We start from the raw sequence: 72089 nt of genomic DNA, 5'->3' as shown, positions 1-72089 counted from the left end.
AGAGCCCTAGAGCTCAACAGGGAACTCAGACTTTTTCCAAAGTTTCACAGGGTTTAGATTCAGAGGTCTGGTTTAGGACCAAACTCTAGTCACTCATCCCCTCCTTCACCAACAGAGACTTAGGCACCACCTTTACGATGGGCGAGCAGTACAACTGTAATCTAAACTAATACGAAGGGGGTTCAACAAAAAAACTATAAGCAAAAAAGCTTTTTCTGGACAAGTGTAATGTAGATACAATCTTTTTAAACATGCTACATGCAACTCCAGCAAGATGACATCTGCCAGCCCCTTGCACCCACCCAGGTTGCTCAGAGACAAAAGTCCTGCTCATATTGCAGCCAAGTGCCTCACAGCAATTACTGACCATTCCGCCAGCACAAAAGAGTGAGCACGCACCCAGCCACGGCTGCTGGTGGCAGGTTGTGTACGAGGCAGCTCATCATTCATGAAGGCTTTCTCTGCTCCCTTGTCTTTGCATGCGTATATACTTGTTGAACTTACAGAAAACACGGAAACTTATGAAATACAGCAAAAGGTGGCTTTCTGCAAGTGGAAAGCTCTCTCCAGAAACCTGACTTCTCGTGACGACAGAGGTGCTTGTTTGCTTGCGCTGTTGTGCTCCCATTGCACGCCCAAATGATCCCCCCGTCCCTGCTGTGTGCTCAAGTCCTGACTGATAAAGTAAGGCCTGTCAAGCCATTTCAGATGCAGACCATCCTTATTATTCACCCCGGCGGATACTGTGTCAGTTAGATAGACCAGTGGTTTCACAGGAACCGCACGGGTTATCTTACTATAGTGTGACCACAGTGCCAACCACAAAGAAAATATTTCCGCCCATATAAATGTTTAATGCAAGCATTATCTTCATGTAGAAGAAAGGGTATTGGGGACCCCTTTGAGACTGTCCTGAAGCATTCTAACTACAACAATACCAACTCACTTCAGTAGAGAAGTCCATACCTACTATCTCTTAGAGCCAAGCCCTGTCGATACAAGCTTTACAACCTTATTCAGGATGAGTTTACCGAAATCAGGAAAGAGATATAAGGACTCCTATTAGCGTGACTTATCCACATCTTGGGTCAGATCCCAGGAGAAAAAAAAAAAAAAACTGTACTTCCTTTTCAGCCATAAATTATGTGCTTAATTATCCAAATGTCAAACTGTGCTTGCAAATAAGTAGGAAGGTCAGATCAGAGCAAGTTAGACCTTTAAAAGCCAGTTTCAGGAGCCAGTCCTTTCCACAGCAGACTTGTAGGTACATTACAGTTAGAACTCGCTGTCACTTTTTGCAAGCTGCTTCTACAAGGGCCATGAACAAGGAGTGAACTCTTCTTCCCACCTGGAGCGGTTAAGGAGCCCGTGATACCAGGGTCTGTGGTATTTGCACTTGCAGGATGACAGGATTTCAATTCCAGGACTCCCCTATGTGAACATTTAACCATATGGAGCAGGAGGTAACAACCTCTCACTCATTACGGAGAATTGTTCAGACTCCTCATGACCAACTACCATTTACACTCAGAACAATCTCAACCTGGAGTAAACCCAACAGAGTGTGGTACAGAGGACAGATTAAGGCCCGGGGTGTTTTCTTTGAACTATTAGTCACAGTAGGAAATTACTAAATCAATATTGGATTGCAAAGGGCTTCAGGCAGGGGCCATGGGCTAAATTATGATGCCTGTAGGCAGAGACACACTGAATGAAATTCGTAATGCGAATAAGCATTAGAGTGCAAGGGAGATGCACCCTGAATTTGAAAGTTTTTCATCATATGTGGCTACAAACAGGCTGGGTCCAGCTCCTCAGACTCAAAGGAATCCTATTGACTTCAGTGTGATTTGGATGGAGCCTAAGGTGTTTAATCAAGACATTAACAAACAACAGGCAAGCACACGTTTCCTGACTTCCTCTCCTGTTGGCATGATGGGCCTGGAAACCACTCAGAGGGGGACCACTGGCGAGATGCATTGGCTTTGGCAGCAGGCAGCCAGCCTTGGTCACCACCCGACTGTAAGCCTGGGGAATCTGGACTGCTCCATGCATGCTGCCCAGGCACCCAGCCCGGCCGAACCAAGGAGCAACTGGGCAACCACTGGGGCAGAGATCAGATGTACAGTATGGCAGGGCCGCCAAAAAGCCCCAGGTCTTCCACACACAGGTTTCATGTTTGTTTTGTCAGATATGCCAGACCTCAGCAAATACCATGGAGCCCATCACGTAGTAACAGGAAGGCTACAACATGAAGCTTCCCAACCCTGATGCCACCAGAACAAGCTTCCTTGCCTGGCTAAAATGAAGCCAACCAGTCCTGCAGCAAACTGCTTCGCATCTCCAGAAAACACAGGCGCCATTGCCTGTCTGCCCAATGCTGTTCTTACTCTTTTTTCTCCTCACAGGGAAGCGGCACTCCTGGTTCTTCCATCGACATGGGTTTCTCCTGCTCTCTCCCAGAGCAGGTCGCTGCATGACGTTCTTCACATCTCTAATACTCCGCTAATTTTCTGTATAACTCACTCATTGTCTCCAGGCTGTTTCCTTGCTCCCACCGAATTCAAACACCACCCTTTTTGACAGCAAGGGTAGCAGGAAGCCCCCAACCTGAGCACTAGCTGTGCCAGCCCCTCTGCATGCATAAAGAAGTGACCATCAAGCTCTGTATGCCATCACACAGAGGTGCATAGGTTGCCTCTACAGAGCAGAATTGGTTTTAGCACCCTGAACAGGAACTGTATCCGGGCCATTTCTCCTCCAGCATCAGTTCTCCTTGCCCCGACCCAGAAAGAGCAAATCAGGTCTCAGTGAACCCAAATCAAACCTCCCCTTTCCCATGTGCTTTAAGGAGCCATGTGACTGACTGAAGGGATTTCATTGTGACTGAAAGCAAGAATAACATCCCTTCACCAAGGAAAAGGCACTACCTTCTACCATTTCATGTGTAAATAGTTGCCGCCTCTGCTTCCATCAAACCTCGAAGCTGATTACAGCTTAAATGCTAACCCACGAGAAAAGCCCAGAACACAGAAATGTGGCACGGAGACATTACAGCTTTAAGCCTTCATAAGATTAGCATGTTTAAATTTGATGAGATGGAAGGGAAAATAAAGGATACACATGAAAAGACACCTGCTTACATCACCTCAGCAGTTCCATGAGTGTATTTTCTTGTACTTTTTTTCTCCCCTTTCTTTTTTTAACATTTCTAGGGATCTCAAGTGAGTCAAAGTGTCCTTTACTCTCACATGCACAAGAGGAGCTGCAAATCATGTCACAGAAGTTACATCTTTGAAGAGCCAGACACAAAAAAAGAGATTCTGTTGCAGCGCCAAACATAAATTACACAGCACAAACCCTGAATTTTCCGCTAGAGCTGGCACCTCGCTTTTCTTGTCTCCAAACATGCAAGCAACGCTTGGATGTGTTTTGTGCACCCCTGTCATCCATTCTCTAGGAAAAAAAAATATTAACTCAGGGGAGAAAGTGTTCATTTAACAAATGAACAACAGAGAGAAGGAACCTGGTGAGAAATGCTAGCGTCAGATATGGGAAAATGAGAAGCCAAAAGGGAAGTATTGTGCAAAGCGCTTTGGGTGTCCAGGAGCAGTGAAGGAAAGTTGCGCAAGACCAAAAAGCAGGAAGAAACATGTAGTCTCTACGCGTGTATGTACTGGGAGAGGAAACAGATGAACGCAAAAGACACACACGTAAACTTTTGTCAAGAATAGAGAGACTTGAATGCCTTAATTATTTTTTTTTGTTACTTTTTATTTCCCCTCCCCACCATGAGCTACAGTACGTGTTTGGACCACGCAGTCCAAAACCACAGACCTGAGTGCTACCACCTCACATCTGTGTATGTGACCCTTTTCTTATAGATGCTGGACATACAACTTTCCCTAATGACAGGCAGAGGATGAAGATGTTAACTTTCTGTAAAACCATCGTTTTTCCAATTAAACTAAGTGTAGGTGCTCACCTCTGAAAATTTAACCTAGGGGCTTTCATTCCACTCCCTACAATAAAATGGATACAGTGAAGAGGTTCTCCAGGGCAGAGTGCAACAGTGAGGAAAAAATAGCTGGCTTTATCACATCCTTCTTCACTTTTTAATTAGGGGAAAGATGGAGGAAAGACACTGGAAGCAAAATCAATTGGCTGCTCTTTTTGTTTAGTGACAATTTGACTCCTAAGACCAAATTATCTCTAGGGAAATAATTTCACTTACTTCAAGGCAATTTCTCCAATAGGTAAAAGTTGCTTACCTTTCTTTCTTGGGTCTGTGTGCTTCCCCCTCTTTGTTCTCTGAACCTGAAAATATCTTTAATTTCAGGGCATTTCCCATCAGCCCTTCAAATAAGATCTTCAAAGTGAGAAGCATTTTCTCTATACGACTAAGCTTCCTTCCATACCTGTAACAAGTTTTAAAGCAAATTAGAAATTACTTTAGCTGCAAAACACCAGGGAAAAGAGATTTTGGAATATGCAGCATCCTGATTAGAAGAAAGAGCAAGTGAGACACAATGACTGATTTGAAGTCTATGTGATAGGAAAAAAAATGACCTTTCATCAGACCCATAATTCATAAATACAGTTCCCCAACTCCCATCTGGAAACCAGTCATATCTCCGGATATATTGTGCATCAGCACAACTATTTAAACACTCTTAACTCAAATCATGATAGAAAAATTGTCATTTATTTCTGCTATTTTTTCTTTACTTTTCCAGGCCTTTAACTTAATTTGGAACATATGTCAAAATAAATTTTGAGGATCTTAACTGTGGGTTTAGCTGAATCTAAGCTGTTTGGAATTTATAATTCTACTTCTCTTTTTCAGCCCTGGTATTTCTTTTTAAGATATTAAGATATCCCACTGGGAAGTAAGCAAGTAACCAGAAAACCATTTCCTTTTTTTTTTTTTTTTTTTTTTTTGAGAGTCTTAAAAGTCACGTAAGAAAGATGAAATGACCATCAATAGCTCCCAGGGGAAGACTGGAAATAGAGGAGATTCATGAGCAGTTCTTAATGCATCAGCTTCTCCCACACATTCAAAACCCACATGAAAATCGGAACCCACACAGTAAAAGCCCTTATGAGCTTGTGCACCACTTAAAAATTTAAACAGTCTTCTAATGGAAAAAGATAACCTATTAAATGCAACAGTGCCCATCTACCAACAAAACGTTCATGCTGCTCAGACTGCTAGGGCTCTCCATTTTGCGATCAAAACCCTTCCTGTTTTTTCTTTTATGTAGCACCTACTAATATAGAAGCCTACCAAAGGTGTCGTTTCCCAGGAGGGATTCTCCTCTTCCACACTTGCCTGTACTGAGGGAACTGGGAGACACCTGGATGTAACTGCTACGCAGTAGGGATGAAACGCTGATAACATAGCAAGATTAATGGGAGCTGATCCACTAGTGTTGTCTTTCATATCTCTCTCTGCAGTCCTTTGCAATTTATATTTGCTAATCCAATTTTCCACTTCCGACACGGGCAGCTCCCTTCTTCAGGTGACTAGCATCACCTCAAGGCTAACCATGGAACAATCGGTATCAAAATAACCTCTGGAAGGATGAAATCCACGTCTCCTCTACCCTGAGAAATGCCCTGAAGGAATACCCCCATCCACACCCAGGGGATACCCTGCTAATAGAGAACAGTTGCTGTAAGAGCAGTCCTCATCCTGGTGAAATGTGGCCAGAATACTCTTCTCACCTGAATGATCAGGACAGTATTTCTATGTGAACACATCCACCTTTCATTCCTAAGGCAGGCTGAGTCTCCACACGTGGTGAGTTACTATGGCTCAAGTGGTGAGTGACTCCATCTCAGCGGAGAAGCAGCACAAGACGGCTGAGTCCATCCAACATTTCTCTGCCACTGTTGAAAGGGAGATGTTCTACACCCCCTGCGTTCACTCTTAGACATGCTCTCTTCCTTACCTTCCACCAGCTCTGGTGTTTGCTGGGAGCCTCTGGGAACTGATACAACCCAGTAATCTAGCAGCAAATTATCTCAGAAAAAGCAACTGGGTTTTCTGCCAGGATAGGGGTGAAATTGGTTCAGTAAAACGTTTTATAAGCTGCAGAGTCAGCACAAGACTGCACAGTTGAGAGCAAGAGCAGGGACAGGGAGGACAAGGGGGAAAGAGGATCTTTCCCCCTTAGCAGATGTAACTTGTTTTTTAAAACTCAGCCATAACAGGCAACTCCATCTTTGGGATCACATGGATGTTGCCTTCCATCACTGCAAAGGCACGCAAGCCAAGCAGAGTGGTGAGGAAGGAAGGGTAAACATTCTTTGGAGTACAGTCTGACAGAAAAAAGAAAAATGTGTGTGAGTAAAGTTGTCCAAACATACATTTTTGTGGAAGAAAATTGCAGGATGAGTATTTTAGTAGAGAGGATATTTTAATCCTTTTTTTTTTTTCTTTAAATTTGCTTAACATTATCACAAACAAACATTTGGCACAAAAGATAGCCTTGTTAATGATTCAGAGCCTTGGTTCTTCTAGTGAGAGGAAGCACTGAAATCCAGCATTACAGGCTGGATAACGAGCTGTTAAAAAATAACTGGGAAAACTCCTAACCTTTCTAGGGAGGAATAGAAAAGGGAAAGGGAAGGGGAGAGGGAAAGGGAAGAGAAAACAATAGATCATTATACCACAAAAATGGATCCAAAATTTCATTTTTTTTAGTTCTTTGCAGGTTCTTTTTCAAGCAAAGGATGTGACTTCTAAAAAGCCTGTAACAGCACTGCTTTGCACTTTTAATAACGACTTCTTAAAGACATTACATTTCCACAAGGCCCACAGCCGTTTCCTGTGGGGGAAGAGACGAAATGGCTGTTCTGGCAGCGACTGCTGCTCTGGCAGACGAACATGTCCCCCTGTCACCAGGCATAGCTGGGTGCTTACCCAGGAGCAGTGCCCGTGGGGCTCCTCTCGTCACTGCGACTGGTGAGGCATCGATGACCAAGAGCTTCACACCAACGGAGTCCTCAAAAGTCATCCCCATCCTGGGAAGCAGGCATGTGAGGGTAGAAATTGCATCCTCCCAACAGCATACACCTACCTGCACTCAGGAAAAAATCAGCACACTAAGGGTTCAGCAACAGAGGCAGGCAGCCAAAAGTTTCTCTCTGCACGCCTGCTTCACAGGTTTGTATCGTTACGCGATCTCCTCCTCTCATGGACCAAAGACGAGCTCTGCAGCACCGCACAAAGTGCCCGCGGTGGCCTGCAGGTATTTATTATTTACTGCGATCTCAGGAGGTCCATGCCAAAAGCAGCCTGGGAAAGAGGGCTATATTTCATCCGCCACATGACCCAGTTTCCAGCAGCTCTGTCAAGCACTTTTGTCACCAGTGACAGGGCTGAATAATGTTCAGTGAAGTAGGTGATGAGTTACGTGAAACTAGCTTCCAGAGGAAATTAATTTCCACAGAGAGGCTCTGGCTACTTGAACTTTATTTTTAAAAGCTGTGTTTTATTGCAACCTAAGTTAATGAAGAAAGGTAGCTGACAGGCGGCTGCACTGCCTGTGTTATCTCTCAGCCACCTTTCTTCCAGCAGCAGATGCAGCAGTGGAATAGGAACATCCACTGAAATGAGCTTCCATTTGCACTCATTTTACTATTTCTCTTCCTACTGCCACACCTACTGCTCTACTATCATCATGAGAAGTAATCAAACCTACATTTAATACAATGCTGTGCATATGGCATCTCTGCCAAGGCCATTCTCGAGGAGAACAGATTGCAAAAAGTACTGCATGCTCAGCCTTCTGGGCTGGGAACCTAGGTAGGGAGTAACATCTATATAACACCCAGCACTCCTTACGAGCACTTTATCTCCAAAACCCTTCTTTTTCTGCTTTTATTCTGCCAGATTTACTGCAGTGGATCTCCCTCCAGGGTTTTCATCCCTCTGCCCTCTGCTTGACTCAGTCTTTGTAGGCTGAAAGATTTTGAAGGCCCTCAACTGAGGCCTTAATACTACCTTTATCCTACTATCTGGACTAATTCCATCAGCCAAAGAACGTATTCTCCATATTACATCTATATTACAAAATTTACCCTAAAATTTAAGGTAATCTACTTTGTGGAACCTGCGTACGGTAAGTACTGCATTGAAGCTCAGGTAGGTTACTGCTTCTAATAGCGCTTACCTCAAACATCTCAGTTACATCTGTTGGCTCTCAACATGTTCAAAAGTAAGACTTTCTACATTTCAAAGACATGTGGGAAAATGTGAGAAAAATGCAAAAGAGTCTTTTGCTGTGGAGCGGCTGCTATTCCACACTGTTAATCTTAGCACAGAAAATCAGGCGCACTTATCTCTGCTTGGGATCCTTTGCATGAATGTTGATGGAAAATGCACTTTGATGTGATCAGATGTTTCGTGGTAGTTCCTCACCGAGCGTATCAGGAAACAGCAAATGGGTTGAAGCAAAGACTTCACAAGATAGGATTTCCTTGTGGTATTTTCTGTTGTTATTTTGAAGAAAAAATGACGAAAAACATGAAAAACTTGAAGAAGCTTTAGTTTACATGCCTTTGAGGCCCCATGTGCTTGCAAAGAATCAGGTAAAAGCATGTGCAAACTGTAAAAAGAATTTTAAAAAGCATTGCTCAAAAATTCCAGAAACTGAGAGCTGTTTAGGCATATGCCTTAGTCTAGGCACAGTCACAGGCAAGAACAAACAGGGATCTCTCACTTACCTTTTAGTTGCCCCAGGAAATGTAGATACAAGACTAACAACTTCTCAGTCTTTACCTTTTTTTACCCTACTCTCTCATACAGTATTTTACATGTTTGGCTAGATGCCATGAAAACATCCCACACACTTCATTAGCTGAAAAGCTTCTCAATAGCATAATGGCAGGGTTTCCTACAATAAAACCCAAATGTGCAGCAGTTTTCCTTAACATTTCTAGATCTTCTGAACAGCATTAAACTCAGCCATGTCTGATTCATTCAAGTGCACACCCATCCTTCTCACCAGTACTTGCCAGCCATTAGCATTCAAAATTAATGACTCAGTTCCTCATCAGACTGCTTTAGAAATAGAAGAGTTTTTGAAACAAATATGAATTCTGAGGAGATTTATTTGTCTTCAGATTTTTGACACTGATGAGTTTTGGTTCTCAAACTCTTCTTGGTAGCCACCAACATCAGAATCTTACTTTTTAAAAACAGACACATTAAAGTCTCATGAAATAACACGGCTCTAGAAGTTTATAGACTATATAGTCAAAATAAATGCATGAAGCTTGACAGCTTTGTTTATTTATTAACTTCACAAGCTTTGTAGACCTTAGAATCATAGAATAGTTAGAGTTAGAAAGGACCTTAAGATCACCTAGTTCCAACCCCCCTGCCACTGGCAGGGACACCCTTCACTAGACCAAGTTGCTCAAAGCCCCATCCAGCCTGGCCTTGAACACTTCCAGGGATGGGGCATCCACAACTTCTCTGGGCAACCTGTTCCAGTGTCTCGCCACCCTCACGGTAAAGAATTTTTTCCTAATATCTAATCTAAATCTACCCTATTTCAGTTTAAAATCATCACCCCTCATCTTATCAATATGCTCCCTGTCAAGGAGTCCCTCTCCACCTTTCCTGTAGGCCTCCTTTCATTACTGGAAGGCCGCTACAAGGTCTCTCTGGAACCTTCTCTTCTCCAGGCTGAACAATGCCAACTCTCTCAGCCTGTCCTCATAGCAGAGGTGTTCCAGCCCTCTGATATCTTCGTGGCCCTCCTCTGGTCTCACTCCAAGAGGTCCATGCCCTTCTTGTTAGACAATCTAGTGCAAAGTGTCAGGATCAGACGTAGGCTTTTAGAGGGACAAGAAGCATCAGTGGGGTAAGAGGTGCCTGCCCTCGGGAGCAGGGAAAGCAGCAGGTAAGAGTGGAACCACAACTCTTCGCACGAGCACTCCACTGAGGAGCAGGGGCCGAGCTGCACCTTTTGCAGATATAGGATGAGGTCAATAAATGATGCATTTGGTTCCTAAATTTCCTAAACCAGAAGTAACAGCCAGAAGCCTATAAGTGAGGGACAAAATTTTGATTGCCTTCTTAAAGTCTAGGAAATGGAAATGCACACAAAGTCCTAAGTCTTGGTGTCCCACAGAATGCACCAGATGCACAGGTAGTAAAATTCTACCACATAAAAACTAACTTCAGATCTTGGGAAACCTCAGGGTGCTATTCTTCCAATAATATATTTGCACCAAATAATTTATTCCTGCTCTAAGCCATTTAAGCTATTAAAAAGTCAGAGGGTAGGGGACACCAAAATTTGTTTTATATAACAAAAAAGAGTTTTCCTTTTCTGTTCCCCTTCTAACTAGAAACATCCGACCAGTGTTGATCAAACTAGACTATATTTACTTCCAAGAAAAAGATCAAGTTAGATTTTCACTGGCAGCATAAATGGTCTCAGAAAAATGTGCAAGTGACAAAAACAAAGTAAAAACCTGAAAAGACACAGAGGAATAGAATCAAAACATGTATGTCGCTTTAGCCTTCAAAGAAGAGGTGCTATTCTCCAGGTCTAATGGGGACCAGGCTGTAGTCCTGTTGCCTGCCTTGCTCATCTACAAAACAGTGGTGGCAAGACAGCTCACAAGAGAATGCAATTCCAGCTGGGCACTGTAACCAGGTGGGGTGCTAAGACAAAAATACTAAAATAGCAGCCCAAAGTAGAGGAGTGAGTGAAAACCCTGCCACTGCCCTGGAGAGATCAGGTGTCTTGTCTATCACAAAGAGGTGAAAGGCTACTGTGTGCGGGCATGTGCATAGCCACCAGAAATAAACATATATCCAAAAAATAAGTCCCCCTCTTGCAATTAATCCCAGTAAAACTTCTTACGTGTGTGTGTGTGCTTATTTGCATCTTACCCAAATCTCCGTGCTGCGCATCGACTCTTGGTCTGCACAGCAGGGGCAGGTCACACAGATAAAAATCCCTGACGTTTTGCAGCTCCTTTTAAAAGTCTGCATCCACGCAGGGACCGTGACAGCTGCTGGACTAACACCTCCGAAGCGGCACGTTGCTGCAGCTCAGAGCAGCTGCGGCACAGTGGGCAGTGCCACACGTCCCCCGCACGCCAGCCCCATGCAAAGGGACCACAGCAGGGGGGGGAGTTAGACTCCGAGCCGGTGCCTTTTTAGCTTCTCTGCTGAAAGATGCCAAGTTTGCAGCCATCGATTAATTTTATGCAGGGTCTCCCCCCCGGGCAGGGGCAGGAGCCACCACCTCGTGTCACCATCTGGTGAGCAGGCACCATGGATTTGTACCAACAGTCAAGAAGTGCAAAGGCAGATTCTGCTCTGGGCTGCGTGGGTAGAGGAGAGCTCTGATCTGACCTGGATGCTCTCCAGCAGGCAGCCTCAGCCTGGCCCCTCCGATTCCAGCAGTTCAGAGCCTTTTCCGAGGAGATAAATGTTTTATTTGCCTTTCCCTTTCCCATCTCAGGTAACTGGAACGTATTCACTGACAGCAATCATGCAAGGCTGTACATCACACAGCACTTCTGAGATCTCTTTTTGTGTGTTTCACAAAAAAAATACTATGAAAATCCACAGTGGCACAGGTCACCCTCCTCCAAGTCACGGCGTTTGCTAAGGGAAGAGAAACATGCAAGGTCTAACGTCGTATCATCCAGCGCAGCCCTGATTGCATGCTGGAAGCTTCCTTGGCACAGTAATTGGTAACACTTGAGGGTTGTTTTTTTTACAAATTGTTGAAACTGCAGTTTAAGCAAAACACATCCGCTAGCAAAGTTATAAACCATTTTTGAAAATACAGTATATATATTACAGAGCCAGAATATACCTCCATTGTACCACCGCTCTTCTTTGAAAGGTGTGTAAAGGAAAGGTCAGACTTCCTGATCTAGCAAGCCAGCCACATAGTAAAATCTTCATTTACCATGTGGCAGCCTCCTACTGCTCACCCTGTCTCCCGCAGCCAGGCCCTCATCCTCAAACACCTCCATTTCTGAGACTCTGGATCCATCCTCAAACGTCTCTGCATCTGGGGGCCTGAAGGACCCCAGCCCTGCCACAGCTTTTACCGAGGTACTGCTTGTCCCTCCAAAAGCAGGCACAGAAGACATGCTTTGCTCACTCACACAGAAGAAAACTCCCGTGCTGCGCAGAAGAGCTGCACTTCAATGATTTGCAATCCCCAGGAAGCCCAGAAGCAGCTTCTGGCCCACCTCGGGGTTGGATGTCATTAAAAATAGGCATGGACCACGCCCCATCTTTCCTTTGCAAATGCACAGGTTTGATTCTTGTGATCTTTTCATTTGCCTCCAACTCAGAAATCGTCCCATTGCTTTGAAAGCTAACGGAGAAGTTGTGAGAAACTACAAACGTCATACATCCCCTAATATCACCTGTGAGCAGCTAGTTGGAAAGAAATCGGCAAAGGAGATCTCCTGGGCCTGGGAACCTGCGTCGGGAGAGCAAACCAAGCAAGCTGCTTCCCAAAGGACCTTTTGCATGCACGTTTGAATGGATGGGGCTGAAAATCAGCACAGGCAAAGGAATCTTTTTCTCAGAATAATCCTTCGGTTGTGAAGCACTAAAGATACGCTTTCAGAAGTACTGTTGTAGGCTTAATCTTCCTAAATACCATTTCGCAGGAGGCCAGGCACCCTGCATTTTTAAGGAGATTTCGTGGACTGTTTATCTTAATATCATCTCCCACAAACGTTTACGGGGAGAGTTTTGTTTAATGCAGTCTGGGATCTGTATAAACATCACCATGGTATTAGGCTAACCAAGCTCTGAGCCGAACTGGAAGTCGTGTGGGAGCTTTATTTGGGATATTAAAGTAGCACAGTTCAATATATGATTTCATTTGCAGTAGACTGCTGGGAATTAGAGATTAGTCATATGGGGATTTTAACAGTTGTGTAGTTATAACAGGCTGACTCAATGGTTTTCGTCTTGTAAAATGTCACCCAACTGTCTTGTTACTTCAAATTACAAGATTAAGACGTTAAATACTTAAGTCTCCAAAGAACGGCTTGAATTTAGGGGTGGGAGGACAGGAGAAAAGCACAGTAGGAGAGAAGTAGAAAGGTATCTGCAAACACAGCTCCACACTCTTCTCACAAGTGACTAGAAAAATGGCACTAGTGCTTCCAAATTTAATTTTCTCTCCATGACCCTGTGTCAGATTCATTCAGTTTACAAGTCGATTTCGTATTATTAATTGTCAGCCTTGAAAACTCCACTTGGGATCCACAAATCAAGTTGTGTCTCTTTATGCCTCCTAAATCACCAGTAATGAAGATTCTGCCCTTTGTGATTTACCTGTCGGTGCTTTGGAGATCCAGACCCAAATCCATCTTACTCGTCCCTGCAGTGCCTGCGCGTGCTGGCTCTGGATCTTTTCTGAAGAAGGGCTGTTGTTTCAACGTGGAGGAGATGAAGACAGACATTTCCCAGGCTGCGTCGCTTTTTTTCTCTGCTCTCTACAAACAGTCTCTGTACGTTGTATGCATATTGCTGGGATGCACAGAGGTACTGTGAAAGATGGGTCTGATAATACTGGAAAAGATGCACCAAGTGAAGAATCAGCTAGGATTACCCGCTGCTCTGCCCTGATCTATGCTTTGACTATCTCAGTACCAGAACAGGCAGAGGATAGAAACAGAAAAGGATGAGGACAACCTGACCACCAGAGCAGGATTTCAATACACCATTCATTTGCTAGGTTTTATTTCACATGCACACAGGAATCCAGGTTTCTGTGACATCCAAATTCTTGGCCTTTTGCTGGCAGTATCAATAACTACCATTTGTTATTAGAAGAGAGCACTTATCCTGCTAGAAGTCCATCCTTTTTCACATTCTGGGCTTAGTATTGATTTCATTTACACAATCATCCAGACTATTTCAGCTTGTACTTTTAGGAAAGTGATAGTGCTTTACATTAGGAAGTGTCACTTGCTAGATTCACATATGGCAATTGCATGGTGAGTTGAAAAAGAAGCAATCAAGGGCTGTGCGTGGGAGTTCCTGATTTGTGCCTTGGAGTTACTGCCTCTCTGCCAGGTATAGAGGCAGAGACAGAACAAACTCTTCTAGCAAAAATAACACTTTTGGACTGCTCGCACATAACCAAGATCAGGGATCAGATTTCTTATGTCAGTCGTGCTATCTTTTTAGCTAACTCCAGAGTCTGTGTATTGAAACCTGTATTTTACTGCCTGTAGTCCAGTTTCTGGTAATTGTTTTGCCCCAGAATGAGTATTCAGATAGGCAGAAATTATCTGATGCCAGAACCTTTGCATTTATTCACCCAAACATGAAACCAACTCCAAAATCCATATTATCAATCATAAACTTAAAATTTTGTCTCGTACCACTTTGGAGGTCAGAAAAATGCCAATGGTCTGTGATTGTCACTCCATTCATTCATCAAATTCTTGGGGCGGTGGAGCCAGGAAGAAGAAACTCACCATATAGACATTAAACAAATGCCACAGAAAACTACAAGCTGTTAAGAAAAGTTATCTATGTAAGACTTCAACCAATCCTGAATGTAGTCCATTCTCTACTGAACCAAGACTCTCCTTGCAAAAACACCTGCTTGAAAGAGAACTTATATAGGATGTTTAAATTGTTGCAGAACTGAAGCCTCATATAGGTTCTTATGATCTTGGCTGTATCTCATTTTTCCCCTGCCCTTATTTCCAATTTATGGGGGTCTAAAATAGCCACTGTAATTGATTAAACAGAGCAATCCTGATGTAACTTTAATCTTGGGAATTCCCTAAGCACCTGACTGTGGGACACAGGGGAGGTATGTCGGAGGAGGCATCAATCTCTGACACACTGTGGCAGTTTTCATTTTCTTACAGCCTTTTCAAACAGGTACGGTTATGATGCTATTCTTCCTCTGGGAGACTGAGTGAGCAAATACACCTCAGCCAGTAGTGTTTTGTGTCTTTCTCCCTTGTTCTTCAATGCTTTAGCTTAAGAACCTACGCTGTGTAAACTGGTAGTTTTGCTGTCACAGTCAGAGCCAGCTTAGTGCCTAGAATAACCTAGCGGGTTACACAGTGATGCCAGCAACCACTCCTAGAAGGACAAAGCATAACAACTTTTTATTATACCTTTAAGATGAATAACACGTTTTTACTTTCCTTACTTCCACCTACTAAATCCCTCAATCATTGCTGATCTACCATCAAGGTCATTACCTTCATCCGTGTCATCATTTTAACTCCTTTTAAACAATTGGTCTTGCCCACACACTGTGGCAATGAGTTTCACTGCTTATCAATCGCTGAAAGGAGATTCTCCCTTGAAGACCTTTAAATCTGTAACCCCAGTGAACTTCACCAGGTATTCTTGCATCGTAATAGCCCAATAGCAGTTCCTTACTCACTTTCTCCTTGCCAGTCATCATGGCAGACCTCCATGGCACCCCTCAACTGTCTCCCCACAGTCACTTTTTTCCCCTCCATAGACTGAAGAATGTGACTTACTCTCACACTATAAAAGCTACAGCATCTATCATCGTTCTTGCCCTTCTCTGAGTATTTTCCAGGTCTACTGTAGCCTATTTGAGATGGTATAATCAGAACCACATAGATTTATATAGGGACATAATGATGTTAGATCTCCGTTCCTCTTCTGATCCTGTCTTGCCTTCCATCACAAGGTCATGAGGGAATTGAAACAATAGATTTTATAATGCAGAGGCAGTATCTTCTGTGCCCCAGCTGAAACAGATTTGGTTACACGGGATCCAGGCTCAGATGAATGAGAGGATGCCACCAATAAAAGCAAAAAAAAAAAAAAAAAGAAATAAAATGAGGCAGTCCAGTTAGAATTTATTTTAAAAGAGGAGATAGTGAGATAATAAAAAAAGAAAAATGTATGCAAGCTTTCCTAGCATACTGTTTTGGAGGGGCGAAAAAACCCTCATAACTTATTTTCAAGCTGTGGTTTGAAAAAGCGTCACTGAGGAAACTATACCAGAAATTTAGGGTATGTCTATGCTGCACAATGCTAATTTACCCAGCTGAGCTCCGTGCTAATGCAGCTATATTGCTTACAGTACTTACAGCTAACTAGTTTAGAGTTCTCTCTGAAATCTCTTCACCAAATTGCACTGCGCAATAGAGAAATACTTTTTTTTTTTTTTTTTTAGTTTTCATCTCTGCAGGGCACCTTGACCTTGAAAAGGCAAGTAACACACTACTAACTCCGTCATACCAGTGGAATAGTGGCTGTGGTACCCTTGCAGACATAGAGTACGTTGCAGAAATATACCTTGCAGAAAGACCCCAGCCAGGACCACCTATGCAGCTTAACTGTGCATAGATGAATATGTCTACAAATTTCAACAGAAGTGCACAAAGTTAAATCCAGGCATATGGGTCTTCTGCAGCAGTAGGGCCTAAAATTGGTAACCCCCCCACGCAATGAAAACTAGCTCTTCAGAGCCTGTGCAAGATATTATGGTATTGGGGCGACAGTGCCAAACACAAGTGGGTGTTGTACCTTGGATACGGCACTTACCGCACACTCGAAGGCGCCTTACTCTACACAGGCTCAAAACACAAGAGCTGGACCGAGTCTTGCATAGTCAGAAATGCAGCTGCAAAAGGGGGACTGACTGCGTTAGCTCTGATCTAGAGAGAAGGGTTGTTTTGCCTGTAACAACAGAGCAACACCAACTCGTGCACAGAGAACTGGTGCTTGCTGAGGGCCCAGGTCCTCCTCTGGAGAGTAGTCCCAGGCTGTTACAGCCTGCTTGCTGCTCCTACCTAAAGCCCTTTGCAATAGGAAAGCCCATAGGGGCAGCTCTGCCTGCCTTGTGGGGAGCCATCTGGTGTGCCCCTGAATCCACCAGGGATGGAAAACCTCCGAGCCCCAGCCAAGAACACTGAGCTGTGCTTGGAGGGGACAGACCTGAAACATTTCCGAGGAGCTCTCCACTGAAACAGGCACAGAGCAAACACATCTCCTGGACACCAGAGCAGTTATCCACACAGGCTGGTCTAGGAGAAACGCAGTATTAAATTAACAGCTACCCATGACACATGCAACTGACATGATGGATGACGTATTTTTGGCCCGATTCCAGTCTGTCAGCTCCCTTTAGTGAATTTTCTCCTTAGCTAATTTTAACCAAATTTGAAAGAAGGGCTGGAGTCTCACAGATAATTATATTTTTATAAGTTTCAGGGATCTGGCAGCTGGAGAGAGAAGAAAGACCAAAATTAGTGCTTTCCATTAAGGGAAAGCAGGCAAAACTCAGCCGCTATATATTCTAGCAAGCCTGAGACAGCCAACAAACCCGTACACATTCGGCACCAGACTAGCATCACTGGTGTTTTCTCTTGCCCAACAGAGTTAAGAAAGACACAGAGATGAGCTGGTAGTTTTACATGGGTGTGTGGTTTAGGGCACAAACTTATAGGCATCCAGGTTTAATTAGTTCTACTATTCTCATAACGGTTTCTATTATTTTGTTGAGGTACTGGTAATAGCAGAGCATCCACTGAAATTAGGATGATTTGTGAAGGAGCCGTCAAAAATATCTACCTTATTTAAAAAAAAAATGCAGTATGACATCTCAGCAATGACTTCTATTCTTGAGCAGTCTGTTTTTTTCAACTTTTAATCCTACAGTTATTAGAAAGTAAGATTGGACTGTGAATTCTGTAATTATTAAAAAAGGAATTCAGAGCATCTCAGGCCAATCTGCTGTTATGTGTCAAATTAAGGGAAATTGTGTTTTGTCTTTAAATTAAAATGAAAAAGAAAAACAATTTTTGAGAAATAAAAGTGTCATTGTTCAAGGAAAAGTAATAAAGTATGAATGCTTCTCCTTCAGCTGACTGTCTTTGTAAATGATCAAGAATACTGAAGTCAATAAATTACCATTACCCAAGCTTCATAAATCCTCAGTGGTTGGAGTTTAACGCATAGTTTATGTTACAAGACCTCAGAAGAGGCTAAGAAAGATTCATTTGGTGCATTTATAGGCAGAGACGAGGTCTCCAAACTTTTTCAATTGTTATTTGCAGTGTCAACATGGAAAAAGTTGCTTATCATGGAAACCGGTGGCTCTAAAACACAGCTCTCTGCATATGAAACCATAAATAAAGGCCTATGGTTACTCTATAGAATGAGAGGTTTTATCTGCTCACTGTCAGTCACAACTTTGCTAGTAGATATCTGGAAGAAGTAATGAAAAAAAGCAATACAAAATTAAGTTAAAAGTAGGGCCAGCATAGATACAAATAGCAACTACCCTTGAAACGTAGAGCATGATCCTGAAAGTAAAAAGTGGGAGAATTGATCAAAACAGGAGCTAAAACATAGCCACGTATGCACTAAGCTGCGTGAATCTTACAGGGAGCTACCTGAGGATCGGTGACTGCAGATGGGTTCCTCCCGTAAGGATTCAGCCCCTAGACGGAACAACATCCAGAACCATAAAGGAAAAGAGAATGGGGGAAACATCTACATTTGGGCACAGCAACCTGAAAAAAAAATTAGTCTAGTTCTCATTAACTATCAGTGAAATCTGGGCTTCTAGGTACCCTAAACTCCTTAAATTTGGAGCCTGTGTCATTTACATGCTTCTGATGATTTTTACCTTTGAGAAGTAAACCAGTGGAGAGAAACCTCTATGGCAATGGACAAACGAGAGAAAGCCACCATGACTGAGCCCAGAGCCAGACCGGAGGGGGACAGAGGCTGTAGGAAACCTGTTAATTAAACATTGCTTCTACTATTAATAGGCTGATGGAGGGCATCATTATCAAAAGGAAACATGTGCGTCAATTCAAACAAGCTGTTTCTCGTACTTGCTTGGTTAACAAGGAAGCCACTCGAGTATGTCAGATTACGATTACTGTTACACGCTGTCGTGGGGAGTCCCCTCAAAGCAACATATGAGGCTCAGCGACACACAGCACACGATAGCATTCAGAGCACAACTTTTACTGTTCCCATGCTTTTGAACAGCACTTGGTGACCTTGAATATTCTGAGCAGGCACACAGGAAGCCTGTATTAAGAAGAAATTATTAAATATTGATTTATTATTTTTTTTCTTCTTCTGGCATTGGGCCTCAAGATAAATGCCAGAAATTCATCTATCCTGTTGAAGCTGACCTGGAAAAGGTGCTTCATCAACTTCAAATGCATAGTAAAGGAGACAGGGACAAAGAGGTAAGAAACATCCAGCTTATCAAAAACCTAGCTAGTCTTTGTCAGTGTTTGGAGCAGATGCTTCAAAAAAGCTTCTGCGACTGGTCTTAGCTCAGACACCATTAACCACACTGTTCTACACTCCCATCACAGATCCATTCACTCATGAAAGTGGTGCTAATATTGAGACCACAAAAAGTTTGGCAAAGAGGACTTTGGGGACTCACAAAAGGGACTTTGCAAATGCTTACGCACTGCTCAGAAACTTTGCTGGTCCAAAACCTGTCAGTTGTCTGGCTTCCCACAGACTGCAAGCAATAATCTTCCGACCAGGAATTCCTGGGTCAAATTCAGTAGCTTGTGGCATCTTTCTTCTAAGCTGGCATATGCTGCAAGGTTCCCAGCTCACGGCAGCTTCTGCAAAGAAAGTTCACAATTAACATATCTTTGCATGAGATCTCAAACAGAAATTCTGAACCTTCTTACTTTGCTAACAAGAGAGTGCCCTTCAATTGTTTCTCTCATTCACTCCAAATTAGAAAAAACAAACAAACAAACAAACAAAAAAACCAACAAGTCAATCCCATGTTGTCTCCAGGGTTCAGCTCTGGATTTTAATGCCAGTGTGACTTTGTCTACGATTGGATGAGTTCCAGGGCTGAAGGCAAGGAGAGTGCCAGCACCTGCGATCGCACTGAAGCTCAGCTGCAACTTGAACTAGGATACAGTCTTTCTGGCACCTCCAGTGCTACTGGATCCACTTTACAAAGGGAACGCTGGAGGACATTTCAATGACTTATTCAAGCTGTAGTCAGGTTGCTCACAGTTCTCTGCTGACAGTGCGACATATTCCTTTGAACCAGAGCTTCAGCTTACCAACGTTTTTCCAGAAAATTTGGAACAACTGACCTCTTTGGAAGAGTCATATCCCAGAGGTTGTGCAGTTTTTGTCCTTGAAGGTTTTAAGGACCCAACTGAATGAAGTCCTGAGTAACCTGATCTAACCTCACTGCCTATCCTACTTTAAGCAAGATAGGCTCAGACTTTACAAGATCAATCCCAACCTGAATTATCCTATGGTCCTGTGAAAACATGGGAGATTTGTGGTTAAACAGTATTCTGTAATTTTTTTCTCTCATGGAATAAGAGATGAGATTTTTTTCAAAAATTAAATTAAAGAAAAATTGCTATTTGCCCTGTGTCCTATTCAGATATGGTGGTATGGACTAAATGGTATTTGGCTGATCCAAAGCATGGGTCCTCATTTCAACCTTTTGAGACTCAAGACAAGTTCTCTGGTTTATTTTAAACGTCAACATAATGGTTATTTCCAGTCTGTTTAAGCCTGGTGGCCTGAAACTTTAGGGGAAAAAAAGAGGAGAGAGTTCATCAATAACATATGTTGGTGAAAAGAAAAAAGAACCCTCCCTCACAAGTTCCTTAGTAAGACTTGCCAGAGAAAGGAGGTTTCCATGAGAATCTGTTGAGGAGCACAGGAAAACACGTGGAAAGAACTGGGCTGAAGTAGGCCTAATTTTCATGTGTATTTACTATCATTTCAGGTTCTTCATTAAAGCAGAAGATATTTTCAGCTGGAGATGGGTCTAACAGCCATTTCCACATACAGGAAAATACATGCAAAGACAAAGTTGATTGTGCATGGGGTGAGGAGTGGCAGCCTGCAAAGTTGTGTCAAAGCTACTCACGGTATGGAGAGTCCTAAGGGACTTCTGTTTCTGAAAGGGAGCACAAAGGTGCTTGCTTGGAAGTCTTTCTGGTACATTACAGAGGCAATACAGATTGTGTAAGTCACTTGCTCAAACTCTTGCACAAAATCATGGAACCACAGAATAAGTAGTACAAAAGGACCTCTAGAGGTCATCTAGTCCAACTTCTGACGTTGAATACCTCCAAAGATGAGATCCCACAGTGTTTCTGGGCAACCTCTTCCAAAGTTTGATTACCTTGCCTGCAAAGATTTTCTTCCCTATATCTAGCTGTAATTCCTCATGCTGTGACTTCTGTCTGCTGCCTCTCATCCTTCCTCTGCTTTTCCTTGTATGTCATATGCTCCAGCCCCCAAGAAGTCTTAGTAGACTCACTCCAACTTGCCAATATACCTCCTGTGCTAGGGACTCAGAACTGGTCACAGTACACCAGACATGGCCTAACAAGTGCCGTACAAAGGAAGATAACCACCTCCCTTGACCTGATGGATAAGATCCTGCTAACACAGCTCAGTCTGCAGTTAGTTTTTTAGTATCACCAAACACAGGGCTGCCAGAGATGGAAGTAGCCAAGCGGTCCTGCACAGGCTGCTAACAGGAAGGGAAACGGGGGGATTTATTTTTTTTTTTTCCCCTCCATGTTTCTTTGGGGCTCTTACCGCCACCTCTGCCTGCCCAACCACCACCCTGGAAAGAGCTGAGAACAGTGGGAGGGCTCAGATGGGTTTACACTGAGGTCTGAAACACATTTGATGGCTCTTACAGTCCAGGCTTCCTTAGGAGATGGATAAGCAAAGACATCAGCTGGCAGATGGACTGATAAAGCATACAGCATCCATGTCTGGTAAGAAAAGTGACTAAGGGAGGACATGGAGAGGTGCAGCATCTACTTTTTAAGTAAGAAAGTAAAATCTGCTATATTTACTCTTTTGTGCATTATCTGAACTTACTTAACTCGTGGCTGAAGTAAAATCATACTGTGAAAGAGTGGGAAACATCAACTATGCTGCTGAGAAAACCTACCCTGAATCAAAATTTAGACACTCTGCCACAAATAGCAATTTCCATTGTAATTGCTCCCTTCACCAAGTTTCTCTAAAATGGTAATACTTCTTCTTTCTTCTCTTAGAGCATAATATAAGTTCATTCGTTTGCTCTCTGCTTTGGAAACTAACCAAGTATTATTAAAAATGACCATTTTTGTTCCTTCTTCAGGTACAGTTTCTGTCACTTGTATTTGTAGTAAGTCATGTTTTGCCCTATGACTAGTCCTGTTTATTTCTGGGATGACAGAAGTGGCAAATTTGGGCCCATAATATCTGTGTGCATCAGAAAGAGAGAGTGGAAGAGAGACAGTGAGAAGTGATTAGAGTACCATGTATTCTCAGTAACCACCCACATACGCCTATGCCCCCACAGAAAAGAAGTGTCACTCTAGAAAAAGTTATTAATTATATTTTAAAGATCTACAGGTTAATCGAGCTGTTTTGTAAAAACTGGATACAGAATCAGTTTCATTCTGTCACTACAATTCGTCAAATTAAAAAAACAATTATATTTTAAAAAAATAAAATCTACTAAGAAGACCAATAAAGACTATCATGGAATCTAGGATGCCCTCACATTTTTTTCCCCACACTGCCTGCTTTTATTACATTTCATGAATACTGGCATTAAGTTACCATACACATAACTTCCATCCAATATTCTTCTTTTACAAGCTAGCACGTCCTTCAGCGTTTTTCAGTGAGCACTTTTTATCATACGATACCAGCCTGAAAAACCACGAGGACATTAGCCAAGTTTAAAGAGGGGAAAAAAAAAAAAAAAAACAACCAAAAACCTTCTAAAACCTACTCAAAAAAGTGGAGGTGAAGCACAGAGGGTTTTAAAGGAGTCAAAAAGGTAGGTTTTCCCAGACACATAAGTGAAGCTTCTGGCAGGATGAAGATTAAAAGTTTCCAGTCACAAAAAGTCCACCCCAACCTAACCCTACTTCTACAGCAAGTGTTCCCACTGTCCTCACTGGGTTTGGGCCCTTTCTGGGGGAACCCACCCCAGGAACCAGAGGGCAGCAATGACATTGTGCCTAGGATAACCAGACCTCTCCTGGGGTGGTCCTTCCACAAAATATGTCAAAACATGCCGTAAGAGAAAATATACCACAAATACACACACACACAGAGGCAGACTTGAGTAGCACAGTAGTGGACTGCCCATGCTATAGAGACTTTAAAGAATCTTAAAAAAAACAAACATAAAAATACCCCAAATTAATGAACTCACACAGAGCATTCAGATTAAAGCTCCTTCTGGGCAGTTTGGTGTTGAGGGTCAGTTCACATACTGTGAGTTCACATCAGACCCCTTTGAACAGCAACGACCATCACAGCATCGTGATGGTGATGAACAGCATCACCAGCACAAAACTCCTGCTCGGTCCCAATAAAGCCAGCAGATTGGAGAACATCTGGCCAGTTTCCAGATGCAGCCTCTGTTCTGCACAGTGCACGGCAAGAGCTTCCCACAAAGCAGGGCACCCAACTGGGTTTGCAGGACCTTACCTACGGCGCAGCACAGGGTAGCCTATTGCGTAAGGGCATGTCGTACCAGACAAGCCGCACCACTGTTGCGCCGCAGAGCTGCGTCAACCACGTAACCTGACCAAGCTGAGAGGGAAAAGTGAAAAGAAGAGAAGCCTGTCTCATCTTCCGCCTTCAGAAGAGTTGTGAAGCCTAGTAACTACTTTCCAAACTACCAACCTTTCTCCTCTGCAACTGACAGGATTACCCCCTACTTCCCACACAGCTATCAAATTTGATATATTCGCAGCTTCTCTCGATTGCTCTAGCTCTGAAGCACCGGATGACCAGCCAGCAGTAAATGAAAAGCAGGCACATTTTGCAGCCCGTCCCTGCGGTCTGGGCAGCAGAGAGAAGCTTCTGAGCATGCAGGGAAGCAGATGACTTCCAGGTACACTTGGTCTCCTTTCCCTCTCCTGTGTTTGACGTGGTTACAATTACCTTTGTTACTGGCAGACCCCCATAGCTTGACTCCAGCATCACCAAGGGAGAGGGCAGAAGTTTGCATGGTTACAGGATCTCTTTGGTTGGATCATTTTCCCGCTAGTGAAGCACAGTGTGCCCTAACGCTCTCCATAGCACTCGTTGTCAGAGTGAGACATCATTCACCATGAAAGCCGCGCAGTCCAGAAAATCCAGCAGTGCAACACAAACTGTTTTACAGCAGCATAAACAACATCATAACAGGAGAAGCTACCTTCCCACTGGCTTTTCGCCGGTCAGCAGGTGAGGCGGGAGGGAGGCACTGCCACCAGCACATCTGCACCATCCGGCTGGGACTTTCTGCTGCCGCTCCACTGCCGTGGTACAGCAACCTCCTCCCTCTCAGCTGGCAGCTGCTGGGTAAACTACCCTTATAGACCCCTGCCTTGGTACTCTATCCCAGCCTCCGTTTTCTTTAATTGGTTCAGCAACAAGATACCTAATGAAGCTGGTGCCTGAATCATCATTTGACTCTGAGACAAAATGGCTTGGGTCTCCCTCTGCAGAACCAGTGCTCCAGGCTCTTTGCAGTCTCAAGCAGGCATTGACACCAGTATGCGTCCCCTGCACACTGTGCCTTGCTTCCACCAGGATGTTTTGCAGCAGGATAAATTCGTCTCACCACCTACTCCGATGCAAGTACTCATTCTTCCCAGCACTTAAGAGGGAGTCTCCAAGTCCAGCAGAGCCTCCCTCCTGGAGGTGTGGCACTGCGGGAAGGAAAGAGCCTGGGTATTGCTCTTAGAACGAATGGGAAGAGATGGCTGCTTTTGCTATTTCGTCGAAAGAGCCTGGTCCCCGAGCAGCACTGATTCCAGGGATATTTAAGTGGAATCAAGGTGACATAAAGAGAATTATTATATTAATACTTACATATATTCCTCCCCCTTCCACCAACTTTACCTCCTCAACGTCAGCAATTAGCACGTCTGACGAGAGATGCAGCAAGGAAACAATTTCAGGTTGAGCGCATCACGTACTGACTCACTGCCATGAAGCTCTACACTTCAACAGAATTCCTGGTGAACGACAATGAAATATTCATCAGCTCATATTTGTAAATGGCCCAGCAACATACCGAGTAAATGACCTCCGACGAAGCGCCTCGCATTAAAATGGAACAGCAGCCAGCTGAAGCAAGGGAGCTACAAACTACGCATGTTTTGTCAGCACAGACAAGCAGCAAACACAAACAGAAAGGAGTCTAGTTGGACTCATCATCCTGACAGTGAGAAACAAATGAGGAGCCAGCCTGTTCACTTCAGAGGGACCCACTGGTGGTGCTGCCCGTGGCAGGAGCGAGTGGGGCAACCTGGGCTAAATTTTACTCCCTGCCCTCTGTCACAATCAGAAAATGAACCAGTTGAGGCAGGAGGGTGAGCTGGTTTGTTCTCCCCACATGTTGTCCCTGGTTATTCACACCAGTCACCACCAAGCCCCTGCACCCACACTGCAAAGCACCGCACCACTAGTCCTTGCCCGAGGGGCTTGGTTCCTAAAATGGCAAACACAAGCCTGCACCCTCCAGAGCAGATGGGGAGCCCAGCCCTCCCAATAGGCACCCGGTGCTGGCCGGGAGCATCCCCGCAGTTTGCATTTCTTGCCTTGCCTGCATGTTTTGACATGAGCCCCTGCAGAGAGCGAGCCAGGTTTGTGAGGGGGGCAGGCTGTGGGAATGGGGGGTGTCATCAAGTGCTCCTCTTTGTCTGGAGTGGTGTTACCTGGTGCTGATTTAGGGAGCAGAAGGGTGGATTTTCTGTCCTGCTTTCAGCTCTCATCATTATTCAGGATGTGTGATTTCCAGGGAGGTTGCCAGCACTGCACTGCACCGCTTGTGATAGTTAATCCTCGTACGGGAAAGCTCCACAATGGAAATTGTGAGGTGAATGCAAAATAAATTAGGAAAACCTAGCAAGGCATCGTCAGCCTCCACAAAATGCAGAGGCACCCACAGGCCTGGCCTCCCCCAGACCTTTTCCAAGGAGCTTTCTTGAAATCCAGCTTAAAAAAACCCCATCTGTTGTTGCCCCGGGGCCTCACAGAAAGGTGAGCTCCTACTGCCAGAGCCAGGTGGGCGATGCAGACCTTTTTTTATCATTTATTTATTAATTAAACGCCCTGTGATAAGGCAGATCTAGATGCAGGTCCACAGCTCTGCAGGCGAGGAGCATCCACCGCAGCCAGGAACTTGAACAAACAGCACCATCAGGTGGCTCGCCTGGAAAATAGATGCGCGGAGTCCCCCGGGCCATCTCCAGCCGGACCTGGCCATCCCTCTGCTCTCTTCTTCCACCCTTGCAAGCAAACAGAAGGGCCCACAGCCCCTCCCCGGGAAAATCCGAGTCCAAAATTGGAAGGAAAAGTTTCAGTGGCAGCAAGGCACAGCCAAGCAAAGCCTTAAGGAAAAACTTCCAACGCGCATATCTTTATCCCTGGTGTGCACATCTTCTAGGTCTCATCCTTTCCGTTGCTGACAGCTATTTGTATCTCAGCTTTAAGTACATAGTTTAACTGCCCCGTTAACAGGCTACCTGCTCTGGCGTCCAGAGTGCTGGTCTGAGCAGAGTACAAGACTTGATTCCTCCCCCAGCCTCTTCAAATTTTCGGGACACTGGCAAATTGTTGGCACCTTGAAAACTATCCCCAGTGTACAAACCTGCTTTGAGCCATTGCTGGCATCCACCTCCCCCTGCCTGCATAGGGAAGAAGGAGGATGCCTCGTTCAGCCTCAAGCAGGTGCTCTTTCACCAAAGACTGCCTTTGAAATAGCTCGGCTCCTTCAGCATCTTTGCTGCCTTCTCTCGCCGTTCACATACTTGGTTAGTACAAATTGAGAGCAGAAGCATTTACCACTAATGACCCAGAGCCTCTTCCATCCCCCGAGAGGATACAGTCCCAACACATGCAGTGTTTAGTAGCTAGATAAGCATAAAGATAACGGATGGGAATTCAGCTCCCAGACTGCAGACCTCGGGCATGTCACAGCCTCTGTCCTCAGTCTCATGCCTGTCATCCTCACCTATCCTCCTAAAGACAGGAGAGCACTGGATGAGACAGCCTGAAGGAAAACAAAATACTGTTTCACCCACAGTGCTGCAGTGACTGCAGCCATACCCGCACTATTTGCATGACTACCAAAGGAGGGACCTATCCCATCAGTTTCAGTTGCTTTTCTCATACCTAGATTTTAAATGATTTTTCTTCATGGTCTCCACTCCAGTGAATAATTAAGTATTTCTAATAGTCTCCTAGCGGAACTTCGGCCATTTAACTAGAAATGCATATAAATAAGTCTTTTTATATATATATTTAGTTGTTTGCGTTTTTACTTGTTTCTACACATTTATTTATAGAAGATAAATATTATATGTCTTACATTATATAAGATATAGAAATAAATATGCAAATAAACACACATGCAGTCATGTTCACAAATTTAAAGGACAGCTATTCAAACTTGTGGTTACTCGGTTCCTTCAAGAAACACCACAGCTCAGAGTTTCAGCCTTGAGTGCCCACAGTTACATCTTACAGCAGCAACCCTGAAAAATCAGGGCCTTCCATAGTTATTTTTGTGCTTATGCATATGGAAGAGTCGATTTACATATCTAATTTCTGTCCTCTAATTTTCAAAAATTTGTGGCCTGAACAGGAAATCCTGTGTTTCCAGCTATACTGCCCCAAGGGGCACTTCTGTACGAAGCGCATCATCCAGTCACCTTGAAGGGATGTTAAAGCACTGCAGGTTGTTGACAGCCCATCTCAAAAACCTCTGCCTTCTGTAATAAAGAGACCTTCCAATTCCCAGATATGCTCAATGCAATAAAATTTCTGAACATCCCACATAAAGGCGATAACAGAGCACCTAACACAAAAGATGAAAAAAAAAGCGGAAATGAGATTATATTTCCCATCATGGCATCTGCATTAAGCTTGATAGCTGCTTATTTCTACTACAATTGTGACAGAGTCATTTTGAATTTCGTTTTCTTTCTGCACCTTGCTCTGAAGCTGAGATATTTTGGGAAAAACAATGCACAAAATGGCACTTAAATGCACATGGCAATGTCTCACCAGTTGCTACTAATGATGTCAGAGGAGGTCAGGTGGGCACAGAAGTATGAATTCTCCCTACATTTGTACATTTTTCGAGTGACTAAACAGCACCCAGGAGAACCGAAGTCTTCCTAGGACAGCAGGAACACAGAAAACTAAGAAGGAGGAATGTCTTTTTTCCTGCCACCTTAATTCTCTTTGCTTTCAAGCCTTTCCTCAGCCCTTGCCTGTTATTTTTCTGTAACAGGAGAACGCAGTGCTAAGGAAAGTCAGCTTACAGCAGCGTTGGTTCATGGGAAAGCCTGCAGAAGCCACCTCCAGGCACTTCTGTAAGTACATTTTTTTTTCTATGCTGGGCTGTCAGTTGTGCTGCTCTATTCTAAGCGTAGAGCCATGGAGCAAGATGCTTGGGGTGGATTTGTTGGCAGATCAGTAGGGACTCATAATATTCCTGCCAAATTCATTTTCTCATGTGACCTGAGCTTGACTTGGAACATGGATTTCCTACAGAGACAAGTCTGAGCAGTGCCAGGAATTTGAAGGCCAGGTGGTCTGCAAAGCTTCTCCCCAGGCTCTGCGATCCTATTTCCTCACGTCATTCTTTCCAGCCAGCCCAGAGCTCAGGCTGGGGTGCTCGCAGCAAACCGAGTCCTCAAAACCAATGCAATTGCTCGTTCCCACCATTGCCAATCCTCTGGAAGAGATTGTGACAGAAGTGGGAGGAAAAATGAGCACGTTTCTGCTAGGAAACAGATTCAGACAGTCTTTGACCAAGACTGCTAGTGAAACTTTTCTCTGCCAGAGGAAACTCTAAAAAAATCTCACTTTTTCATCTCAGCAACATCCAAATTGGGCTTAGCTAGTCCAAACTGTCATGTCCTTGCTAACTCAGAAAGCCTGTATTTGCCTACCTGGAAGGGAAAGCTATCACACAAAGGCAGATAGGCTTTTCTGAAGAAAGCTATCCATAGCCACACTGGTCTCGTGGGACAAGAAGGTCCATAGATTAATTTTAGATCTCTGACAATCTGCATACTAGAAATACCTTGTGGCTCAGATCCATACTGACTTCTATTAAGGAAACAGAAGCTAGAGTCAGCTGGAAACTCTCCCAGATGATGCTCTGTGAATATCCATTGAGAAAAAGCAGCCTACCCTAATATATTACTTGCCCCATCCCTAAGAAACTCTAATTAAGGAATGAAAGTTTGGCTTGTGAAGAGGCACAACGGCATTGTAATGTGATAACAGGCCAGGACCTGGACCAAAGGTGATGCTTTTCTCACTGTTTTGTCTCAGCAGCAACCAGGAGTAATGCACAGATTCCAGTTGTCTGCCCCTGGACTTCTTAGTCTTCTCATACCACTAAGGAAGGACCCCTGCTGTCCCACCCCTGACACAGAGCAGGGAGTAGCAGTCTCATCCTAAAACGGCTCCTGTCGTTCTCTCTAGAAACGTTAGAGAAGTGGCAATGGTCCTTCACACATATAATCCCATATCTATAATTGCTGCCTTGTTGGCAAATCCCCATCACAGATTGCACTCAGCTCTATCCCACCCTCACATCAGATGCAATCCACACCAACCTGTGCCTGCTGGAGCGCCTGGCTGAGGTAGCAGGGTGGAGAAGAGCTCACTGCACTAGCACCCTTGGGAGACTGAGCAGAGAACTCAGATTCCACCAAGTCTGAACCCCCCGCCACAGCTGAAGCCACCCCTCTACCAGCTTTGTCCCCTGAGGAAGGGATGGATGCAGTACATCTTTCCCCTCTCACCTAGGAAGGAGAAGCCTGTACCAGGCTCTGCTCCCTCCTGTCAGACTTAGATTCGGTTGCAGCAACCGAGCTCTCCCTGCACAATTACAGTAACACTCGACACAGTGGAAGCAATGTCTTCCATCAAAGCAGCATTTGAAACAACAACACAAGCCACTGAGAAAGCAATCTCCCTGCGTTCTCCTCGTTGGCTTTGTGTTGATGGCAAGTGGACACTCAGGAACCCTGTGTTTCTACAGTCTAAGAATAGCAGGATAAACTCAGGAATAACTTCACCGGGAGCAACTGCAAACTCCCTTAGCAGACCCGCTTCTGCTGGAAGAACATAGCTGGGGAAACGTCAGCAGCAGCTACGAAATTCATTTGCATCAGACTCAGAACTTTTTGGCAGTAGGCTGACCAGTCTGAAATTCACTCCTAAAAATCCATCAGAATCCAGTTTAAACTTAGACTTCCTTCAGCTGTAGGTTCTTTTGCCTCTTTTTTTTCCATGCATCCAAACAAACCCAATCTCACCACCCGTCAGTCAGAAAGCAGAGGAGAAATATAGGCTAGGGGACACTCAGGTACCAAGAGGGAGCAAATGGCAAAGTACGTCAATGAAACTCAAAATTCTTGCCTAATTTAAGCCCTGCTTTCTTGCCTAGAAGGGCTGAGGTGCTTGTTCACAATGTCTGTTGCTGGTAAGAGACCTCCACTTTCAATTGCTCTTCCTTTTACAGTGCTTTCAGCAAACAGACACTTTAAAAATGTTCTCATAATCACATGCTGGCAGGTACATAAAGATTTCATGTCAGGCCTGTGTGGAAGTCAACTGGATCATTTTAGGTGAGAAAGACTATCAGTGCTAGGTGATCCAGAAGCACAAGGGCAGCTATTTTGGACATTCATCCTTGCTTCTGGATGATTATTCAATCCAAAACCCTGCTGAGTTGCCAAGTTCCCCAACAATACTTGCGCAACTATGAAATTTCACACCATTCCACTGTGTGCATTTGGCTATAGATAGTTGATATCTACAGATATCACTTCCTGCCCTGTTGAGTCACCTGTAAACAGAATTTGCCTGTAGGGCCAGAAACTCTGTTCCTTACATGAAACATTAACTAGTCCTTTGCTGAGTCTGCTCAGTCACAAGGTCCCAGGGTGTATTATGAAAGGAGCGCCTGGACACCCCCCAGCGTTTCCCAGGCAGCAAACTGAGCTTTTTCTACAGAGAGAGTCACTTCCCCATGAACAGAGGAAACTCCATTAGCCAGGATGGAGAAACACCCATTTCCACCAGAGTTACAAAAGCCAACAGCACGCCTCAGTTCAACAGTCCTGGTGTGCAGTCCCTGACTGCCTAACCAGCACCAACCTGCATCAATCCAAAGTTGCACAACACCGCAATGTTGGCAAAAAAAATTCAGTCCATCCAGGAGGGCTACAAGGTTTTAACAGAGGTCACTGATCCAACTGTGATCCCGATTCAACACCCATTTAAACATATCGCCTGGCCGAAGAGCTGCTCACAAGCGTAGCCATGAAGTAACACAGGAGAGATTGACTCCTGGCATAATGAGACCTGCCATGTTCATGCTAAGCTAGAGCCTGTCTCCTTAGCTAATGAAAGGTTGCTCAACAAAGCAGTTCCTCACCATATTGCTGCCACTGCCATGCACTAAGAGGCAGTCCACTGAAGGGACAGCACAGCAGCATGAAACACCCTTTCTCACCCCTTTGAAGCTTGAGGTTTCAAAGCTTCTCCCATTCTGAGCTTTGTCTGAACAAAAATAGGCCACTCCCACAGCAGCTCAGGGTCTGTTAGCCTAGGAGAAGTTCCCGTACAAAGTCCCCACTTTGAACTCCAGCCTCGCAAGAAGTAAAAATGCTCCTCAACCTATACAGGCTATTCTAGAAGGGGAGCTAACTGCAGCACTTTCTTCCTGGTGCTGAGAACACTGCCCTGCTGGTATGCGCATTCCCACCATATATTAGCAGTGTTTCCATAAGAAGCTTTGGACTCAGTAAAGTGGTATTTTCTGAGAAGAACAACATTCACTAGAAAATTCCCACCCACCTCAAAACCCGACTGCCACAGTAATAACTCCACACAGCTACTGAGACTGGTTGGTGGAACCGAGGAGGAGAGATCCAGAAGCAGATGAATGCTTTTCTCTGCACCAAAGCTGGTTTTCTCACTTCCAACCCTACTATGGTTTGAAAGACCACATGACTCCAAGGCCAGAATTTCTTTTCAGCCTTACACTCTTGCATATTTACATCATGACCACGCAACGCAAGCCACAAATAAACATACGCATGTATCATTGCCTCTGCTCTAAGTGGTGCTAAAACTACTTTCCTCCTTCCCATTCCCTTATTTAAAAGTGCACACTGTGGATGAGTTGACAAATGCAGCAACACTTGTCCAAAAATAACACCCCAAACTCTCAGTCATTCCCTCCGTACATGGATACGTCACCTTAGTCACATCACAAGTATGGCTATCCTTTTCAGAGAGCACCAGAAAAAAATTCATCCCACATTTTCTTCCTGCATGCAAACAAATGGCAGAGGCATAGTATATAAAAATCATCTTCCTGCTCCAAACCTACCACAATCAAATGTTTTCGGTGTCTCTGATGCTTTTTTCCCCCCTATGGAAAGAAGGTGCCAAAGAGAAGAGGGCCGTACAGGAGACAGCCTAGTTATTCCTTTGGGCCTGGGCACAGAGTTTGTGTCACTACAGAAGAATCCGTGGCACAGCAGTACAACTGAGGGCAATAAAAACATATAGTGATAAACAAAAGCTGGAAACCAGACAACTGATCTTGCCTGCGTACCAATTGTCAAACACCATACTTATGTTCCAAATGCTTCTCCTGCTACCAGTAGAAGTCAACAAGCACAAAACACAGAATCTTTCCATCTTGTCTTCTAGCACTTTATAAATTAGTTAAATGGAATTTTAACAAATAATATATGTTTTTATATGAAGATGCTATATAATCACAACACAGAAATTGCATACAAGTCTTTGAAATATTGGATGTTATGAATGAAAGGATTCAAATGTTAAATCTAGAAATATTTATAGAATGGTTTGAGGGACATTTAAAAGTCACCTAGTCCAACTCCCTTGCAATAAGCAGGGACATCTTCAACTAGATCAGGTTGCTCAGAGCCTTATTCAACCTGACCTTCAACGTTTCCAGGGATGGTGCACCTACCATCTCTCTGGGCAACCTGTTTCAGTGTTTCACCATGATAAAAAATTTCTTCCTTTTTATCTATCCTCCTTTAGTTTAAAACCGTTACCCCTTGTCCTATTGCAACAGGCCCTACTGAAAAGTCTGTCCCCATCTTTCTTATAAGCCCCCTTTAAGTATTGAAAGAAGGCCAAATAAAGTCTCCCTTGGAGCCTTCTCTTCTCCAGGCTGAACAACCCCAAGTCTCTCAGCCTGTCCTCATAGGAGAGGTGCTCCAGCCCTCTGATGATTTTTTGTGACCCTCCTCTAGACCCGAGGAGCATGCTTGCTTCATGACAGCAGCTTAATTTTGCCATTTCTCCATGACTGTCCACCATTTTCCCCCCAAGAAAAGACTAGTTTGTAACCAGAAGGAAGCTGTACAAGGCTTCACTTCCGCACAAATCTATTACAGCTGCATGGCCTAAGGTGTGCACACCCTCGCACTTGGTGAACCAGGAACCTTTAGTCTGTCCCACAGGCTGCAGACTCCAGTTGGAGTCCTGAAAAGTTGTAACAACATACAAAGTCAGACGGTTTTCTGAATGTTTAATATAAGTGATAAAAAGGAGAAATTCTTTCCTTTTCTCCATACCACTGACTACTCCCTTTTCCTGAAAGTTTTAATTTTTTTTTAAAAAAAAAAAAGGCAATTAAAATTAGCAAGGTAGCTAACATAGCAGTCTGCTACTATTTAAGGTGTCAAAGTAATTAAAACATGACCTGTATAAAACCATATAGGCATAGAAACAGCACCAGTGTTTCACGAGGAGCAGGTACTCCAGAGCAGCCCTCCAACCCCAGCCAGCCACAACCAGGGCTTGTGCTGAGAGCGTGCCAGGGCTCAGCAGAGGTCAGCTTTGTGGCGCTTGGAGAAAGCATGAAACAGCAGCCCCATCTGCAAGTCCTGCTCGCATCAGATTTTGTCACTTTGCATCAGTCTCAGCCCCAGCTCTCGGTTTGGTCCCGGAGCACATGCGGGAGAAGGGGCGATTGCAGGAGCTGGGTGCCCACCAAGCAGGTGCTGCGTTGGCAGCCAGTGGGGCTGGTGGGTCCCAGAAACTTTTTCCCACCCCGTGGAAAGGAGAAGCCTCGGGAGCTCCAGGGCCTGGCTGGTCTCTGCTCCTGCAGGGCTTGCGCTGTGCGCCAGCCCCGTTAGGCACACCGCTGAAAGAGCGGTGCTTCAAACACCCCCAGCACCACAGAAATCTCTGAAAACAAAATTCACCTTCTCTCAGGTGCAGCTGGAAAGGGGGAGGTGGTGGCACATTAGCTTGTATTGCATTTCTAGGCCTTGTTGGTTTTTAACCAAAATATTAAATACGCTATTACGAGCACAACTGGAAAAGCAGACCTTTATGAAGAGTGAAGGTATCTCCTGTGATAAGTCTTATCCATTTGCTGATAAATTTTCACTCACTGTCTTTCACTAGCAGGAGACCCTCACTGAGAAATACGAAGCAGAAAGCTTTTGTTCAGAGAGAATTGCAAGAAAAAGAAGATCAATCAGTGAAACTTTTAATGTGAAGCTTTCTCTGTGGAAATGTTTCACTGTATGATACAGGCATACACAAAGATGCCAAAGGCAAGAAAAAAGATTTTGGCTTGAAAGAAAGAACTTAAACTTTGGTTAGGACTCACCTTATGCTGGACTTGCACAGGAGGAGGCGGGGGGGGAAATCTTTAAATAAAAGAAACTCTTAAGAGGAAACCCTATTGCTGAGATCAGGTGAAGCATTATTCAGGTTTTCGTTTGAAAAAGTTTTGCAAACACAACTACTTGGCTAGGAGCACAGGAAAAACAACATACCCATAATGATTTTGGCAAAAGTCATAGAGTAGGTGCAGTCATACGAATGTGAGCAAGAGGCCCCGCTAGAGTGCTGGGCCTCATGACTAGCTAAGCCTCTGCAGGGAACCCAGAGAGTAATTAAAACAATTCAAGGGCAAGGATGCTGCGTGAGCACAAAACAGAGCATGAAAAACACGCAGCTTTGTTGCTCTGGTATGCAGGCTGCACCTCAGATATGACACTACTTGCGTTAATTGGAGGTAGGTAGAAGAATCAAGGCTAAAGTAGAGTAATTTGCTTTAGCAAGTGCATGAGATTTAAAAAAAAAAAAAAATGGAATTGCCAGTATGAACTAGATAATGTAGGGTAGTTTTGGGATGTAGTCTTAGGAAGCTGCCTGTGCCTCAGCGGCCGTATCAGTAATACCCGATAAGGCCAACACTATCTGAGTAAAGGTGTTGGAAACATCAAGTTTGAGTACAGATGTAGCAGTATTGAGAGCAATAAGGGGACGGGGGTGGGGGGAAGGTGAATCGCAAGGTTTGCAAAGAGTTGGGGTAAAAAGAAGGGAGGTGGTAAAGGCAGGGGAAAAGGGATGGGTCCTCCAACAGAAAAAAAAAAAAAAAGAGGGAAACAAGACATAAAATCAGGTAAAGTAAAGAGAGGGTGGGATCTTCCGACAGTAGGTGTGCAGGCACCTACAAACAACACTGAAGCTACCTGGCCACCCAAGCCCACCAGGACACTAAAGGGAACCTCTACAGACAACCCATGCAACTCTCCATCAGGTCCATATCTGAAAGACTCAGTGGGGGCAAGTAAAGAGGGACAGGTTTGCAACTCCGGCACCAAGTAGTGTGGTTGGGAAGGATGACAGAATTATAAAGAAATAGCTGGGTGTGATTTAGAAGATTTGAGTACAAGAATTAGTTTTATATTTGGTTGAAACTGTGCAAAATAATACAACAGTAAATTAATTTACAGTTGTAAAATTGTAAAAAAAAATAGTGTATCTATTAATAGTATAGCTATAATTAGGCTACTTAATAGTATGTTGTTTAATCAATAGAAGTTTCTGTCTATTAAATCAGTTGTGACTCAATATTGACTGCAATCTAAAAAGGGAGAATTGGACCCTGAAGTAGCAAGGATCAGCAGCAAAAAAACCCCAAACAAACAAACACATCTTTATTGCTATACTTTCTCCAAGAAGCTGGTACTGGCTATTGGTTATAGGTTTGAGAGGCTAGTGGTATAAGCTACTTGGGGGATGTGCGTGTGTGTGATTTGCTGATACAGCTATATCAGCAGTCTTATATCAGCCAACCCAAGAAGTTACAGACACTGATGTAAGATTTAACTGCTTACTAGTCTGATATCTTTGTATCTTTTACTCTTCCCAATTATATTACAGATATAATAATCTTCTTGATAAGGAACACGAGGCTTTTCCACTCTTTAATATTGCAGAAGCATCCAAAGAAGGTGAAGAGTGCTCTAGATATATGGAATCACTGCCCCTCTTTAAGTAACTAGCTTTCTTTACAGTCATTTTTGAGCTGCTTATCTCCATGGTCAAAGCCTTCAATCAGACAGATAAAGAAACATACTTGTTGGCCAGCTAAGCAACCTGCCAAAACAGAATTCCCACTGCCAGTGCTGATACCACTTCGTTTAGAAGTAGTTTCTCATCCCACAGGCTTCGGCTGTTTGAAGGGAAAGCAGTTCTCAGAACAGATGGAGTTGGTAATAAAGCTCTTTCTAGGAGATACAAGGATTACACAGGGAATGAAATGGCGAAACAGTGTCTGAAGTACACATTGTAAACTTGAACCACTCCAAGTAAAATTTGCTTCCCACTGAGAACATGGTGGGACAAAGTGAAAGTGACAGTGCAGCTTTCCAAAACATTAGCTATTGTGGCTGTTTCCCCTCAGAACATCACCTACCCAAAAACTACTCAAGATACACGGTTCCAACCCCGTATCCACAAAAAAAGAAAAAAATAATTAAAAAAAATATCTTGTGACTTGTCATTTTGAGTCAGTGTCAGGAGCACTGCCAAATAAAAGGATGAAGTAGCTGTCTCAAAAGAGAGCCTATGCACCATCCGAGGAAATGATGCAGCACTTGCCTGTGCATAGGAGAGCTCCTGAGCTCATCTACAAAGTCTTATTTGGTTTCTGCTAGATCTACCCCAGCCATCCTGCTTTCAGAGAAGCAGGAAGACTTGTATCCCAAAAGCCCAGCGTTGTTCCATCTTCCTGGGCTGTCTGCTTGTGCTTAACCAAATCTCAGCAAGGCATGGCCCAGACTCCTGGATATCTGCAGAGCAGCTACCACAAGGCTTCTGCAAGGACAAAAGACTGATTTGAGTCAGCACTTCGAAGGCCATGAGCACCAGCAACGCTGTTCCAACAGTACGAGGTGGACAGAGGGAAGGGAAGGTAAAGAACAAGCCCATTGCCCAGGTAAACCATTCTAGTCCAAACCAAGGCTCCATTTAATCCAGTTACCTGTTCCCAGCAGTATGAACAAGCAGGCACGCAGGGAAGAGTAAGAGCAGGGCAAGCATGTATGGTGTTTCCCACATATTTTCCCAGTTTCCAATGATTTCCCTCTCAGGAGAGGTCCTGAGCCTGATTTGGTTTGCTTAGTGATCCCCAGTGGGTGTCTCTTTGAAGCATTTGCCCTATCATTTGATTTGCTTTGTTCGTCGCTATTGAGCATTAAGCTGACATTTTAAATGAAGGACCATGATGATGTCACCCCTAAAAAAAAACCTAAATCTGGAGGTTATATTCTCACAGTCCTGATCTGAAGTACTTTGCATTTTGTAATAAATTGCTATATCAAATTTTCACTGTCTTTGTAGACCTTATTGGGAAGGGACTTTTACCTTATGTGATTCTAGTTTAAATGTGTTACAGTAATCCTAGACATTGTCTCTCCTTACTATTCCCTTTGCAATTGTGCTTGCTTTCATCAACTATCAGCTGGGTACAACCAAAGTCCAGGCAAACCAAACAGATCTGTAACCCAAATCTCTTTACGTGACCCATACGTGCTCTGTGCCTAAGGACAGTTGCCTGGATTCTCACCCTAGCCCTGGACATATAATTTACCATTATCATAGTATCCAAAAACATGAAGCAGGCCTGAGCCTCATTATTCAAAGCAAGGTCTCTTGGCTTGCATTGAATTGTCTTTTACATTTAATACATCGTGGTTGAAATCATGGTCCCCTCTTTAATCTATGGGATTACTTGTATTACCTTCGTTCAGGCCAGGGTTTTGCCTGAGGAGCAGCTCTACTGTTTAGCATTATTTCATATTTATCGTGTTAGATGCTCTCCTGTTTGCTAAAGCACATAGGCTCTCCCCTCTTCAACTTTACTCAGTGACAGATACTCACAGCCCTCAAAGCAAGACAGACTGAGATGGCCAAAGTGGTCTTTTATCCAACTCTGTCACGATATAGAGCCAGTTTTTCCTCATCTCCATCTCAAAGACTATTGCAGATGTTTGCCTTAGGGTTGAATTTAGCTTGTAACATTTTTCCAGTTGGTGCTTCGTCCAGGAAAGATCTTTCTGGCAACTGCAGTTTGAAATTTTATTCCAATCCTGGATCTTAAACTGGAGAAGTTTACTGGAGATGCAGCAACCCTCCCTCCTTTCCTTACTGATCATTCCCCGCCATCTGCAAGAGCCACTAATTTTCGCATAAAGCACAGCTTTAAAAAAAACTGGTATGAATAACGAGTGCAGTGCCACTAATGGGTAGTTAAATAAACTGGAAGACGAAAGAAAAAAAAAATTAAGTCTAGGTTTACCCAGTTGGGTATACTGTTAAATAGTACATTCCTAAGAACCATTGAAGAAAATGAACATAAATGCAGGATAGTCAAGCAGAAAGGATTCGTGCCTAAAAGTTTCAAGGCTTGCTTATTTGGTGCCAGCTTCATCAGACACACCTCCCTTCCCTCTAGCAGGCAGACTTGTTACTAAGAAGAACACAGAAACCAAACTGTCCACCTTGCAAAATTTGTTCTGACTTTGCGTGATTAAGATGGGGCGATTTGGATTGCAATGTTTTGCAGCCAGAAGGGCTAAATATGCCTGTCTGAAGTCTTAACCCAAATGCTTCGACTTCAAGGGAAGAAACGGGCAGCGAGAGGAAAACTAAACAGTTCGCTGCATTGTTCCAGCCGGCACCGAGGCAGGGCTACACCGTGCAGTGAGTAGGTGCGATTAGCTCATTTGTCATTAGTTTAAACTGAAGCAGAAAGCAGAAGTCTAAGCACACGGAAATAGCACCCTCCAATTCTGATTAGCCTCTTGTTTATACCACGCTGTGGTAAGCTAAGGCTGCATTGGCTCACTTAACCCTTCTGCAGGCACGAAGGGTCTCCTGTCTCCCTTGGAGAAAGGCAAGAACACCTCCCTCCACAGAGGGTTAGCAAGAGACAGAGAAGTAATCCCGCAAACTACCACCACCACAATGAAGATATCAAACGTTCTTGTTCTCATCTTAGTCCTGCTTTACATGGATGCCAGCACAGAATGGCCCACGCACACGGTCTGCAAAGAGGACAACTTGGAAATACATTACAAAAGCTGTGGTGAGATTTTTAAAATTTCCATTTTCCTTTTAGCTGGGCGACAAAGTTGTTCTTATGCAGTGAGAGAGGCTTATAATGGCCTTATATTGTATATAATGTAACCCTAGATATAGGGTTACAATCCCAAGCCAGCACTGGATTTTGCAGCTAGAATATTTTTAGTCTTTCAAATATAGCTAGTTTGGTTGACACACACACGAATCGAACTGTATTTAGATAGAAGATAATAAAGAGGAAATAATGTAATCTAATTCAGAATAATGAACAACTGTCAAAAATAGAGTTCATCATGAAAGAGATTACTAGGATTTTTATCTTGAGGTTAGGTTAAAAAAGAGGAATACCCGAGATCTTTATCTTTTTTACCCCTGGGATGACACAGACTCTTCAATACGCTGATCTGCCGTTCTCCTAATGTGCGGCAAGGCTGTGGTGAAATGCTTTCTGTCCTCCCACTTGGAGTGACAAGGGACCCAGCGTGACAGTGGGAAGGATTCGTGCTCTCTGCTATTGCCACCGTGCTTAGCAAGACTTCAGCAGCAGCACTTAACAGAGGCATTTCACAGGGACCGTAGGGTTTGTTTTTTCTTTAAATCTGTAGAGGAGGAGAGGAGCAAGTGGCATTGGAATGACTGAAAATGAATTCACTGAATGGTGCCTGCTTTCCACGTCTTGCTTTGCTGGCCTTGTGCCTCTCCTATTGTGCTGATCCGCTTTACAACTGGGACAAAGGGAATTAGATTCACAGACGCCTCATTCATTTTCCGCACGTGATGTGAAAAGCGATTCACAGCAAATGAGCACCCTAGAGTTTGTTTTTCCAATTCATCCTGATACAAAGGGTTTCCCGGGGGGCTTTTCCTTCCCTGTAGCTTTCATGCTGTTTTGCACACCCATTAAAATAAAGCCAGAAAGGGACAAGAGACGTAAATATTTGTAATGCTATTCTTTACTGGCCTGCTCCTAGGAGACTAAAGCCAGGCTTCACATACTATAAATGGCTATACTGCATTCGGAAAATATTTAATTAGATATCGAATACTAAAACAAAGGTAACACCAAAGCTTGTAAGAATTCATTGTATAAGTTAATTCTGTTCCCTCAACAGGTCTCAAATAGCATGAGATGCCTCATCACAGAGGCATAGGCTACAGTTTGAGTCAATTCAAATGATGATGAAATTTATCTGCTGTGCACATGTCAGTCAGGTATTGCCTCTTACTATGTACACCACTGGCCTAGCTAAAAAAAAAAAAATGCATTTTTTTTGAGCTTGTGTGTCACTTATTTTGTTTTGCCACACACAAAAAGGTAAGAGGTACATTCATTCAGGAGAAATTCACAGCTTGAGAAGCACAAGCCAGAGATCAGACAGGTCAGGTCCCACCACTGAGAGTAGTTTTCTGTTCTCCCAGACACAGTTATGGGAGATGAGAAGATTACACAGATGTGGAAACACTGCAAGAATTAAATCAGATTCCTTGTTTGAAGCCCAGTTCCTTGCTCCCTCACAGCTCTGGCAGATTCAGTTGTGGCAACACTCACAGCTGCAGCCACAATGTTCTGCCCTGCCTTTTTCCAGAGGCTACTACACCTGTAGCATCAAACCAGGTTGCACCAGCTGCATCTCTGCTGACCCAGCTCATAGTCTGGTAGCTCACATAAAGCAGAAAAACATAAGGTGTTTGGGGCCGAATCCAAAAATCTACAGGTGGGGAGGATAAATCTGAATACACTAGTCTGCGTTCCCTCCAGAGAAGGCACTGCTCCTACTGAGCTCACCGTGGCAAGCTGACAACCGTGCCAAAGGTGCTGATCGTCTTTTCAGAAGAGGGGAAGCTTTCTTCCCACTTCATTTCACTGTAAACCACAAGTAGATGGGCAGTTCTTTAGCTGTGTCCCGCCAACTGTTCTCACCTGGGAGGGAACAGACATGCTAGTGCCTAGGTTTGACAAGAGCCTTTCCCAACAAACCTTCTTGTGACAACTTTGTAATGTCAGCAAGCACGGAGTCAATGCTAAGCAACTGCCCATACTCTTTAGTTATTTCAGGGGAAGACTGCCCCACATTTTCCTCTAGTCTGAGAGATCCCCGTGGTACCTCTTGCTCCACTGAAGATGCCAGAGGATGACACATTTTAGGGGATAAAGTGGCCACAGTGAGGTATCTAGAGTGAAATCTGGAGTGCAGGATTCCTTGTTGGCTTCAAGAAGGTCAGGACTTCACCTCTACTGTTGTTACTATAAACTCTAGGATGTTATTGTTGAATCAGGGTTAAATCAAGTAAAATTTAAGGAAGCTGAGAGAATTTTAGAGAGGAACTTCACAATTTTATTTCTGGAACTGAATGCCCTCTGTCAACAGATTAATAGAGTTCAGTCTGAACGTTTAAAAAGGAGCTAAGCGTTCATTTTTACGTTGCAGTTTATCAGATCCTCTCCTATAATGCAGTAAAAATTTGACTAAAGCCAAAAATATAAGCTAATATAACCATGAAAAATGCAGCGGAGAAGCTTAGGTGGATAAGTGAAGACAGACAAGGTGTAGCAATCTTCTGTACCCAGGAGCAAGTCCCAATTTCCTGTTGCAGACACTTACCCTAGCTGCATCCTATATCTATTATGGGTAAGAAACAGGCACGCAATGAAGCCCCCAGCCTCACTCCATGTTCTGGATCCTATAGAAAGGATCCCCATCCCCACTCAACCACATCAGACTAAACATTCAGTAACCAGGACCCCAAGGCATGCATCAAAAGAAAGGACTAGGACAAGACCCTAGTGATCAATATAATGCACTTGGGGAAAAAAAAAAGTCATCTAAAAGAAATCAGACAAAAATTTTCAGCAGCAAGTCCATGGTGAGAAACTCAGGCTGAGAGACGGGTGGTCTAAAAGTAAAGCAAATAGACAGTATGCTGCCTCCTCTATATAACCACAGGAGACATAACACCGAGACAGTCTATAAATAGAAAGACATTTCCCATCAGTGCCACTCTTCCTCCCAGGAACAAGTGACAAAAACTAAGGAAGATCTCAAGTGACCACAAATCACTTTAGAAACCTGGGCAGGGATCCCGAGATAAAAGCAGCACAGGTTAACCTCTCCGACTGAGAAAAGAGAACCCTAATTGGCAAGTCTATGCAGAGACATGAAAAGAACCTGCTACACAAACGGCTGATTCCTATCCCTTTTAATTTCACAGTGATTTTTACAGTAATAACACTTTTGATCTTTCCAGCTACATTTTAAAAGGCAATTGTCTGGGAAGGGAAAGGCAGGAAGGCAACAGTAGCAAAGTGCCCCAAGCAGATTCCAGTGTCAGGTATCCACCTGAAAGCACAATAGAGTTGGAAACTACAAAATATAACTCCTCAACACATCTACCACCACCTGTTTCTAGACCATTCACGTAAGCCTAATTGTCTTAATTACCTATGAAAACATTCTTACAATGTAGTGTTCAAATGGGGCCCTCTTCATAGGGTAAAGCAGGTGATTGCTGCTGCAGACAAATGAAAAAATATTTCCCAACTACTTTTACAGCTCTTTCTTGAAATATTAGTTGAGCCTACATCAACAAATCAGTGGTTCAGAATGCCCGTGTTACCCAGACCAGTGTGCTCAGTGATTAATAAAGCTCTATGTTTAGATTAGGACCTGGGAGATTTCTGAGCTGCCTGGTGCTTGAAACTGTAGATTTCTTGACAGTGCAGAAAAGGTTACAGATAAGGCATGTTTTTAGAAAGGGTCTGGAGAGCATCAACCTTTTTTTTTTTTATTTTTTTTATTTTCTGTGCATGGGAGTAAATAACAGGGAGTTCCGGGAAGATCTTCAGGAGAGTCAAATAATGGCATCTGAAGATGAACTCTTGAAAAATATTCCCTAGACCTTATAAAACACTGTTCAGACCACATGGGTTTTTGGGTTTTTTTGTGTTTTTTTTTTTTTGGTTTTTTTTTGGTGTTTTTTTTTTAAACTATCACAGACAAACACATTTCCCAGTTCATGCCTGACTTCCTTTCCTTTTTCTTCTTTTTTTCCCCACTTGAAGCAAGGTTAGTGGCCATCAGCTGAAGTTTCAGGAGAAGGAGCAATCAATCAGTATTCATTTCAACCTCCAGAACCTAAATATGAAACCGGTTGCACCCTCTACAAGTTTCACATCTGCATATCTACAGATTTAAAAATAATAAAACATCTTAAGGGATAGTGGTAACAATTTGCTTTAATTAATGTCTTCTGCTAGGCAAAGAAGCAGGGCCCTCTGGTCATCTAGAGAATTATTTTTACATGCCAATGCCTCCTCCTAAACAGAGTAAAGTCAAACTGAACTTAGGTTCACTGAGCTCCATGACAGCTTGCACAGCTCTATGTCACACTTCAAGCAGGGTCATTTCTATAAAGCTTTTCCTGCCCTACATTGGTACAGTAGGAGAGAGCAGCACTGCCCGCTTCAGTATGAGCTTGCACTGGATTGCATTTACAGATAGAGAAACTCTCATTTGTATGGCTTTTCTTTAAATTTGTGGGTTCAGATTTGTATCTCTGTTAAAGGGGCTCCTTGAAGTCAACAGGGTTATTCTAGTTATTCAGAGTTATGCTCTGGTCAGGTAGTGCAGTATAAACATTCTCCTGTCAAACTCTGCTTTGAGAGAACTTTTCAGTACTTAAAAGAAAAAAAAAAAGAAAAAGTAAAGACAGAGAAACTAGTTAGATTACAGTTTTCTGATGGTTTGTGTGTCCATGCTGAACAGTTTCAGTCTTACTATGGTCCTCCTTACACACCCAGTCCATCATAATCTTCCTCCTGCATATTAGGAGATCAAATATACTATTTCTCATTTTCCTTTTTAAAAAATAGATCTGTAACATCCATCTTTGCTCAATCAGCAATACCAACTTGTAAACAATCATCATCGCAGCACTAATTTTACACCACATCACCTTCCGTTTTCTCTGTTAACCAATGTTACTAGTCCTTTTTCCTCCCTGGCCACACACTCATAATCCAATAGCTTCAGCTGGCAAAGAAAAGCCTGCAAAAAATTCTCACCTCATGCATCTTCAGGGCAAACGTTCTTCTAGACACTTGGTAAAAGAAGGTTCTTTTTCCATTATTCTTTGGGTTTTTGGCAGACAGATTGAGCCAGATGCTTCTCTTGGACTTAATTATTTATTTCCCTCAAGCAGTCTCCAGCAATTGCTTCTGCTTCTAAATTATTTAAAGCCACACGACACCAACTCCCCTCTGATCTTTTGTTGCATAGATGGCTAATGGGCAAACAGTCAAAGAACTTAAGAATTTCACTTGGAACATTCTTTTTGTTCATTTGCTTTGTCCAAGCCATCTTAGTGTCATAGCCTTGCTGCTATACTCATCTGGTATAGCTTACTTATTCCAGGGGGAAGGCCAGATGTTGACATGCATATTTCTGGCACCAGCTCCTAACAAACTGAAGCTATCATCAGAATCAAGTCAGCACAGATATGACTGCACATGCAGATCTTCTTTTAAAATTTTGGTCCCTCCATGAATTATTAAAACTACCTCATCTATTTCATTCTCCGCTTCATTAGAGAGGATTAGAATTTTCTTTTCCTAGGTGACCTCTTAAGGTGGTTCTGATTTCATTTTACCTCTTCTTTCAGAGAGGGAAGAGTATTTAGTAAGTTTTAAAATGTAAATGCTAAGGAGGAGCAGGAGACAATTTCATACCTCCAAGGTACTCTGGCAAAGACATTAGGTTCAGCATCTAGACTTTGAACCATTTAGCAAAATCAATATTAATGTTTTCACTGAGACTAGTAGCGGAGAAAATTAACCTCAGCTGAACTTTTCCCACCACACTTTAAATTTTCCCATCTAATTTAGTTCTCAGAGGTTTCCTCACAGTGCCCATTTCTTCACCAAATCAATGAAGGTCCTGCATCATGGACTGCAGAAGAGGGTTGTTTATATATGAGAGCCCCTCCTGCTTATCTGTGGCTGCTAAATCTAAACTAGTAGACACGTTCTCCACCTATTGACTTTTGCCATGTCTTTCGTTGTTGCAGCCGCTGAGTCACTAAGGTATCTCGAGCAGAAGGGGTAACAGCACACAAGGCAAGACATAGGAAAACATATTCTCCGCTTTGGAAACAAATAGGACAGACATACCTAGAAAACTGTTTATCGCATTACAGTCAATAAGTACCGTGGGCAAGGCAGAACTGTCATTCGCTGCTGCATGCTGAATTTGAGTCTTTATGAAGGGAGCAGGCTAATATACTAAACAGGTGAGTCACAGCTATATTAACAGTTTGATAAAAATTTGAGATTAGCTCCTGTATTACATAAAGTAGAAATTATCAAAAGACACATTCACTGCATAAAGTCAGGAGCAAGAGCAAACCGCAGTTGCTCGTAAGTGCTCCAGTGTAAGCATATGAAGCATCGCTAGACTTTCTTTACATTGCCACATCATCTCATCTCGAGCTGTCATCAAGGCCTCAAAATAGCTCCGGGCCCTACAATGCTTACAGTTTACCAAAGAAAGAAGAGGCAGGAGATCAGGTTCTTGCAGCAATTTAACATCAGTCCGCAAAAATAACCAGAATAATCTAAGAAAAATTAACACACCTCAGAAAAATGCAAAAAGGACTTAAGCATCATTGTGTATTGGTGTCACTGCACCAGCTTCAAGGAAGCTTATAGCAACCTAAAACTAGGGAAGAACAGTGGCCAGAGACGAGGTGTCCAAATGCCCCATCCAGAATGAACCACCACGTACTGAATGCAAAACCTTTGATCTGTACCAGATGCTGCTTTTAGACTCGGGAGAGCTTCCAGTTGCCAAAAGCTAGCAGCTTGAAAGCTACCACAAATTAATTCAATGCACCAGTTTCCTCTTCACCTGAAGATGGATGGTTCCTGTCAAATGATCCAGCAGTGATCAGGCAGGCAGGAACCCAGCTAGTTTCCTCAGCAGAGGGAGCATGCCATTCCAATTATAGCTTACTGCCACATTCCTGCAGCGGATTTCAACCCATCCTGGGAAAATGGGAACATTTAGCCCATTTATATGCCGCTGATTACTGTTCTGTATAACCAGCGGTAAACCCTGCTATCCCAGAGCATGGCATGTGTCTAGCAGCAGGGCAGTTTATAGTAATGTTTGGTTCTATTTCTGACACAAGTCCACAAAGTCTGTTGTGAATCTTCAGTCATACTGGCAAGCACTGATGTCCAGAGATCTCTGTCTCAAGTAGAGCAGTAAAAAGAATGATATAAAAAAAAAAAAACCCAACACACACGAAGAGACAGACCCAATTAGGAAATACAGGCAGTTACTGTATGCATCTTACTCATGCAGTGCGTGGTGTTTTCTCACCAACAGAACAGAAGAACAAAGACTTTCTCTCTCTAATACATTCCCTGCTGGGCCCAAATTAATGCAGTATTTTCTTGTTACACTGCTGTAGCTGAAGCCTGCCTCCCTTTTTCTCTCAAGGTAACTAGGACAATCAGGATTATCAAATACAGATCTGTATGTGCCATCTCTCAAAGCTGGCATCTTTCAGTTTTGTCTTCTCAAACAGGCTTAGACAAAGCTTTGTCATATCACACAAAGCACAGAAACCCCCCTTTCCAAATACCACTGCTGGCAAAAGCAAGGAAAGTCTCCATGAACTTTCAGGCACTGGACCTCCCCTCAAGGCCCAGCAAACAGCTCCAAGAAGCCTGCGGTCAAGAAAGGTAGTTCAGGCAGGAAAAGGCAGGGAGGCTCAGGTCAAGTCTTTGGCAAGGCTGCTTTATGCATGTTGGTGACACCCTCGTCCCCAAACACAGCCCTCCAGCTGCAGAGAGCCCCTGACACCTGCTGGCTTCCACACAGCTTCTCACCCAGGCCACCAGCAGCTCCATGGCCGCAGGCGGCAGCTGTGTGATCTCAGCCTGGTACCAGGCAAATCTCTTCCTCTCTTCTCCATCTGCCACACTTTAACCCCTTGGCTCACGGGCTGAGCCCTCCTTCCATCCCACATCCGTGCCTCACAGCCCAAACACTGCTACTATTGCAGCCAGTGTCCCAGCAACACATTTGGAGAAGCTACTGGCCTTCTGAGTTACTGTTTCTGAATATTTGCAAATTTGGATGTCAGTTATACTCAATGAGTTTTATTTGAAACAGAGAAAAAAGCCTTCGTCTTTTATTTAAGCTAATTTTATAAGACACTGGAATCACCTTGTTCCAAAACTATCTCCAAACATTGGCCAGTAATGCCCATACCTTAATCTAACCAAGTAGTATATAATTGCTCTTTGCATTACCAGTGTTCAGCATTCTTGAGTGAAAAGTAGAAATTATTTAAATATTGCATAACCACATTTTTTTTTTAAGCCGTGTTTTAAGTTTCTCTTGGCAGTGTTCTGGGGTTTTTTTAGTTTGTAGTTTATACTGAGACCAAATCTTCAGGCTTCCCTCTACAGCCACATAAGTTTTATCAGAAAGGAAGCAGAGTTATTCACTCCATTAGGCATCTTCAAGAGCTTCAGGTTTACGCAAACCTCAGAGACCACAGGTTGCTATCGCTGTTTGCGAAGGGGAATTCCCACAGTCTGTATCCCCCAGGACATTAAGGAAACATGAACTGTAAACTTCCCTATTCCTTCACCTCCATGTTGCCTAAGCAACCCAGAAAGGTACGGAGGATAAAACGCATCATGACTTCTGCAAAGGAGGCCAGAGTGCCTCTCAGAGCTAGGCAGAAGCCCAGAGGTGGTCACATCTAAGGTGAGCTTTTTGGGATGAAGCATCCTCACGACAAACTAGACACAGCCAACATGAGTCTCACAATTTATTCTGCTCCCCTCTGAACAGAGGGTCGATCTGCTCCTCCCAGCCATGTCTGGATGTGGCAGTGACATATAGCGAAGGCAGGTCCAAAGGGAAGTTCATTAAACTGAAGGTGCTCAAGGAAATCTAGATGCGCAACTGGAGAGCTGCTAGTTCACCTGATGCTCCTTCCTCAGTACCTTATAAGTAGATTCCAGTGTCAAATATAACCTTGAGCATTCAGGTTAATTTATTTAAATAGACATTAAAGGGAAAATGTTGAGTGAATACATAAAGTCTGAGATCCCAAACAGTTCCTCATTCTTTCCCTCTCCTTTCATCACCTTGAATGTTGTAAGGACTAATGATTTAATTTTATTAAGAGCTTTGAAGGTGAGGAGTGTTGGGTAATTACTAAATATGTTTCTTCCTTGTGCTAATTTCCAGCTCCTCTGGCACTAGTCTGTCCTTGTATGACCCTAGCCAAGTGCAGCTATGTCATTCCATTCAATTCTGTGGCTTATGTGCTCCTAAAAGCGTTATTTTGAAACACCCAAAGTTTACCAATGTAGAGAGTCTTCTCACCACTGCAAGACTTACAGATGTGGACTCTCACAAGCAAAGCTTGCCTGCTTGCTGCTCCTATTCACTCATGCCACTAATTTTTATGCTTCTATGGAAACAATATGATTTTTAGACCGGATTCAGGTAGGAGTAAAGCCAGTAGAGGATAGTTAACAAGATGGGGCCGGGGGGGGGGGCACAGGCAAGGGGAGAGAGAAGAATAAAAGACAGAGGCTGTTGCACACCAGCCCAGCAAAATTCTCGTAACAGGTGCATCCCATCTGGCCATGCAGTTTCTGTAATGCCCAGTTGGTCACGTAGCAGCTCAAGCTTTGAGGGACATAGCCATAGTGGGTTAACACATTATCATTGCCAGCTGTCTGCTTCATCTTCCTGATGAAGATCACCTCCCAGAGCACAGGAGGCTGTGGGGTGTAAGGACAGCCCCAGCTCACAGCCCTGTGGCTTGGTGCAAGCCCATGTTCAGCAGGCACATGAGCTGGTGGTCCCACAACTACAGTAACCGAGGTATGAGAGTGTGTTCCCGTCTATTACTGGGGTAATTCTATTCTATTCTAATAATCTCCATCAAAGGTACAACGCTTGCAGCCAGAAGGGTCACATAGAAACACCGCTGTAAATATGGCTGGGCTAATTCACCTACGAACCTTCTTCTGACAAGAACAAGAGCAGGACAAGAAACTCTAGGAAGAAGAGTTCAATAACTTATCTGAGCTTCTAGGCTGTACTATGCATGTCTGTGCAGTCTTCTAGAAAAACCCAGCCAAAGCCATTGCTGTGAGCACCTTGCTATAGTAAGCCAGGCTGAAATCTTGCACTATGGTGCCACTACAGGTCATATGCAAGGAAAACCACATGCCAAGCCAACAGAGCAACAAACCTCCACTCGGCCAGGTTGGATAAGGTTGAAATGGAAGGTGGGATGCATGGGCTCAGCTGGCACTATGCCACGTAAGGGGTGATCTGTGGCAAGATGCCAGGTACACCCCAAATTTACCTCTCAAAGTAGGATTGTACTGCAGAAGCCAGTCTTCAGCAAGAGCTGTGGATTCACCGCTAGATACAGTTGAGAGAGCTCAGCATTAGCCACGGCATCAAGTTCAAATAACAAGCCTAAGAGATCTTACAGCGCATTGATTGTTTACAAAAGCCAAAGACTTGCCTCTTTCTCAGAGCTGCTGCCTGAAATATTCAGAACTGTCTAGAGAGAAACGTCAGTCAAAATCCTGCTCCCAGGCACCTTCACGCTAGGTCTAACTATGTTGCAGCCCAAGCCCTTCTCACTAGACAGACACACACAAAAAATGCCCTTTTTCTCCCCCAATAAGCAGATTTTAACTTCTAAAACTCAACATGTTTGCAAAATTTCCAGCAACATTCTAAGTGTTGGTAATATATCAAGGCTGAACTGGAAAAGCAAAACTCTGCAACCAGTTGAAGAGTTTCTAGCTTTAATTATGGAAGAGGGAGCAGATTGAAGGGAGTGGGTGGAGGGAAGTCTGGGAACATACAGTACTGTGCACTATGAAATGTTGCAGGGAAGTAGAAGTCTGAAGGGCAGCCCCACGTATTTTAGAGATTTAACGGTAAATGTTATTGCTCTGCACATGTGAAAGACATAACATGTATATTTTTTTTTCAGTCTAACCAGCTCACTTCAGATTGAGCCAAACAAGGGAGAATAAGTATTAAACCTCCATAAGAGACACACAGTGACTCACAGTTGTGCATCTGAGATGAAACAAAAATGGCAATTGCCTCGAGTTGCCTTTGCCACACGAGGGACTCCTCAATGTTTGAAGATAGAGGGGTATGGCACACTACCTTAGTTCATAGTGCACAGCTGAATCTACAGACATCTTCACTTATCAAACGGCTAAAAAAGACTGGTTTTCTTTAGTTTCCTTTTAGCAGCAACCTTTCTGCCTACATGTTTTGGAATCCAGACTCCCTGGCACCATAGCTTAAGCAACACAGCCATCCTTTCAATTGATTCCAGCAGGAGGCCCCCACGAACACCACAATATCTAAGATGTCAGATTGCAAAGTCATAGCCTGAATTTCCACAGGGAGATGGTCAGAAAATTAATTGGGGTTTCGTTTGCCAGTGGAAAAGTTTGCATGTCTCACTAACAGAGTAACAACACAAAAGCCAAGCACTCTAATTCACAAATTTTGCTGGAATCACATGTGAGTGCTTCCATGCTCTCTTCATCTCTGGGGACCAGACAATATTTCTCTGGATAGACCAGAGTCCTATTGCTGCATCACTAGTGGCGCAGCAGGAGACACCCATGGCTACAATGCACCATGAAATATGCTATCTGGCAAAAGAGCTCAACCCACAGAAAAATAAAAAAGAAAAAAAAAAAACAAAACAGGCATGAGACATCCAAACTAAAACAAGCCTGAGGTTAGGTTCATTGTAAGAAGCCCATGCTTTCCAGGGAAGCTTGGTTTCATGAACATCCCCTTTCCATCCAGACAGTTATTGATGAGAAATTTTGACCTAAAAATTCAACTTCTAGCCCTAATACCATGATTTATTATGTTGACTAAAGCAAAGCCTAGCCTCTTTGAAAGGAGAAGAGCATCATACGTGTTGCAGTGCCATTTTTAACCATAGCTCCCTCTGGAAATTACAGAGCCGACAATTTTAGTCATTTGACAACCAGCACTGTTTGTAGGCATCAGTGCCCAAGTTGCTCTGAATCTGAGCAGCTGCTTCCTGAACCTTATCATTGCACCGCACACCAAACAGAAACGAGAGGGGCTCTTGCAGGAGTCCAGAGGAAAGAGGAAACCAAGCCCTGAGAGGCGGCAGAGCCCAGAGGGGAAGCAGGCATAACGGTCCCAGAGAAAAGAGAAGTTTGACACATTTTCCGGCTGGAGCAGGAAACTGCTCTCCTACCGGATTGCAACAGCTTCTGAAGCTGCAATAACAAAGTGAGAACTGACAGGAATATGGAAAGGGAGGAAAGACAGCCCTCTGACTCCTGTCACACTCAAGCTGATAAACAACTCCAGGTACTAACTTTTTGTCCCAAGCAGATCATGCAACTGCAGAGGCTGTTTTAGTGGTGTGGAAGACAAAATCCAGCAAGGGACACAAAGCTGTGGGAAATACTAGTGACTTATCTCCCTCCTTTAAACAGTTGTTTTAATTTACCAGAACTCAGGAGCTCCTTTTGGACCACGCTGACAATCCATGTGCTTGCAGACCCTGTCTTAGTTACAGACCCCAGCTTCTCCCAGCACTTTCACTCATTTCATGCTCCCCCTAAGTAATTGCGCTTTGGTCACTCAGGCTTGCTCCCTGCCAGCTGCTACAGCTGTGGGGCAATGCTACAAAAATAGGGTCAGACTATGAAGATGCTAGCTCAGCCTCACAGAGGACACTTATGACTCCAGTTTCACCACAGCATCAAAGGAAAATTCTCCCAATCCACTATTTTCAATTCAGCGAGAAGATTACCTCAAGCAACAATAACTGAGAAACAGAATTCAGTTCCCATGTCTGTATTTTGTCACCACCAGCTCTCTAAACTGGAGAGCCTACGGCTGCTTCTGCACATACTGCAGTTGCTTCTGTTGTTTCCACAGAGGAGGAAGGTGGATGCGCAGGCTGGCTGGAAAGCCACCATGAGGGACAAACCTATGCCTAAAGCAAGTCTTGAGGCTCAAGGTGATATGCTTCCAAACTGGCCAAATCTTTCACCTCCAGCCACAGCTCTGGAAAACACTTGCACGTGCTGTTGCTTGTGGCAGCTGAGCTGTCAGTTGTTGCTGCCGGCTGTCACCAGAGTGACACATTGGCAAGCCTTCAGGCACAGCACAGAGTCTCATGAAGGCTAGCAAGAAAGAAGGTGGAAGTAATTATGTTTGTACAAGAGTTTTGGAGCTTGATGCAGAGAAAGTGGTACTGTAGGAACTGGTAAGAGCCACAGTCATGTTAGTCATCAGCTGTAGGGCTCCCTTTGACCTCAGCTCTGCTACAGTCTCCCAGAAAGGGAGAAACATGGAATATTTCCTGGGTTAGAAACATATGATGGTGGACCCAGCATGAAATATTGCAGGATCTCAGTTACGGAATTTTGTTTTCATTTTTGGACTTTTCGTCCCGCTTCAGGATTCAGGTTCCCAATCAGCCTTGCCAAGCCATCTTGCAATACAAATGAATTAAAAACGTCATCCTAACCAATCAGTGCTGAGGAAGGAATGGCAAGGCGCAGAGCCTGGGAAGAGCAGCTATGCTAAGACTTCACTGTTGAAAGAGTATTGACTATCCACCACCATGGGGAACTTGCTTTCCCTGAACTTGGCTCATTTTCCCAACACAGTAGGTTTTAGCCACATATGGGCATCATCTGAATGTGTTTCATACTGAAGTGTCAGAATGGACAGAAAAAGTAACTATTAATCCAAAGGTACAGGAGCTTTGAGCACATCTTGGAGAAATTTTAAGGAGTACGGAATCTGGTTTTTATAACACTTCTATATTTTATTATTCTCTTTATGCAGTGTCTCATTAAAACTACAACTTGTTACCCACTGCCTTCTATCTCCAAACAGATCCCCAGCAAGATTTTGCTTTCAGCATTGACCATTGTGCTGATGTCACAACCCACACCTTTAACATCAGAGCTGCGATGGTCCTAAGTAAGTGAATTGCTATTTTCTCACACCGTAACAGGTAATTCATGTGCAAGTGCTGGTATTAAGTAGTAAGCAAGGGTGACAATCTACTATAAAAGATGAATGGGCTTTGTTTCTGAGAAGTTTCAAAACCTACACGGGGCTACAGAAATGTCAGTTCTGTCATCAGCTCAGCCTCAGACTATGCAGGTTGTATCAGCCCTCAGCCCCCATTCCTTTCCTATCCTTCTTTTGCACATACAGATAGCCAAGGTGAGGGCTGCTCTAGAGCCTGCCTTCACAGCCAAGTCTTCTGGGGCAAGTCTTGTTGAATGAGACAGCTACAGCACCCGCACTCTTGTGTCAGCACCAGCAGTGCTTAGCAAATTGCCAAGGCTGACCCTTGCAGGTAGGAAACTGAAGGGACTCCCACAGACCAAGGCGGGGGACACCTCTTTGCCCCTCCTGGGCATGCAAGAGAAGCATGCTAGGGAAATTCTGGGGAAGTGCTAGCTTGAGGCAACAGCCATGCCATCAGCTCACCACCCGTGCTAGCTGAAATTCACAGAATCACAGAATCTTCATAGCTGGAAAAGGATCCTTAATATCATCGAGTCCAACCAAACAACCTACAATCTCTGCCACTAGAGCATGCCCTGAAGTGCAACATCTAGACATTTCTTAAACACCTCTAGGGATGGTGACTCAACCACCTCCCTGGGCAGGCTGTTCCAGTGCCTGACCACTCTTTCAGTAAAGTCATTCTTCCTAATATCTAATCTAGACCTCCCCTGCCGCAACTTCAGACCATTTCCTCTGGTCCTGTCATTATCTACTTGGGAGAAGAGGCCAACACCCACCTCTCTCCAACCTCCTTTCAGGTAGTTGTAGAGGGCAATGAGGTCTCCCCTCAGTCTCCTCTTCTCCAAGCCAAACATGCCCAGCTCCCTCAGCCTCTCCTCATATGACCTGGTCTCCAGACCCCTCACCAGCCTGGTAGCTCTCCTCTGGGCACGATCCAGCACTTCAGTGTCCCTCTTGTACAGAGGGGCCCAGAACTGAACACAGTACTCGAGGTGAGGCCTCACCAGTGCCGAGTACAGAGGCACCATCACTTCCCTGCTCCTGCTGGCCACACTATTCCTGATACAAGCCAGAATGCTGTTGGCCTTCTTGGCCACCTGGGCACACTGCTGGCTCATGTTAAGCTGGCCGTCCACCAGCACCCCCAGGTCCTTTTCTGCTGGGCAGCTTTCCAGCCACTCTTCCCCAAGCCTGTAGCGTTGCTTGGGGTTGTTGTGACCAAAATGCAGGACCCGGCACTTGGCCTTATTAAACCTCATACAGTTGGCCTTGGCCCATCGATCCAGCCTGCCCAGGTCCCTCTGTAGAGCTTATTATACCCTTCAGCACTTGACTGATCATCAATACAAGGTTAAAAGCAGGACTACATTTGAGCTAATGGGCTGGGTGCACAAGTTAATATTAGCCATGGCTTGCTTTGTGATCCTTGCACAGGAAAGCCACCTTCTTGCAACCCTGTTAGCCCCAAGCTCACCTAGAACCTCTGCTACCAGAGCATAGATATGAGTGCGCTGCTGTATGCCCCGGTGCTGAAAATAAGTTTGTGAGCCAAGTGTCTCTTAACACTTGGGAATGCTTCCTTGCATCCAAAAGTTCTCCCTCTTGTGAGACATGCTGCCCTTTTGCCTGGGGAGCATCAGTTTTCAGGTGGCTGTAAAGTTAAACGAGCCTGCAAAATCACATTACCTTTCCACCAACAGGGAGTACAGGACCTCCCTCTAAATCTGGTAGCCTCACTGGCTGTATGGCAGTGGCAAGCAAGCCATGCACAAGCAGGCAACCTCCCAGCGCTGCCAAGCTGCTATGCTGGCCCTTGGCACAGGTTTGGCTCAGGCCAGCTACCATTTTCCCAGGCAGCAGGTGCAGGCCACAGGCTGCTCCCAGGGACCCACTGGATATGGTCTCTATGCTAGACACAGTAGGGAAGAAAGAGTTTAAGTGTATGGACACAAGATTTACTATGCCAGTTGACTTGAGTTAGAGAATGGTCATGGACATAGTTTATTTACCAATAAAGATATATGCTAGAGACTTGTTCCTGAAACGTGGATTTCTATGCATCAGGAGTTCTCAATGAAGAAAAAACATTCAATGGCCTTAGCAGCAGGGGAAAAAGTGAAATCTTTTAAAAAATAAAGTAATAAATCTGTTTACCCTTGCACTTTCTCTGAGGTCTCCTTCTGTTCTGTGTGTAGGACACAACATCAAGGAACTATACCTCAAGGTTGACCTGATCATAAATGGGAAGACCGTCTTAACCTACTCAGAGACGCTTTGCGAGCCGGGTCATTCTAAGCTTGTTTTCTGCGGAAAGAAGAAAGGAGGTAATTTAGGTAGCACTCTATGAGTGTTTGATGGCTACTGAATACTCCAAGCAGGATGCACCCGCTGTGCTGTTGAACGCACCAATACATCGTAATGTTCTGTTTACTTCAACAGCATGTTAATGGATGACAGAAACACAGTAGGACAGAGACATTTTAATTTCAGAGCCTGCTTTTTCCCCTAACCTGTTTGCTTGCTTTGCTTTTAATCACAGAATATTGCACACACATGGGATTTCAAGTCCATAAAAAATAACTGTGGTAATGTGACCCCATGCAACAGCAGAGAGGTTCATAAACCCTATTTATAGCCACATGGTTGTCATGTGAGCAAGAAGTATGACAAAAATAAAGGCCAGTTCTGTAAAAGAAATGGCTGAGCAAACAAACAGGCCGTTCAGAACATGTTCTTCACTGTTAAGCAAGTAACACTTCCTGTCCTTAAAAGCAGTTCCTACCTCACTTTAAGAGGAATTAAAGAAGGATATTGGGACCAAGGTACTATTTGATACCATCTATGGTTTGCATCTTGTTTCTGCTCAACGCATGCCTGTGTAGCATGTCAGATGACTTCAGTTCATGTCAGTCAAACTGCCAACTGGTGCAAACTTGCACTAGTCGGTTTACAGTGGCGTTAGTTGTCCCCAGAAAGCAGGCATCTTTGGTCCCAGGTGAGCCTGGGCACCTCAAGGTCCCTTCTGCCACAACACAGGCCAGGTAGTGCAAAGCTAGCCATGGCATGTATCTGGAAGAGCTACGGTCATGCCTCTGGACTGTAATACCCATGTATCTTAAATGGTTATTTTAAAGTCCCTCTTACATCATGATCGTCTCTTTAGGCTGATTTTAAAATAAGCAGGTAGAGCTGCAGGGAAGTTTCAGAGTTGTCAGAGCACCCCAGTTAGTTTCAGAAGCTCTGCTTTCCTTCCATTCACTTGCATCTCCATCCTGATAACGCTGCAATAATTCATGTGCAAGGGCTATGAGTTTAAAGACCATGCACAGCAAGCACTACTGCTAAGACAGGTCCTGGAAAATTACTAAGACATTTCACACAGCATGGAAATATCACAAAGAGTAATAGAGAAATGCTGCATGAGCAACCAATTATGTAAATCCTGTAAGCCACAGAAACAAAAAAATTAAATTCAGAGGTTTCTTCAATTGTGTATTGAATTACAAGGGGGTGGGGGAGGAACCACCCACAGACCTACTGAAAAACTATCTTATTCCGATGAAGTACTAAATAACATCCTTTAGAGAATACATTAAGGAGAAGCAGAGCCAGTCCTGAGCTGAGCACAAACTGCTATTCACACATAAAGCTACAAAGCCAAAACCTCCTGGGGTTTACAAGTCCCTTAATCTTAAACTGACAGGTGATTGTTTCTACTAATTGAAATACATTATGATATAAAACCATAGTTGTTTGTTTAAATAATACTATATATCTTCATTTAGAAGCATCCCTAAGTTAGTGCAAGGACCTCTACCACACACTTTTTAATACACACACTCTCGTTCAGTAGCAGTTTTTATTTAGCAATTAAGTCACAGTGGGATAGAAGCAAGCTTTCTCAGACTAAGGTTCAAACTGAAAATATGGTATTTCTTAATTAGTTGACATTTGATTCTAACCCTTGTTTTAAGGCACAGAATTGAGCTGAAGACCAATTTGAGGCAGTTTGGCACAGCCATAGCTTACTGTATTAGCACAGCTTTAATTCTGACCGAATACCTATGCGGAAAGGACAACATTGTGAATGGCCAAGTACACACCCTAGCAAAGATGCAGAGGAGCAGGTAGCCCTTTCAATGGGAGCTTTTCATGCAGAGACTCTTTTCCCCTGTTGTACAGGCAATATTTCCAACAACTGGCCAGACCTGACCCAAGTTTAAATACAGTTCCACACAGAATTTGCTTACCTTCCACGAGGATGCCAAAAATTGCCTGTTTCTCCTCCTCCCAAAATGAGACAGAATGTAGTTCTGCTACAGGCTTTGTTGGTCCACTCACTCATGTGGATAAACAGAGCAGAAGTTACAAGGAAAAGAGAATTATAGAAGTTGGATGTAGCTAAGTCGTGGGTGTTTGGGGTTATTTTATTTTTCTTTGCTCTCCTGTAACACTACAGTTTTGCCATGTCTGTAAATATTTTAGGAGACTTAATATAGCTGCAGGTTTCATGTTCATCATAATCATATAGTATTTACTATTTATGTCAAGCAAACGTCGCATCTGGCACTGCTCACTGGGACTCCTAAATAGAATTCCAAGATGTTTTTCTTTGAGCTATACGCCTGTTGTGAAGTTGTTAGCTCAAAGGTTACAAGGAAATGGGCCATTGTCCATTTAAGAACAATAACAACAAAATTGCTAAATTCTTTGTGGCATAACATGAACTCAGCTCTTCCTCTTTTTTTGATAGAAAGTGCTGGTTATTCTCCATTTCCTCAAAGAAAAAAAAAAAGCACCAAGAAAAGTTACATAAGAGATTGCCCAATGCAATCACTAAAATCAGAGAAGACAACCTACCAGGGTAATACTTAGCAATGTGCCAACCACAACTTGCAGGCTTAAACAAAGTTTACTGACAAAAGACAGTTGCATCCTCTGCAAGTTTTCTTTCAGGCCCAACTGATAAAGGCACCATCAGAGCACTTGCGTGATTCCTTGTGCACGCTCCCAAACCATAGAGGAAAACCCTGCCTTACTTCAGACCTCCATTCTTTACATTATTGCCTCTCTCGGCAGGTGTTACAGTGAGCAAGTTTCTAAAATAGTATTTGTGACTAAAAGTAGAGAACATAACATGAATTACAGAACTGGGTATCACACTGAGATTTTAGGTACACGTTTCTGAGAAAGCAGCTACACCACAAAGCTAGGTCTTTGGGCTGATATACAATGTCACCTCGCTTAGCCCCTTCATCTCGCTTTTTCCTCCCCACTAAAGAAAGTGTAGGTTTCTCAACTAGCTATGTATTTATGTACATTTTTCTGACTCAACTGTACATCTATAGCTGGCAGTTATTTGGATCATCCCTGCATCCCTGAAACTCACGGAAGTTGTTTGTCAGTTGCACGGATGCAAGATCGTGTCCTAGAAGAACTCCAACACGGAGCATTTCAGTTCTAAAAAGATTTAAAACAGAAAAAGGAAGAGGTGGGTGCAGATGTACAGGGCCTTTATATAGTATAGGAGTGTGAGAATGCTTAAAGATTTTCAGTGCAAGGAAGATTTGAGAAAGATGAGTGAGAATTTCATTATAGGTGTTTTGTCAGGAATGAGAGGCATCTTCACGATAAATGATAACTAGTAACTTAAAGTAATCCTCCGGAAGTTCTTACACATTGGAAAGCTCTGCTTCAGGCTGGAAGCTACTCGAGGCCTGCTTGTCAGCAGGGGAAAGGACTAAGTTACTTTTGGTAGAAACAACAGGGGAAAGCTGCTACAACAAATACAATGATGTTACCTTGAATCAGTGGTACATTAGAAATGTTTTCCAGGGTGCTCTACAGAAGTCACCTTCAGTTAAGTTTTTAAGGAAATGGGCTGAAAACAGAAGGTGGACTGAAAGCCCATCACTGGTGATGGCATGCTTGACATATACTGTAACTTACCAGCAGACAAATAAAAACATAGGGGAATTTTTAACTGGAAAAATACGCTCATGATTTATGCTGTTCCCAATGTTCATACATTTTTTGCAACTACATCTGGGCTTGCTCTAAAAAGACCACAGAATTCTTTCAATGAGCTAGGCTCAGTGTTTGTGACAGTTACACTTACTGCAGCAGATGTGTTCATCCTCTTTCAACGGAGGAATGTAAAAATGTATGAATATATGGAGAAAAATGTATGGGTATATGGAGAATGCTGTGATAAACTACAGCTCTTAAAGCCTTGGAGGATGCTTACACTTCTGGAATTACAGCAGATCCTCATGTGAGAGGAACATTGAATGGGCTTTGAAAAGCCTGATATAGCCAGCATAGGCACAGAAGAGGTTGCCATGGTCCAAAGTGAATACATACGGTAAAATTCAGCAGATCTACGTATCCACATTATTTCCTGGCAGGTCTCAACTAGCTGAAAATGAAAGCTGCCCTTGCTTTCCTATCAGGACATACTTTCAAAGCGGCATAGTCCTTCCATTCCCCCCCATCACTGAAGCAAGGAAGGTCACAAGAGTTTTGTAGAGGCCTGGTTACAGAACCACAGGATGGTTGAGATTGGAAAGGACCTCTGAAGGTCAGTTAGTCCAACTCCCACCTAGTCAAGCAGGGACACCTATAGCTGGTTGCCCAGGACCATGTCCAGGCATGGTTTTTGAATATATCTAAGGATAGAGACTCCACCACCTCTCTGAGTAACCTCTGCCAGTGCTCAGTCACCTTCACAGAAAAAAAAAAAAGTCTTTCCTGATGTTCAGGAGAAACCTCCTGTATTTCAGTTTGTGTCCACTGCCTCTTGTCCTGTCACCAGGCACCACTGGAAAAAGTCTGGCTCCCTGTTCTTTACACCCTCCTTTCAGGTATTTGTGACTATTGATGAGCTCTCACCCAATCTTTCTGTTCTCTAGGGTAAACAGTCCCAGCTCCCCCAGCCTCTCCATCATTGGTGAAATGTTTCAGTCCCTTAATCATATCACTTGCCCTTCACTGGACTCTCTCCTGTAGCTCCATATAATCAATAATTGTGAACCACTGCAAGACCCCTAATTAGAAAAAGCTAAATAAGGGCAGTGTTGAAGCATAGAGCAGTAAATGTGGACCTCAAACTAGACACACAGCACCTAGCTCCATGGTTGGAGGCTCCCTAAAAGATAGCACAGCCCATAAGAGTGGCTCCATTGATTACCAAGCAAAGGCATAGCTACCACACATCAGAGCAATCATGCAAAACTTCTCAGAGAGGGCTGAGACAGAACCCTAACACTGCATTCATCTAGCTCCAATGTAATCATTGCTTTGTCACAGCAAAGCGTGTGTGGGGGGGAATAACTTCTACCTACACTGAAGGATAGATTAGCATTGCCATCATTTCAGAAGCAAATTTATGGCCTGATGACTCCCACTTCATTTTAAAATATAGGCTTTGCAGAGCTTGAATGCTGCATATGTATATTTAGATTCTGTGTGGCTTTCCAACAGCCTAGGTGAGACCCTCATGAGCCACATGATCCAAGAGGAGTTTCCACGTCCCTGTGGAGAAGGACTTCAGGGATGGGTGATTGTTCACAACCCAGTTTCCTCTCCACTCTGCTCTGCTGCCATGCAAGATTTGCTAGGCTCAGAGATGACAGAAGGAGAGACAGTCAAACAAGGCTCTCTACTGAACAAAAGGACACACAAACCACAAGCCACGCCATTGCATGGTCCACACCATCCTGAGGGGGCAGCTCACAATATGGCTTAGCACACATCAACACACACATCTCAAGTCCCAAGGGAGTCACTCACCACCTAAGCCATGCAGCCTGCAGTGCCTTTAACTCCCATTTAGACTCTAGTGAAGTTGTGAACTGAGAAGTGGGCTGTACTGTATTTTTAAAGTTCTTGAGTCACCACTCTCTGCAGCAGAGATGTGTCAGACTTCAGAGCTCTTGCTTCATGCACAGAAGCAGGCAGTGATGGTGACTGCTCTTTGAAAAGGAAAAGACTTCTTGGTCTCCAGATGAAGTAATCAGGGACGCAGAGGGGAATAAGTAGAGCATGAGAGCAGCATAGTTGGTTGTGACAAGCCAAAACATACTTATTCTATTCTCTGTCTTGGTATTAGGTTTTTTTCAGGGCAACACTGAGAAGCTCTGCATCTTCTCCACCTCCCAGGATCATCAGGGCATTATGTTTAACAAACTCTTTATTAATGCAAAGGTTTTGAAAATTGGTGGTGTCTCAGGTTTCTTCTACTCTTTTCCTAGTTTCCCTTATAGTCATGATTCTTTCATATAAGCTTGTTACAAGGCATTGACTAACATTTCACAGAATGTCTGGGGAAGACTTTCTGTGGACTCTTTTCCAAGTCAGATACCTACTGCATGGTGAGATGGACCATACGACATAAACGTGTTACAAACCTTTTGCCCAACCTTTCACAATAAACAGTTTAAAACAGCACAGGGAGACTGGGCTAAAACAACTCTTTAGAAGTGACAAGCATCAAGATACCAGCACAGACTCATATAAATATGATGAAACACTTACTCCTCTGTCACTGTCAAAGTAAAGAATATTTCATGACACCTACAAAAGAGAATCTTTAAACAGTTCTTAGACTTTTCCACAACTTGTGGAGGGCAAGTTGTGCAAGAAATTCTGAAATACCAAAACATCCACAAGTTTTATTTTCAGTCAAGTCTGCACAGTTTGGCCCAGTAAGCTATAAAAAAGTAGGAGGAACTGCAGAACAGCTTGCTAATTCTGTCCATTAATGCCAAAGTTGCCCTTTCTTCAGCAGCAAAAAGTAAGCATGCCTTGCAATTAGGGAGATCAGAACTGGAAGGTGGAACTCCTCAGCTCTATTCCAGTCACCAATACAACTTGTGACGGCTTCAGCACATCGTGAACTTCTTGGTGAATGCTCCCTCAGTGGCGAGAGAGACACGCTCTTATTACCTTAAGGTCATGTTCAGCAAGCAGTCAGAAGTACTCAACTCAGGTTGGTTTTTCCTCAGAGTCACCAAAACAGTACAGCTCAACTATTGCAGGTGTTTAATAAATCATGCTAAAGGGCTTGTGTCTGGCAATCCCCCTTCCATTTCCCCATTTGCAGGATGCACGCTGACATAGAACACCCCGCTGGTTGTGCAAAGCAACGCTCCCACACCTCCACTCTGACAGGGACTGCAGGTCCACCTTGAGCCCCGTCTCTGCCCTGCTTTCCCCATAAGGCAGTACACATCCTGACATTTCTCTCAGGAGGGCTGTTGCACAACTGTGTATGGAGCACTTTGCAGTTCCATAACACTTGTCACTGAAGCACTTTGAAGTGTTATTACAAAAAAGCATCTACGAGCGGCTGCTTGTTTCCTTCGTGTGCTGCATGTCTAACCACCCGTCACCATTTTTCCTTTTCAGAACACCTCTACTATGAGGGACCAGTCACACTGGGAATCAAAGAAATCCCACAGGTAAGTTGGCCACAGTTGTGCTCCCAAGCAGAAGGGCTTTCTGGATGAGGTATGGTCAGCAGACTACCAGCAATCACATCAGCATATTCCAAGCTTTCCTCAGCTGGTACACTGGATGTGACAGTGTTTACATGTCTAATACTTTTCAATATGAAATTAAGTCTTTCCTTAAAGCATTAGAAAGCCACTATTATCTAGAGATAGACAGGTTTTCTTAGGATAGCAGATAGGTTTTCACACAGGGAGCTAGGCCCCCTTATGCAGGCTGTTATCCCACCCTTACCAGCCTGCTTCCCTAAAGGCTATGCCTAGAGATGCTGTGTTGAGCGACACCTTTTGTTCTCTCGCACTGGAGTGCCCAAGCTCATATCAGTGAGCATCCTGCTCCAGAAGCAGCTTTACTAACATACTGAGGACACTTCTGTAGCAAAGGATCTAGACAAACTGAATAATAGGTCTTTAGACCAAGAGGAAGGCCCAGGAACATCCGCACAGACCAGTAAAACTCCAGTTCTGGGCAAATTAGCTGAATTTGGACTCAGAAATTCTAAGACTGTTCACAATCCTCTTAAGAGTTTTTACCCGTGAGCAAAACAATTATTGTGGAGGAGGGGAAAAAAAAAATCTAATCACCAACAAGCAATGGAAACAAGTTATTATAAACGCCCTTCTATGAATGAAACTATAAGCTTTTGGAGAATTAATATGCTTGTGAGAAAGGGAATAGGAAGCTTTCTTTGTTAATTAATCAATCAGGCAAATAACTCCTTATTGCTGGCATGGAAGGATGGCATTATTCCATGCAGCAATCATCATCATCTCATTACAAAGAACAGACTCATCTGAGCAGCCTGAAGGACATTTGCGCAGTCTGCACAGCAATTACAACAAGGCTGTATTCTCATGAGTATGTTGCCATTGGGCCTCTCTATATTTGGATGTTACACTTAACTTGAACCTCTCTGTGAGGACACAGGCCAGTTATTGCTGTAGAAATCCCATGGTAAAAAACACAAATGCCAAGAAGCCTGACTCATTCTAGCTGCGCCTCCTTCTATTCCACTACCATTAGAGTTATGAGCAGGGCAGGATCTTTCTATGGTTCAAGGCCAGGAGGCCACTGCTGCCAAGCTCTCCTACCCTAGGTTTTGCTCCCCGCCACACTCCAGAAAAACCCAGAAGTAAATACCACAGTGCCACCAACCTAGAGTGAATGATATCTAGTGCACCTCTTCCTCCAAATCTGTTAAATGAGCCTTGTCACCTCCCCTGCCCAGTGCTTCTCCCTCCAAGTGTCTGGAGAGAACAGTTTTCACCAATAGAAAGGAGCCATGGTTTCTTTAAGGTTGAGATTTTTTGCACTGCAACGATACAAGTTCTCCCCAAAGCCTGAATTATTAGTAGTTTTAACTACACAATTTGAAATTAAACTACCCCTTGTTTTACTATATAGGTATTCATCACAGATTGAGTCACACACATCCCTCAAGGTGCTCTCTTAGAGTTTTCATCAATAACAATGTACACACTGAACAACAAGATCCAAGGAAGACAAGTGCCAGACAACCGAGCACCTCTTCCCCTTCCAGTTACTAAACAGCACAGGCCATGCTGTGCTTGCTCATAAGAAACATGAGAAGTTATATATATTTGAAAGGAATTTTTATCCACCAAAACATTTTGTTCCCCTTGCACTGTTTTAATTTTGAACTTGTGCTGTCAGCATTGATATCCCTGATGAGAGTGTTTTGGCAGAAGATACAGGCAAGTCCTTTACCAGTTCTGAATCGCATTTGGACAGGAAAGGTTTTGCAGGAACTTGATGGGAAAAGCGTTTTTCTATTTCTAGGAGGAGGACTCTCTCATAGAAACAGAAGCAGTTATACGCTACTGACGGGCTAATCTCTTGCTTTGTGTTTGTCTCATACAGGGAGATTACACTATTGCAGCAAGGTTGACTAATGAAGACCACGTCACTGTTGCTTGTGCTGATTTTACCGTGAAAAATTATTTAGAATATTATTAGCAACAAAACAGTTTCATGAAAGCTACATACTACCAAAGCTATTCAAGCCAAGTGAGCTGCTTGCATGCTACAATGATTCTGAAGGAAATAATCCCCACATGGTGGTTCTGATGCTATTCCTCTTTATAATCCACTATTTTCAAGAAGTCACTAGACCCTCTAGTGGTAATTTTATCTCTAAATGCACACTGTAGCCCACTTTTTACTTCTAATATATACAGCTGCAAGTAGAAAGCATCTGATACCAACGTTCTCATTTTAGGATGAAAATAGCATGAGGCAGAACAGGCGAGAGCCTAAACATTTCTTTGCAGTAAATTATGGAGGTATCCACTTCTAACACAGCCTAAAGATGACTTTCATATGTATCATATATTATGCAGTTACAGCACTCAAAATTTTCAGTCTTCCCTGGGGCTTATCTGGAGCCTCCACTAGCATAGATTTTGTTATAACCACAGAACTAAGACCAAATAGAATGAACGTGCCTTTTTTTAGTGATCCATGCCCTGTCACTGGATTCAGATCACTCAGGTCTTCTGGAGTCTACCTGGAATTTACTGTTCCTTAATGTCTTTGAAGTGATATGTGAATCGTTCTGTAACTAAGCTATAGGCTCTTCTTGCTTCTCAATAAATTCATAATGAAAGGATTTTTGATTTTTTTTTCCTTCTCATTTTTCCTCACAATTCTAGCATCTTTCCAAAGCTTAAAGTGAGGGGGAAAGGGAGGGGAAAGAAGACTAAGGGAAGCAAGTTAAATGAGCACTTTTTTTTAATATGAAATATCAGTCATGTTGACACACATTTTATGTTAGCAGAGGACAAACTGTTCCTTGCTTTGAGCACAAAGCCCCAGGAGAAGTAAACACAAATTACACTTCCAGGTGCGGCACATCCCCAAACCCTCTCATTCCAGGAGCCTTTGCACCTGGCATAGCTGATGGGTGGGTAGATAAGCAAGCGTAGGGCAGCACATGGGATTAGGATGTTGGGTTGGAGAGTGTGGAGACCTGTTTGGGGGATTGGAAGTGTGGGGAAAAAGGCCGAGTTCTGATTTGGAAAGGTATGAACAGGAATCAGAGCCACAGGAGGGTCCTGGAACTGAGTGCAACCTTACAAAGGATGGTGGTGAGCATTGGGCTGCAAGCCCAATGGAGCCCAATCTTGGAGAGGTTCAGTATGTACGGCTAGGGCAGCTGTGGCTCACACCTGGCCACACAGGAGCTCCGACACATGGCCTCCATCCTACACACCCACATACTGCGGCTCAAACAAATTCCTGAGCAGCAAGAACATCCCTGCTACACAGATGACCAACACCGCAGAGCAGCCAACAGCTACCGGCAAGGGATAGTCCCTTGTTTCCCTCCCGTGCAGCAAAATTCTCACCTGCCATCCCAGCAAAGCTGAGCAAGTCTTTGAGGCCTGACTTGCAGCAGGGAGGCTTACCACTGTTGAACATGAACCAGCAAGCACTAAAAAAAAATGGGATAGAGCACATTTAACACACTGCAGTTTTGGCTCACTTCTACTACACCCCAGTTTAGAAAAAAAAAAAAAAGAAGAGGTCACAGGGGTTCATCACAGCTTTGGCCACCACTTCCCAAGTCAGGATTCAACTTGAAAGTGCTGATGCTGTTTTGGAATCAGTTCATCCAAGTCATCACCATTGCTGTGTTTTAAGTCTTCCTAATAGAAAGAGTGTCATGGTACAGACACAAGCTCAGGTTTTTTTTTCACCTCACATCAGTAGCTCTTTAGAGTCACCTCTCAGAAAAGCCAGACCTTGAGGAGAAGCTAAGAAAAAACAGCATTCAGAGGCAGCGCTCGCACAAGAGTCCACTTGTGTGGCTGTGGTGGAACAGAGCTGAGCAACAGAAGAATGACTAAAACCCAAATTCTTTCCACCAAGCTTCTTGGTCTGTTATCAGATGAAAAACAAACCCAGCGCTAGTTTAAGCACTTCTACTTGAAATCAATCCCATAATAGCAGAGGTCCTCTTAGCTAAATTCACGAGGCTCCTTACTCCCTGGGCCACACCTGAAGGCCCGCCCCAGGCCTACCACAGCAAAGAAGCCAGCCTTTGCCTCTGCGTGGTTTGGGCATTCCGCCAGAGCATCTGTAGCAGAAGCTGCTGCAGGAGGTCCCAGCTGCCAAAAAAGTGGGAATTTAACCTCTAAAGCATCAGACTTCTGTCCCCTCGAGGTCCTCCATCACTGACCTTTCACTGCCCAGCTCACACACAGACATTGCAGAGCCTTGCTCCCAGCACCAGCTGAACAACATTTGGCTTCTTATCACAAAAATTGCTTGTCCTTTTTCTCTTCAAATTAAGCCAAAGAACCAAGACTAATCTACACTCCAAGACTTAAACTGGAGCTTTCTCCATAGCAGGAGAAAGGTATGTTTGCCATACCACAGAGCCATGGAGTTTCCTTGTCTAAAAATCATTCAGAGCTTAGCAGCTCAAGGTCTCAGCTACGATCTAAATTAAAAAGGGGTCTGCCCCTTCAGCCTAAGAAACGCCCCTGTTTCTTTCCTTGAATTCCTATTTCTAATCAGACACCATTGTGCATGGTCAAGCAACAAAAACAGGGCTCATCTTCATTGATTCCAGCACAGCTAATGAATCCCTTGCTGTCCCAGATAGTCTGTGATGTATTCACACTGTCACATCAGACTTCAGGTACATTTGGCAGCTACTGCAGTTGTCTTTCTGAAATAGCCTCAGAAAGCTTAGTAAGGGCAACTGTAGCAACAAGGGTGACAGCAATACGCTCCAGGGATTTGCAGCCTGAGCCTGCAGTTGGGCTTTGCTGAGACAAGGATCCACACCTTTCCAGACAGGTCTCCTTGAAGTCAGGGGGGGATGAGGCACAAGTGAACCCCACACACACAGCCAGATTCTGGGCTCTCAGCCCTTCCTGGCAAGACTGCCTGAATTGGAAGTGTCTTTATGCCGTTACTTCTGTTATGTTGAAAGATGCTACTCTTATCATAAAGATCCATTGTTTAAGTTTCTCATATACCATCTCTTACACTCTCCAATGTAGCCCTAAATCCCAGAACAGCTTCATTTTATTCTTCTCATAGTGCTCTGCAGCATGAGAAAGGGCAGTGAGGGGAACAGGACATCTAAAGGGTGTTATTCCAACAAAAACCAAGTTTTTGTCCCAGACAGCACTGGGAAGGTAAAGTATGAAGCTATCTTTACCCTCAGCTCTCATGCAATGGACTATGAAGAAGGATCTGCCTAGAACATAGACCCCAATATCTTTAGTGGATTATTCTGAACTAACTTTCCCAGGACTGACAAATGCCTCAGTGAGACAGACGGGATGGGAGTCTGGTCCCCAGGAGCTCCCACAGGGCTCAGGCAAACACAGTGAACATTCAATAATGAGTTAAAACTGAGATAAAACAGCTACTACAGTGTTTCTACCAAGTCATGCACAGCCTAGGCATAGAGACTTCTGTACGTCAGCAGGCAAAGCCCAAGACTGCCAGACACAGAGCTCCCACCACACCTTTACACCAGCACGTCCCTGGATCAGCATGAAGGTCCACCCACAAGTCTAGCTCTCGCCCACCCAGCCTCATTACGTGGCTGTACACTGCAGGGACCATCTATTCTGTGCAGCAGTAGGATGGTGCTCCCCTGGAGGGCAGCTCTCAGGCTAATGTGGCACATGCCACAGCGTTCAGCCAATCTAGAAGAGGAAAGCCTTCCTGGACCTCACATGATGGATGCGAAGGACACCTTCCTCACACAGCACAAGAGAGCTGGCTGTGGCAGATACAAGGACAGAAAGTCACATACGGTCCCCTGGGACAGGGGAAGGAAAGACTCGTTTATTGCTCTGCTGGACTTACAAATCGCTCCAGTTTCCCCTCAATACCAACACCTCCAGAGAGGCCCCCAAAACCAAGTACCCTGGCCTAGCTCTGGCTAGGTAATGTGGAGCCATTTAGAAATAAGAATTGTAAAAAAAAAAAAATGTATCATGAAGCAATTCTTTGCAGACTAACACCTGTAGGGTTAACTTCCCCCTGTTTGCTCTCTTCCCTGGGCGCTCAGCCTGACCTCTCCTTTGAGGCAGGGGTGCTCTGTGGTTCTTCAGCACTGCCCTGACCCAGCAAGGGGAGCCCCTGCATTAGCAGGTACGTTCAAGCCCAGCTCCCTGTTTGTCTCTCAGGCCTCTCTAGTGTAAATATATTAGGAGCTGGCCTTAAGCTAGATCTGAGCTCAAGCACGTTGGCATCTACAACAATTTCCCCAGAGTACAACAAAAACAAAAAGAGGAAAGAAAGATACAGAAGGGACAAAAAGCATGAGAGAAGAAACCCTGGAAAGAAAGTCAGAAATAAAGCTGCCTTTGTTCTGCTCAACATATAAAGTGAGATGCAAGACATTTGCACAGAAAGATCCTGCTCGTGAGGTCTTGAAGCTTTCTCCTCCCTCTGCCCCTCCATGACACAACTGTGCTCCTTGCCCATGTTACCTTTAAGTAAGCTCTTTAAGTATTTCCCCCACAAGTGAAACTGAGTGAGAACACCACATTCACCAAGTGAGCACCCCGCCAGACATCAACCATGGAGCCTGAAAGGATCAGAGAGGAGCAATTCGTTTCAGCCAGGAGACTAATTGCCAAGAGGGATTCAAGCATCTATAGATTAGGGAGAAGGGGGGAACCCTGAACAAAGAGATGATACAGAGAAGAGGCTCCCAAAGGGCCCAGCCTGAGGCTCGAGGGGATTTCTGCCAGCAGGGTATTTTGTTGATAAGGGTTGCAGAGCTACTCAGTCTGCCAGGCATGAACCTGCGAGATGGTAAAGCATTCCCTGTTGGCCCCGTGATAATGCCTGTACTATCTAGTTATACAATAAGCCTTAGGTTGTTTTCCTAAACCAGGCAGCGGCTGGCAAAGCTAAAATAAGCTACTGTTGTCTCACACTGCAGTAAAGCAGCCTCACACGTACTTTCCTTCTCCCTGCTGATACTTTCCTTCTTCCACTCAGCTGCACAGAGGATACTGATGCCATCAACACAAGAGCAGGGCACTCCCAGGCTGAGCAGGGAACAACTTAAAAGAGGTTCAAACTCCAACCGCTTTGATCAGGAGAGTGGCTCCACCAGAGCCAAAATAAATGTTTGCCGATAATCCCGTACCCTCTGTTTGCTTGTGTGGCTCCCATTTTATTAGCTTTACTATGGTAAATTTTACAGCTGGGGTTAGCAGAGTGATAAAATGCACAGATTATTCTTCACTATTGCTGATTTGCTTCTCCCCAGTTTAATGCAGCTTTACCTTGAGAAGCCAAATACTTTGATCCAGGATGCTCTCTTGCCCCTTGCAAAACTTCACCTCCTTCTACAACCTGACAAACATCAGTTCGGAAAACAACAGGCTGCTCCAGGGCAAGAGTAGAGCAAGTCATAATCAGGTTTCCCTACTGAATGCTTGAGATGCTCTTTACTAGAGCACCCACATCAAAGATCCTCCTCAACCTTTGCACCACTGTGCTGACAGCGATTTACCCCCTCCTCCCTGCCTCCCTCCCAGCCTGGGCTCCCACAGGACCCCTCAGGTACTGAAACACAAATAACTACAGGATCAGGACCACAGAAAGTTATTGGCATCCTATGATTTGATTTCTCACCCCATCATCACCAAAGCAGAAGCTTCAGCATCTGCGCAACAGGTTTTAATTCGGCCCAAAAGACAATGCCATAGCTTTCCTCTGTTCTTTCTACTTGATTTATTCAAGTTATGCCCCAGCTATTTCCCATTCTGACAACCAAGAGAGAAGCCAACGGAAGGAAGGGGCTTTGTTTTGCCTTTATTTTTCCAAATTCAAACTGCTCAGATTGGAAACTACACTAATCTGCATCACCTAGCTGGAGACACCTTTGTTGTATCCAGATAAAAATCAAAGCTTAACCAATTTATTAACTGTGGCACAGCAAAAGCTGAAGAAGCTGTCAGTAGCTTTCTAGTTCCAACATCGAGTTCCTATTGCTTTGCAGCAGGGTGAGAAATTACTACTCAGTCTTTACTGTTTAATTTTATGAATGGAAAATAGATTTGCCCCAGAGCTTGTATTTATTATTCATAGCTTGGTTTGTTCCCTAAGAAACAGGAAAGTAGCATCAAATTCAAGGTCTCCCTGGGTGTTAGGGAACTGCAGATCCAGATCAGAAATACACAGTACCGTTCCATTCCTAATTCTTTCATCAACATCTCCAAGGGTAAACACGTGATGAGAGAGATGAGAGTTCAAAAATACATCAGTACCTTGTAGATGGTGAGTACAAATAAACAAACAGGCCTAGAGCCACTACTACAATGAGCTTTGGTACTGCAATTGCAGAAGGTGGCAAGCAGACAACGCTGCAGGTTGGTTTTTTTTTTTTTTTTTTTTTTTTTTACATCTCCTAGTTACTGCTGCTTGCTCACACAGTTCTCTCGTGTAGTAGTGTCTACAATAGCAAACTGCTCCCACTGTCCAGCAAAAAAAAAAAAAAGACCAATGCGGACACAAACCCTAAGTACAACCAAGGTATGAAACTTAGACTCAAGCAGACTCTTGGGTATTTGTGGGTTTAAGCACACCAGAGTATTCTGTGGCAAAAAAAATAAATAATAATCCTAGTCCACCTGTGACAATGATTCAGGGAAACTTTTCTATGTTGGCTTGACTGAAGTAACCTCTCTGTGGAGACCTTCACACAACTGATATCGTCATCGGGATTGAGAAGTGTTTTCTCTGCAAGTTTTCTGTGTTTCGCCTTCCACTTAGGATGAAGCCCCCAAATGCAGGTGAGACAGAGCTAACAGAGAAATATTAAAGTTTGAAGATCATCTTCTGCACGTCAGAGGATGCAGCCAGACCAAGAATAGTACTTTGTCTGGAAAGGGTGGTGGCTAAAGGATGGATTAAATGGAGGAGCCTTCCAGACACAGACTGGGGTCACAGCAGGAAGGACTGCTAGG

General features: G+C 43.9%; 1 protein-coding gene across 1 annotated transcript; it reads left to right on the top strand.

The window, feature by feature from the left end:
* The first annotated feature begins 39155 nt into the window (after window positions 1-39155).
* LY86 (lymphocyte antigen 86) lies at window positions 39156-65744 on the top strand. The gene is made up of 5 exons (XM_063323965.1): window positions 39156-39482; window positions 53458-53544; window positions 55800-55928; window positions 63013-63065; window positions 64996-65744. The coding sequence occupies exons 1-5, from the start codon at window positions 39362-39364 to the stop codon at window positions 65089-65091; spliced, it is 486 nt and encodes a 161-aa protein (XP_063180035.1). The 5' UTR covers window positions 39156-39361; the 3' UTR covers window positions 65092-65744.
* The last annotated feature ends 6345 nt before the right edge of the window (window positions 65745-72089 follow it).

Source organism: Chroicocephalus ridibundus, chromosome 2, assembly GCF_963924245.1.
Source record: "Chroicocephalus ridibundus chromosome 2, bChrRid1.1, whole genome shotgun sequence".
Classification (NCBI taxonomy): domain Eukaryota; kingdom Metazoa; phylum Chordata; class Aves; order Charadriiformes; family Laridae; genus Chroicocephalus; species Chroicocephalus ridibundus.
Note: the sequence above shows the minus strand (reverse complement) of the source record. Positions and strands in the feature narration are given on the sequence as shown.

Bases quoted from the DNA above. Each gene is read 5' to 3' on its own strand.
- LY86 (XM_063323965.1), top strand. From the start codon at position 39,362: ATGAAGATATCAAACGTTCTTGTTCTCATCTTAGTCCTGCTTTACATG. The intron at 39,483-53,457 runs GTGAGATTTTTA...ATCTCCAAACAG, and splicing joins AATACATTACAAAAGCTGTG to ATCCCCAGCAAGATTTTGCT. The intron at 53,545-55,799 runs GTAAGTGAATTG...TTCTGTGTGTAG, and splicing joins CAGAGCTGCGATGGTCCTAA to GACACAACATCAAGGAACTA.